This window comes from Panthera uncia, unplaced genomic scaffold (assembly GCF_023721935.1).
Source record: "Panthera uncia isolate 11264 unplaced genomic scaffold, Puncia_PCG_1.0 HiC_scaffold_1542, whole genome shotgun sequence".
NCBI classification, from domain to species: Eukaryota; Metazoa; Chordata; class Mammalia; order Carnivora; family Felidae; genus Panthera; species Panthera uncia.
This window is the reverse complement of record NW_026058187.1, coordinates 1-55,404: the sequence shown is the minus strand read 5'-3', so window position 1 is coordinate 55,404 and position 55,404 is coordinate 1. Positions and strand designations below refer to the sequence as shown.

The following is a 55,404-nucleotide window of genomic DNA, read 5'->3' as shown; positions in this document are numbered from 1 at the left end:
GGTTTAGAAGAGGCAGAGGTAATCCAGATTGGAGAAGGGGGCCGGATTAGAAGAGGCAGAGGTAATTCAGAATAGAGAAGGGGGGCCGGTTTAGAAGAGGCAGAGGTAATTCAGATTAGAGAAGGGGGGCTGGATTAGAAGAGGCAGAGGTAATCCAGATTGGAGAAGAGGGGCCGGATTAGAAGAGGCAGAGGTAAGGAGAGGTGTTTGTATGATGGCACCCATCTTTTCCCTGGAGAAAAGGGGCAGTGTTGAGTGCCGGTGAGAAAAGAGGACCAGCAGTGACATCTCCTAATTGTCAAGAGAAGACCAGCCAACAAAAATGGCTGATTTTTGCCCCCTTCCCTCAATAGTTTTACTGAGGCATAATTTACATACAACAAACTGCACATATTTAAAGTTTACCTTCGTAGGAGTTTTAACACACCTGTGAAACCATGACCACACTCAAGATAGTGAATTTTCTGCAGAAGCTTCCTCGATCCCTGATGATTAATGATGTTGAGCTTTGTTTCATGTGCTACTTGGCTATTCGTGTATCTTCTTTTGAGACATGTCTCTTCAAGGTTTCTTTTGCCCATTTTGAATTGAGTTGTTGTTTTAGTTGTTGAGTTTTAGGAGCTCTTTATAGGTTGTGGATGTTAACTTCTTAACAGATAAGTGATTTGCAAATACCTTCCCCAAGAATGGCTGAGTTTTTAATGATGTATTCATGTGATGTGCAGGGAATAAGAGGACAGGTTAGAGTGGAACAAGTTTTATTGTCTAAGACAATTTAATTCTGTATTACTGAATGGCATCATTTATATTAGCACCTCAGAAATGCTTCCTTCCAGTGTATTTTCCCCCCTTGAGCAGTAACCACTGTCTTGCCTTCCAGGGCCATACATTAGTTTTGCACATACTTGAACTAGAATTGTAAGCTCCTTAAAGACATGGTTTCTGTCCTTCTTTGTGCAGATAATGGTAGAAGAGTAAGTATTTGTTGCCTAAAGTCAGTATTTCTAGTTTTGAGTAGTTTATGCTGTTCATCTACATTCTGGCCACTGCCCAATAACTCTGATTTCTATAACTACAATTTCTGTTTAGTATTAGGATTCTTTCGATTGCAAATAGCGGATACCTGACCTAAACAGACTTCATTTAAAAAGATAAGGAATTGTCTTACTTAATACTAAGCCCAGCGACCTCACTGGCTTCAAGCAGTTATTTCAATAGTTAATAGTGTGGTCAATTTCCAGTTTCTTTCCCTTCATCTTTTGGCTCTTCTTAAGCTGTTGCTTTCCTCTCTTGGGACAAGCAGTCTCATGGTCCCCACATGCCTGCCCCTTGCTGTTGTGGCCACTCCCTTTCTTTTTCATGAACTTTGAGAAGGAGAAAAACTGAGTCTTGGACATGTACTTTGAACTCTGGATAAAGCTTTGCCTGAAGCTAGACGGACAACTAATTATCATCTTTTGATTAATCCAGTTTTGGTTCTGATCTTCTATGTTGTTTACAACGTAAAGGTTTCCTATAAGTCTCTATGACTCTTTGTCCTTTCCTGAGACTGTCCAGGGAGTTACAGCCTCTGGTGTTAGGTCTGGTTTGGAGAATGTATTGTTTGAGAAGTATTTCTGCTTCCTTTCCCCATTTCGTATTATACTTCAGATAATGGAATGGTTTTGAAGCTTTAGCCAAGAGCATCTAGATCCATTTTTCTCTCCTTTTCTCACTTTTACTTTTTCCCCCCAAGCCCATGAAACATGATGTAATGAGGTTCTCCTGTGTATGTGGATATTTATATGTTAAATTTTTTTTTTTTTCAGACGCTCAATCTGAAAGCTGACAGAGCCAGACATCATGTTGAAAGGCTTTAGATTTTTCGGTAAAGAGTTAGCAATATTTCTCCTGAAACCCCAGATAATTTATAATTAATTTTGGAATTCATCTGTGTCAAGGGACTACGTTTGTCCTGAATTGCTTGTTTTGAGGCATCTGAGAGCAGGCTCCAGCTTCTTATAGACTCTGAGCTGGGACTGATTTGGTACTCCCCGGTGCCCCCCACCCTTCAAACTTCTCTGAATTCATTTCTTCAGACCATTCATTCCTCAGTGGCTAGGAAGGAGTTTGCTCTCTGTCAGCCCCAGGCTTGACTGCTCATTCCTCACGACCAACCAAGGACTGTGTCTCTAAGTTGTAGAAATCTTCCAGGGTGGCTTCTCCTTGGCTAACCCTCCTTTCCTAGGGAGATGCTCTTGAGGAGTGTTTCCCAAATGTTCTCTGGCTTATGCCATTCGCCATCACAGTGGAAACTAATCCAGAAAAAGTATGCAAAGACTGCACATAGAAGTATCTACCTTTCAGGGGGACCACTCTGAACAACGCATCTGAGCTATGAAAAAGTCGTTAGTGTCCGTCATTGCCCTCAGTCTTAAATTGCTTACCATGGTTCGCAAAGCCATCCGTGTCCTGGCCTCTGCCCACCTCTCCAAACTCTTCGCTTGCAATTCCGTGTCCTTCATTTGCTACATTGCAGCTCAGAATTGCACCCATCTTGTACATCCATCATGCCTTATCCCTCCCAGAATGTATCTTCCCAACCCCACATCTTCCCCTCCCCCTTCTGACTCTCTCCCTTTTCCAAGACAGATTCTCCATCCCAGACACTGCAGTGTCACAGATCAGCACGGGACAGAGAAAGCACCATGAGCTTTTGTATACCAGCTGACTAGCTGCAACTTCTGGGTTTCTCCTGCCTCAAGATCTAGGATGTGAATAGGAAGGAAGGGACCTGCTGCTTAAGCCCTTCTGGGGGTGGGGTTAAGGAAACAGAATATAATTGCCAAGGCCAGAGTCATAGAAATCTTAGTACTTGGCCAAAGGAATAGAGAATAGGAAATATATTTGATGGCATTTCTCTTTCACCAAATGGGAATTAATTGTTCAAAACCTAGTTAGCATAAAAGAATCAAATTGGCTAATTTGGGAGGGGGGATGTTTTAGAATTTTAAACTTGACGTTTACACTTAGCATTCTTTCGTATTTTGTCACGTCTTTGACTTCTTGAACGGTTTGGCTGGTGGGAGCCAGGAATGCATGAGACACGAGACACTTGCAATCCTCTCAGCGTTCCTGGGGTTTAAAGGCAAGTAGGAGCCGATTGCCTCTGCTTGTTTCCAGAATAACATGAGGCAGAGTAATCAGCTGCAGTTGCTATAGATAATTACGAGTTGATTTTATGGAGTAAGTGAGCAACGCTATACTTACACAGTAAAAAATTTATCAGACACAGAGCTTCCCTTCCTCCTCCGGACCCAGCCCAAGGGGGAAACAAACCTTCCAAGAAAACCTTATTTTAATGAGCACATTTCAAAGGTGCTGGATTTATGGGAGACATCAGGAAACACCGATTGCAGTGACTGTCTCTGTTTGTCGTTCAAGACTTTATTGGTGCCATACTGGGATGAGTGGGCGATGGCAGAGAGAGGGGAGAGTTGTCAACTAGCCCATTAGCCTACAAAGACCACCACTTAGAAGAATAGCCATATTCACTGGCTTGAAGCCACTATAGCGTCACTGTCACTGTAGTTTAAAAATCATTTCTTTTTAAAGTTCAGTCATAGTGGATTTCACGAGAGAGAGAGAGAGAGAGAGACATATGAAAAACCTTCATAGAATATTTCTATTCTTTCTCCATGTGCTCCTTGGTACATCTGTTATCATTAGGGCTCTCTAGAACGAAGCCACTGAAAGCCCTAGGGTATCACAAATATAAACATACGATTTCTCATATCAGTATTCTTTTGCTAAATGGGTCTGGTTATCAAATAATTTAGCATTAATTACTTTATTATGTCGTATGCTGGTATTCATCACGTGACATCATCATTATTTTATAAAGCCTGGCTTCCTCACTAACGTGCACAGTAGACATCTCTATCAAATCACAGATATCAAGACTCCAGAGCAGGGGTTGGCAAACATTTCTGAATATGGGGCTGGCCGGATGATGAATATTTTCGGCTTCGTGGGCCTTATGCTCTGTGTCTTTGCTACTCAGCCTTGCTGTTTTAGGTGAAAGCAGCCTCGGACTGCTGTGTGAATGAATGGGCTGTGACTGTGTTCCAGTTACTTTAAGCAGGTGATGGGCCTGGTTTGCCTGTGGGCTAGAACAAAGTTCAGAGACTTGTAAGTGGCTGTAGGGGCCAGGCAGCTACTGCAAATGGGTGAAATGGCTGACGGGGACTGCCACTAGCAGAGAGGACATGCCTTGTCTCAAAGGGGCAGTTACTTCTTCGCCTGTGACTGCCTGATACCAGATCCTGTAATTCAAGAATAGCTGGACATTCGTATTTTTATGCAAAGCACCTGTATCAGTTGGCAGCTAACTTAGTTTTGTTTACAATTTTTTTGATGTTCATTATTTATTTTTGAGAGAGAAACAGAGCATGAGCGGGGGAGGGGGCAGAGAGAGAAGGAGACAGAATCTGAAGCAGGCTCCAGGCCCTGAGGTGTCAGCACAGATCCCAAAGTGGAGCTCGAACCCACGAACTGTGAGCCCAAGTCAGACGCTTAACCAGCTGAGCCACCCAGGCTCCCGCTAACTTGGTTTGGTTAAGAAGATGTTGTGCAGGTCAAGTTGTACGCCTTTCGTGGGCTCTTTTCTGGTCCATGAGCTCTAGTTTTCTAGCAAACTCTAGAATTTTCAGGTGTAACTATTATGTATAAATAAGACATGCCTAGAGAGTGCCATCAGACGTGTATAGCAAATAATCTGTCTCTGCTGCTGCTAACGACCCCTTCTAGTGCCAGTGACAGACATCAGTAATTGATTATACCACTCTTTCTGCTGAGCTTGGAGAGAAATTCAGAATAATTCTGTACCAGGGGTCACAAAAGCCACAACCGATGAATTAGTTGTGTCCTCTGATATGTAAGATATTTGTCATTCCTGTTCTAGAGGGTTCTCTTTTAAATGGTTTTGGGATTACCCTAGAAAAATGGCTTTAGACTTTTTACTCTATGACTTTATTCGTAAAGAAAACTAGCTTAGAGTTGCTCCTAACCACAGAATGCTTGAGAAGACATTTATCAGAAATAACAAATAGGAAAACAAGATAAGATTCTGTTCTTATGGCAGTATCAGATTTTAGATTCAAACTTAAGGAATTGAACAATATCTAGAGCTGGACGGGCCCTTGGAGGTCATTTAGTCACATTCCTTCCTTGAAGTTGGATTTCTGGTCCGGTTTCTTTCCCCACCATTCTGCAGAGTAATGTGAATTAATAAGTATAAAGGGGATTTCTTCCCCCTTTCCCCTTCTTTCACTGCCTTTGACCCTTGCGCACAGTCACCGCAGAGTGGGGTGTTCAGAACGAGGAATTTCTGTGGATGGGTCCGTGCCCTCTGGGATGCATGTACTTTTGGGCTCTGGATGTGACACGCACCTGATGCAGCCTGCGTGAAACCCGCTTTCTTGCCCGTTGTGATCACATGACACTTTGCATCTTTTTGTCTTCCTGCGTCATTTCCTCCTCTACCCGCTGAGAGACTGTACTTGTCTTTCACATTTGATCTTCTCCAAGAATTCTGCTCTACCCATTCTAACCCTCACCGAGCCCGTCTCTTCTCTCAATTTCTTCACTGTTAAGAACAGTACTAACTTAGCAGCGCCACACTTTATTATGTTATTTGGTTTAATTAGTAGTGTTTCCTACTCCCCCCAACCCCGGAATTAATATTTTTTCCCTGCCTTCTAGTCCAGTAAGGATTGTGAATGGTGTGAACTGAAAGAGCATTTTTTTAAAAAACTTGTTTTAATGTTTATTTATTTTTGAGAGACTGAGAGACAGAGCGCGAGTGGGGGAGGGGCAGAGAGAGAGGGAGACGCAGGATCTGAAACAGGCTCCGGGCTCTGAGTGGTGAGCACAGACCCTGATGTGGGGCTCGAACCCATGAACTGTGAGATCATGACCTGAGCCGAAGGCAGAAGCTTAACCTGCTGAGCCACACAGGCGCCCCTGCATTTTGTTTTTTAAGTAAGCACTTAAGTACAGCCATTCACTGAATGCCTTCTATGTGCTACTTAGTAGGGCTCTAAATGCAGATGAAACAGGAAATTGGACCCTCCCCTTGAAGACCAGAGACTGGTGTCTAATGGAATTTAAAATGTCCTTTGAACATTTACAACTTCACTAGAAAGAAAGCTCCACTAGGGCAAAGCTCTTTGATTCATTCATTGGTAGATCTCAAGTGCCCGGGTCAGTGCCTCATGTATAATAAGTGCTCAATAAATATTTCTTAAATGAACTTTTATACATTTTTATATCGGGCCATCCCTGCAGGACTGTTCATGTAGGCAGATTATATTCCTTGCCTTTCACTTCGTTTATGTGTTTCTCCCCTCCTGGACCCCAGCCACGTAGTTTTCCCGGCCACATGTAAAAATAAATCTTGAGTATCCTTCTAGAAACATTACCTGTACATGTATACACACGTGTGTGTATGTGTTTCTATTTTACACAAACTGTGGCCTGTCAGTTTCTTTCCCTTAAAAATATATCACATAGTTCTGTGTCAGTGCATAGTCATTTTACTTTTAGTGGCTACAGAATATTTTATTGCCTGGACATTTCATAATTCATTTAACCAGAAACTTATTGATGGATATTTGGGTTATTTCTGATCTTTGGCTTTTCTAAATGGTGGTACAGTGCACATCCTTGCTGTAAAGTCATTTTGCAGCCTTTGCAGGTAGGAATTTGAGGATACATTTCTGAAAGTGGCATTGCGGAACTCCTAGAAGTTCAAAGTGTTGAAGCATTTATAATTTTGATAAGGATTGCCAGATTTTTCTCTACAGAGAGTGTGAATATGCCATTTTGCCATACTCTTACTGATACCATATTTTATCAGTGTTTGATCTTTTCTGATCTGATTAAGTTACCAAATATCTGTTGTGGCTTTAATTTGCATTTCTCTTATATGAGTAAGTTTGTACATCTCTTAAATGTTTACACACTTCCTTTTACGTGTTCTGTCTTCATAACTTTGGTCTGTTTTTCTGTTTGATTATTGATCTTTATCTTATTGATGTGCAGGAGCTCTTTATGCATTAAAAAAATTCCCTGGCTATGCTTGCTTGTTTATATTTCCATGTGATTTGTCGAATCAGCTTGTCTAGTTACCAGCGCCACTTAACTAAAAATCAGTCCTGTTGCTATTTCTATTAGGTTTGTGTTATAGATGAGTTTAGGGAGAACGAACATTCCCATGGTGTTCAGTTTTATTTCCCCAGAACATAATAACATCTTTACATTTGTTTAAATTTTCTTTTGTGTCCTTCAATAATATTTTAACTTTTTTTTTTCTTATAGACAGTATACACATTTAAGAATCTTGCTGGATGTTTTAATACGCACACATTTGTAGCTAGCATTTTTCTTAATTTGACTATCACTTGGGATATATGTTTCCTGGTTGATTTGCACGCAAATAATAACATTATTTGTAAAAATGCACTTGTTCTTCTAAAAAAATCTTTTACTTCTTTGTTTTCTTTTGGTCTAATTAGGGCTCCTCTGTTAGGCAACTCCAGAGAGCACCCTTGTGTTGGTCATTCCTTCCAAAATAGTGATGAGTTATTGTGCTGATAAAGGACATTGTCTCCTAATTCTTAACTTTGGGAATATTTTTAATATTTCCCTATTAATATATGATGCTGGCTTTGATTGAGAGAGGTCTGTATTTATCGTGTTAAGGAACTGGCCACTCATTATTTTATTGATATTTTGGTTTTGAAAGGATGTGTTTTTTTTTTTTTTAATTTTTTTTTCAACGTTTTTTATTTATTTTTGGGACAGAGAGAGACAGAGCATGAACGGGGGAGGGGCAGAGAGAGAGGGAGACACAGAATCGGAAACAGGCTCCAGGCTCCGAGCCATCAGCCCAGAGCCTGACGCGGGGCTCGAACTCACGGACCGCGAGATCGTGACCTGGCTGAAGTCGGACGCTTAACCGACTGCGCCACCCAGGCGCCCCTGAAAGGATGTGTTTTATTAAATACTTTGTGTGTGTCTGGTGACTCTTAGTTTTCACCTATGCATATGATAAATTTTAAGTATAACACTTTGCATATTGAACTATCCTTGTATTCCTGTGATAAGTTCAATTTGGTCATGGAATGTTATTCTTTTAATATGCTGCTAGATTTAATTCTATTTCCCTATATTTAGGAGTTGTGCATTGGTTCTCAGATGTGAGATCTGTGTGTGTATGTGTGTGTGTGTATGTGTTTTCTTTTTGGGTTTTGATACATATTATCCTATCTTCACGAAAAGAATTCAGAAACTTTTCTTTTTCTATGCTCTTAAACAATTTAAAGTATATTGAAATAACCCATTCCTTAATTGTTTGGTAGAATTCTTTGAAATTCTTGACACATATGTTTTCCTAAGAGATAGTTCTCTGACTTTATACCTTTTATGGTTTTGTTAACTTTTCGACCCCTTCTGGGGTCGATTTTGGTAGTTAATATCTTCCTTAAAATCTACCCATTTAATCCACATTGTCTAATTTATTTGCATGGAATTAATAAAATAGTCTTTTATTCTCCTTGGTATCTGGGGTTATTCCCTTATCATTTAAAGATATTTCCTGAGTAAAAAATAAAGGACATGTTAAAGATATTCTAAAGAATGTTTTTTTAAGAGACGTAAAAGGAGGATATAGTTCACTTACTATGCATATTTTATTAAAACTTAATTATTCCTGAGATCACGTTGATAAAGCCCAGAAGTTGAGATGAAACATTTCCTTCCTGATCCCTCTCTTCTCTTTTTGACAGGCCCTGAAGAGGAGAGTGAGGATGATCCCCAGCTTGAAGGCAGAGATCCTGATACTTGGCATGTTGGTTTTAAGATCTCGTGGGACATAGAGACGCCTGGTCTGGCAATACCCCTTCACCAAGGAGACTGCTATTTTATGCTTGGTAATTAGGAGGGTCAAAACTATATTGATGCTCTGGTGTCTAAATTTTAGACTGTTGGCTACCTATTTTGAATGTGTCTTTTGGAATAAGCTTTTCAGGTATTTTATAGTGATAATGAATCTTCTACATGTAACTAGTTTTTTTCTGTTTGTTTTTATTTCCTTATTCTTTTTTAGCTATCGCTCATTTTTAAAAGCTGCTTTTTTTTTTTTTCCTCCTCCCATTCTGATTGTTTTTGGAGTTTCCCAAATGTGCTAAAACAGTTTTCAGGACTTTCCCTGAGTTACTCCGTCATCCAAATCAACTTATCAGTGTGAAGTATTCAAATGATTTCCCTCTCCACACTGGGAGTGGAGGCTACTTAAAATGATTTCCCTGTCTGTATAAGTTCTTAGTGAAAGTTTTTTTTCTAGTTCTGAATTTAGTTTCTTCTCAGGAGGAGCTGACCTGACAACGTGGCCTTTCTGTGCACTTGTCTTTGAGTTCTTTTGGGGGGGCAGCATCTCAGGCTTAGGCTAACCGGAGAAGCTGCAGGATTTGAGCAGCTTTTGCTCTAAGTTCTTTGTGTTTTTTTTTGGATTTTCTGCTTGTCTTCCAATGCATTGCATGTAAACTGTATCCTTCTATACTCACAAAGCTTCCCTGGGTTTATTCTGTCACTGGCTTTAGCTCCTGATTATCCAAGGTTTATCTCACTCTTACCTGCCTGGGGGAATCTACTCATGTATTGACTTTAGAGCTGGGGAGCCCCAAGGCCCAAAGCCGGTATTTATGATAAGAGTTGCTTCTCAATCAATTGAGTATTTATAGAGGGCCCGTGATGTCCTCCATGCTGTGTAAGGTTCTGGAGGAGATGCTGGAAATAGGTAAAACTTGGTCCTTGCCTTCTGGAAATTCAGAGTTTGGATTAGCTCTTCAGGGCATTACCTCATTAAGCATTCTCCAAATTTCAGGCATCTACACATTAACTTCAAGATTCTTGCCATATCCCTGTGCTACCTGTACTATTACTTATGTAATATTTTTCTCTCAATAGGTTCACTTTCTTTGTTTCACTGAGATGGGTTCATTTTAGAAGGAGATTCTCTATCACTATCTTAAGTGGAAGACCAGTATCACTTGGCGTAATTAGAAGAGGTTTATAAATATGGAAAGTAAAACAGTATTAAGTGCCTGCTGCCTTTGGTTGCTGCAGATCCTGAATCTGAGTCCTGTTCTGTCTTTATGAAAAAGGGACACGTGTAACTGTTAGAAACGTGTTAACTGTACAATGGCACCAATCTGGGACTTTCTCCTTGTCAGCAGCAAGATGGGAAGGTCATTATGTAGAGAATGACTTTCCCGTGGTGCGTGATTTGCTGGTGCTTAATGCTGTGTCCCTTCACCTCTTCTCATGGGGTGATTCCCACATTTGCCCAACACTGATCGAAGTAAGCCCTAAATCTCTTCCCTGCCATTTGCATGTTGCTTTATAATTTACAAATCAGTTTCACTTAAGAGTCTCAATCACTCTCCAAACAAGTTTGTGAGGGAGATCGTATAGAGATTGTTCTTTTCTTAAAGGATGGTTTGCAGGTTGCATATACGGTGCTCTTCCTGCTCTAAAAGGGACAATTTAGTCTCAATCCCAATACACTGAAATCTCTATGTGGGCACATTTTTAGTCTGAAGGTCAGCTCTTACTGAGAGAGCATCCCCTGCTTGCCTCAGGAACTGAGTTTCTAGTTTGAAGTCTCTGCCCCATCGACAAGCATCATTTGTAGGTTAACAGATTATTCCTCATTTTTAATGTACAACCCACACATGGGTATTTACCTTGAGTATACATGGGTTTTAATTTCAGCCAATAAACCACTTTCCTCTGGATGCTTTGTTCACGAGTTTCTATTCGCAGTTTGTATCTTTAAAGGAAGTGAGAGTCAGTTGGGGCCGTTTTAAATTGCCATCTTAATTTTCTGCATTTAGAAACGGTAAAGATACATTTTAAAAGTTCAGCTAGCTTCCATGTATTTAAGAACAATCTTGTGTGTTCTTTTCTGATTATGAAAGTAAAGTACATGTTCGTTGTAGAGAAAAGAAACGCTGAAAGGTATAAGTGATAGAAGAATATAAAAATCAGGTTCATTGCTGTTTTCGTATATTCCTTTTCAGTCTTTTTTCTATACATACATGCATCTGGAAAAATAGTAGTATGGGAATGACAGCCACATTTAGTGGGGATTAATGACAGGTCAAGCATTCTTTTAACTGTCTCCATAGCCCTAAAAAGTAAATGTTAGTTATATAGGACAAGAAATGATTCAGGTTAAATTGATGTAGTGACATAGCTGTGGTTACACAGTTAGTAGGGCGTGTGGATTATAACTTGTCCTTTTATCCCATTTGGGCTCTGACACCCACATGAAGCCCGCCCTCCTCTCCCTCCTCACTGACCCCTGCTCTGGGCTCCTGGGCCCCCCTCTTGCTCCCTCATCACAACGCCTATGCTTCACCTAAAGGCTTTAGGACTAGATTGTTCAGGAAGGAAAGAGAAGATGATGACAAGGGTGTTCTGGGTGCTTCCTCCTTTTCCTTTTCTTTGTAAAGTTCTGTTTCTCTTGCCCGGAAATAGATTATAATGAAAATATTAAGTAATTACATTGCCCCCTTTACCTATATGTTGTAATGAATATACATTTCAAATATACATTTGTCCCTTTAGCTATTGTAGGTGATAAACAGAAGTGAGCGTTATTATTTTATTTATTTTTATTAAAAAAAAAATTTTTAATGTTTATTTATTTTTGAGACAGAGAGAGACAGAGCATGAACGGGGGAGGGTCAGAGAGAGAGAGGAAGACACAGAATCCGAAGCAGGCTCCAGGCTGTCAGCACAGAGCCCGACGCGGGGCTCGAACTCACGGACCGCGAGATCATGACCTGAGCCGAAGTGGGACGCTCAACCGACTGAGCCACCCAGGCGCCCCACGTGTTATTATTTTATAGGAGCTGATATCCAAGACAGTATCTATTCCTGATTTCCTGACTCCTGCCTTTAGCTCTAGGCGAAGTAGCTGGTACCCTATGGACCTGGGCCAGCCACAGCACAACGTACCCAAAGCACACCGTTAGAATATATTCATGTAGAATCCACTTATTCCTTATTTATTATTACTCAGGCAAATTCTTATTGTCTTGATTAAGAACGCATGTTCAGAATTTTCTACAAGTGAACGTTGCCCCGCCGCCTCTTAAGCAGCATAAAACAAAACTAAAAGCAGCCACGGTCTCTTGCTACCTTTTCTCTTCACTTTTTAAAATCCAAATCCTATACGGAGCCCTGCCGAGGGACCTCAGCCCTGTGCCGATATCTGAAATCTGAACTTCATAGCACTTATGAAAAGGAAACAGTTTAGCTCAATTTATAATAATATATTGGTCTGCAGAGGAAGTGCAGACTGAACCCTGCTGTCTCAAGCAAATACTCCAGGGGTGTCTGATGGGGAACGTGTCGGGTGCCTGTAATAAATCCACCGCCTGTGGAAGTGAGTGAAGGCCCTGCTGGCAGTGCCTGAGGACACGCTTAACTGGGGTTGTCACGGTTTACTTTTAAATTGGAATCTTTGCCCTAATCTCAGAGTTAGACATGACCAGATTTGCAAACAGATTTACAATTTTCACTAATTTTCCAACCAGGACTTCAAAACACACTTAGAGGGGGGACAAAAAAAACACACTCTGGTCTTTCTCAGGGTAGGATGATTTACTTTGCCACAGATGTTTTCCATAGACTGAATGTAACCAGGGCGTTCGGGACTTAAAAGTGGCTTGGAGACAAACTGCGGGTTTGTTTTTTGTAGAAAAGATTATACAGTTCAAGGGACATCAACCAAATTATGTTCATTAACCAGGAGCCGGGTGTGGAGATGGGATGTTTCGGGACAAAGGTGAGGGTGCTGGGTAAACATTTGGGGCAGACCTCCTCCCCTGCCCAACCCTTCATTTATCCTTTTGTTTTTTACATGTTACTACTCATGACTCTGTTCTGTCTGGTCTCTTTATTTTTGTTTCCTTCAATCCAAACTCAATTTCATTTTCAAATAGCTATCTCCAAGCTTCAGTTACCAAGTAAAATTTCCATGGCGAAAAAAAAGAGAGAGAGAGAGAGATAGAGAGAAAGCAACGTCAGTTGAAATGCACGCTGTTTCTCTTTCGTTTTTCTTTTTGGTTTTGCTTTACTTCACCAACAGTTTAGGGTAGAATGATGAAAAGGCCATTTCCTGTCAGGTGACCAGGTTCCAGACTCACTGCGGTGACTATTGGCTCTGCCTTGTTAGTGTTTGTCTGAGTCTCTGCCTCCCCTGGAAAACTAGGGCTTCGTGGTACCTGCTTCTCAGGGCCGGTGGGAGGCCAAAGAAGAAAGTGCTTTGTATGTGGGGGCCAACCAAGATTGGGAGCCGGGCCCTGGCGTTCCAGGAGAACCAGTGAGGCGGGCGGGTGACAGAAGAGCACAGAATGTTGTATTCTTACCCTGCTTCATGCCCCGAGTTTTGCTAGCTTCGTACCTCCCTGTCCCATACATATCTTTGCACATAAAGGACCTGCAAGACGGGGACAGCTCACCAACTGACTCTTGAGGGGGGAAGAGTTGCCGTCTGGTCAGGGTCGAATCGGAGCTCTGTGGGAACCACGCTCTTGCCGTGGTTGAGGGCCGAGTTTACCTGTAGAGCCTGGTCAGTGGTGTTTTCCAGATCAGGTTCACCTTCTTTAAAATACCTCTGGCTTGGTATTTCACAGAACACTGTGAACGTCTGATGTGGTCTAACCCGAAAATGTACCATGCTTCTATTTTGGGCGTCAACATGAGCGCTCCAGTTGGAGTGTGTCGCCTCTAGCCTTCTAGAACAGAGGCTTCTAGGAGTTTAAAGCCTCTTAACTGGGGTTCCTCTGGGACTTAACTTGGAGACTGTGGTATCTTCGTAAATCCTCCCGGTGTCCCTCAGTCCTGCCCCGATTTAGACATTTTATTCCAAGGAAAAGGCTTTTGTTTTTTCTTCCTCTGACCCCATTCCCTTCCTCCCCCAACTCTTGACTGACCAACCGAAGTTAAAAAGTTCCGGTAATTTATGGCTTAATCATAAATTCTAAATAATTATACTTTATTACCTCTCATGGGCCTTGAAATGTAGGTGCTATGTTCTGCTTTCTGCCGAGGCAAGGGAATAATACAGAAACAGTAATAAATTATAACTTGAGGCTGCAGTCGGTAAGCTTGAGGAATTGCCATTTAAGTGGAAAGTGCTCGAACAGCCAAATGAGCACCTGTCATGTTTGTTTTCACTTTGAAAAGTAGAAACATGACAGTATAGTTTCAACTGCTCATCCAATACGAACTCGTGGTGTTCTTCTTACCTTCTCAGCAAACTACATTATTTGCCCCTTGCTCGTCATGTTTTTGCAGGATGTATCTGTCCTCCTGAAACTTTTCACTCTAAACCGTGCCCGCAAATGCTGACATTTTCAAACTTGTGCTTTTTGTCTTGATAGCCTGATTCTTTTGTATTCAGCGGAATTAGAGAGAGGGCCACTCTTGCGGAACTTACTCTGTGGATAGGATTCCTGGGTCCTTGAAAGGGTTTGTCTGTCTCTTACACTTTCTTATCATTTCCATTCTTTGTGCTTATTTTCGGTCATTGATGTCTTGAACTTTACCTGAAATGCATGAGTACCTACTGAGGGCCAGGCACCGTGCTAGAGGCTTTGATATATTTTCTTTCTTTCTTATAAGTAAGTCCATCAGGTAGGTAGTCCTCTCTCTCCAATCCCTATTTTTTGCCAGAAAAGAAAATTGATGGGGATTGCCTGCTAATGGGTATGTGGGTTTTGTATTTTTTTTAGGAGTCTGAAAATGCTTTAAAATTCATTTGTGGTGATGGTGGCACAATCCTGTGAACACACTAAAATACATTGAATCATATGCTTTCAATGAGTGAATTGTTTGGTATGTGAATTATATGTCAATAAAGCTGTTTTATAAAAAGGAAATAGAGGCGTAAAGAGGTAAAATAGCTTCTTTAAGGTGACGTACCTAGTGAAGCTTGCGTTTGAATGCAGGTTTTTCTTTTATTTCTTAAAATTTTTTTTAATGTTTATTTATTTTTGAGAGAGAGAGAGACAGAGAGAGACAGAGTGTGAGGGAGTGAGGGGCAGAGAGAAAGGGAGACACAGAATCCGAAGCAGGCTCCAGACTCTGAGCTGTCAGCATAGAGCCCGACGTGGGGCTCGGATCCATGCACTGTGAGTTCATGACCTGAGCTGAAGTTGGACCTGCTGAGCCACCCGGATGCCCCTGAATGCAGGTTTTTCTGAGACCAAAGCTGTTCTTCCTTCTGCTGAATCATGCAACTCTACTAATTATGTAATCATGGGATCTTTCTTCTTTCGAAATGTGGGAAAAAGTAATTGAACTGATCGATACACACATCTTCTCATTGTAGAGGACTCAAATAGTATGGAATTATATAGACTAAAACTCGGAACTTCTTTTATTTTCCTGTCAGGTCCTTTTGTCGACATTAACGTAAATATAGTTATGCCAACATATTTACATATATATTGCTGCTGCTTTATTAAAAAAGCAGACAAATGCAACCTTTTTATTCTAGTACTTGCTTTTTTTTTTTTTTCTTAATATATCCTGGAGATCTTTCCCTATCAGTACCTCATTCGTATTGTTATTGTTATTATAAAACAATATCAAACTAGGAAATAAAAATTCAAGCAGTTGAGGATGATCTAAAATGGAATGGAAAGGAAAAAAACTCCTTGTCACCTGTCCCCAAATTTCATTTCTTCTTAAAAAAAATTTTTTTTTTAAATTTTAGAGAGAGAGAGAGATAGTGCATGCAAGAAGGGGAGGGGCAGAGGGAGAGAAAGAGAAGTTCTTAAGTAGGTTCCACATTCAGCATGGAGCCCAACATGAAGCTCAGTCTCACGACTCTGGGATCATGACCTGAGCAGAAATCAGGGGTTGGACACTCAACTTACTCAGCCACCCAGATGTTTACCCCAAGTTCCATTTCTTAAAAGTGACCACTTTTTAGCATATTTGCGTTTTATTCTTTAAGTGATTACCGCCTTCACTTTTATTTTATTTATTTATTTATTTATTTATTTTAAAATTTTTTTAAAAAAATGTTTATTTATTTTTGAAGGAGAGAGAGAGACACAGTGTGCGGGGCCGGGGGGGCAGACAGGGAGGGAGACACAGAATCCGAAGCAGGCTCCAGGCCGTCAGCACAGAGCCCGATGCAGGGCTCGAACCCACAAACCATGAGATCATGACCTGAGCCAAAGTCGGACGCTCAACCAACTGAGCCACCCAGGCGCCCCACTTCCTTAACTTTTAAACACTTGCTTAATACTTCTCTCTCTTCCTCCAGCAAATTGAGGCACTGGCTGTCCCTCCATTAAGAAAAATGTGAAGAAAAAAGAAAAATGGGGAAGTGGCTTTCTTAAACTCCCTCACTTTGCTGAGTTTTATTACATAGCATTTACGTGTGTGTGTGTGTGTGTGCGCGCGTGTGTGTGTGTTTGTAGTTGATTACCTTATAACCAATATGTAGATAGACTCTTGACTTTTAGAATGTAAAATGGGGGGTGTAAGTTCCCTTTGAGCCATATCATTACTCTGACATCATTAAGGTTTATATCGTTTACACACTGATCTATAATTTTGATAAGATGACTATGCTTTCTCTGTACACTGAACCTGAAATTTGAAAGCCGGTACATACCAGTGCTTATGTATATGTGTCCCTTATTGTAGAACCAAATAAAGTGACTGGATCCCGTAAATAGAATGTGGAGTCCACAGCAATCCCTGACGTTGTTCCATTGAAAGGGAATGTTACAAATGTCAGGCCAAGATTTTATACTTCATCAAAGACCCAGAATTGTGCTCCATTTTAGCCTACTTTGTATTTGAACCATGGCCTTCTTGTGTGGCTCTCACTCTCCCCCTGGAATTCACAGTTGCCTTTCCTGATTCTTATTGAAAGAATAACCATGCCATAGTGCTATCTCTGTGTCACTTGATGTTTTGTTTTACTACCAATTTCATGTTTTGATAAATACTGACTTCTTCCAGTTATCATACTGAGATTTCCAGTTATCATACTGAGATTTCTCCTCCTTGCAGTCCTTCGCTATTCCATTTTTAAAAATCTGGATCTTATGTCTTTCTCTTACTTGGAATTTTCTAAAAATGTCTTCTATCTACCCTCTTTCAGGTTTCTAAAAATGTGTAACCTCTGTGTCACCTAACACAGTACTGTGAACATGGTAGGTGCTTTAATAAATAATTATGGAGTTAATGAGTGAATGAATAAACCAAGGATTGGTTCCTCCACCTCTACCCCATTTCATGGCAACCACGGGCAAAAGGAAATATATAATCTGTCCTAGAAAGCTCCTGATTGGAGAGTTTTTGAAGTCCCTCCCCCAAATAGGTGGCCATTCATTTAATACTTGGGGATCTCCAAGAGATAGCTTTTAGAATCTTCCATGGTAGTCCATTCCTTCGGTGACCCATGCTTTGCTTTCTAATATCTAGTCTAAGTGACCATGTGATATCACAGAATTGTGCAAAGTGATGCAGTGTTCAAATCAATGTGTACATTCTCTTCCAGATCTTTTATTTAAAAAAAAAAAAAAAAACTACTAAAGACAACAGAAATGTGTTGGTTTCTTTTAAGCTGAGGATAGATGTGTTACTATGAGTTTTGAGATCCTTGTATTTTTTCCTATTTTATGCAGTCAGGGTCATGCTGTATTGGGGTAAATCTGCATCTGGGTTGGTTGGGTGGAATTTTTCCTTTTGGTTGGCAGTCTTAATATGCCTTCTTTTGCTCTCTGTCTATATAACATAACTCCTAAAAGCATGAACTGTGGGAAAAAATTTTCAGACTTTTAATTTGATTGCATATCCTATGTGCGTTCTTTGCCACTTCTGTAAAGATAGGAAGAATAGCCATAGAGGAAGTTTTTTAAAAATGTTTTTAATTTAAAATTTTAATTTTTAATTTGATTCTTGTTATGGGTTTCAGTTCAGGATCAGCCTAGGAATAAGTTTCACTTTCCTAAAAACAGTCAGTCCCTGAAGCAGATTTCTTCCATGATGGGATGTTTTCATTAAACTCTTCCTGTGCAATTATTCTTCTATCCATAAATATTTAAAATTTCAAAAAAGATCTAAATTATAGTCCTCAGTCAAATCATTGTCCTAAAACTCTCCCTTAAAATTGGTTTTGGCCCAAACATTTTTCCTTTTCTTTGTTCACACTGTTCCCTCCACCTTGTGTTTTTCTCTCCATCTATGTATATGTATAACACTTATTTAGGATGATGTTAAAAACTTAATACCACAATGGCAGGGGCACCGACCAATCAGTGTGGATGCCATAATTCTTTTTTCCCTCTGGACTATAAAGATTGGCATAGAGGTCTTATCTACTGGAGTTAAGTTTTTTTGAGAGCCAGTACTATGTGATATATATTCTTGCACTACACAGAGCACTTAGTGCCTTGTACGTAACAGGAACTTACCGTATATTTGGAGAGAACATCCTTTTTTCCTCCTGAGGTTTTAACCAGAAACCACAGCCATCTTTCTCAGTTGCCAGGGGAGAATTAGATGTGAGATAGGAATGAGTCAAGCGGGAAGGCAAAAGGTATATGGAGGAACAGAGCCAAGAGGTTTAAGTGGCTGGTTCTGTCTCATTGATTAACTTTATTCGGGCAATTCCAGTTCCCACCGTTCACTGAAGCAGCGGGCAGAAGTGATGGGTCTGCATATTCGGAAGGGGAAAAAGAAGAAAACTACTTCATTCAAGTTTTCCGTCCACCTGACCTCCGTCCCTTCTCATCTTTCTCTTTCCCCAAGCCTCTGCCCTCCAGTTTGTCGGGAAGTGTTACAATCTGGAAGATTAAAGGCAGGCCTTGCCAAAGTGGGATTAAAGTTCATTTTGCGTATTTAGAAAGTGAACAAGAATGATTAACCTCAAGAATCTATTCTCTTTTCAAGCCAACAACAAACTGAGCATTCCATAAAAGTTAATTTAGAAACAAGAGGGGGAAAGTCGCATATCCCGAGGCCATCTTCACCTCTGTGCTTGTTTTTATAGAAGAATTTTCACTCCCAGGGAAATTTGTATGTGGGGGAAGGTTTCCAAAACTAACCAAAGCTCATACCGCCTTCACTGATGGCTGTGTGCCATGCTTTTCATTTGGGGAATGAATGCCTCTTTTCTGAGGATCTCCTCATTGAATGTTATCTGTGGGATCTTTCAAAAATAATGATACTTATTGTTTTCTTTTTTATTGCTACGTACAAAAGTAGTAATGTATGCCTTCCAAAGATGCCGTCTTAGGATGTAGTCCAATTCCAGAGATAAATAAATATGAAGAAAAAAACGTATGTCACGGAATTGATAAAATGTAGTGTATGTCCACTTTAAACAATTTACAAACTATAGGAATGTGCAAACGCAAACAGATCATATTATCCCCATGCAGAGATATTATTCACAACTATTTGGTCTAACTCCATCTAGTATTTCTTTCTATACTTGGAAATACATATAATTTTTTCTTTTTAGAAAATTAATATCCTGTTAGATATGATGTCTTTTACCCTTTTTTCAGTACTTTTATATCTTGAGCATTTTTTCTTATTAAGTATTCCTTGAAATGTGATTTTTAAAAATGGCTTATTTGTGACCCAGTATATGATCTATTCTTGAGAATGTTCCATGTGCACATAAGAAGAATGTGTTTAGGATGAAATGTTCTGAATATATCTGTTAAGTCCATCTGGCCCAGTGTGTCATTCAAAGCCATGGTTTCCTTGTAGATTTTCTGCTTTGATGATCTGTCCATTGCTGTAAATCAATCAGCATGATTCACCACATTAATAAAAGGATAAGAACCCTACGATCCTCTCAATAGATGCAGAAAAAGCATTTGACAAAATACTACTAGTATCCTATCTTGATAAAAACCCTCAAGGGATAGAAGGAACAGATCTCAACACCATAAAGGCCACATATGAAAGACCCACAGCTAATATCATCCTCAATGGGGAAAAACTGAAAGCTTTCCCCCTAAGATCAGGAACATGACAGGCTGCCCACCCTCACCACTGTTGTTCAACACAGTACTAGAAGTAGTAGCCTCAGAAATTAGACAAAACAAAGAAATACAAAGCATATAAATTGGCAAGGAAGAAGTCGAACTTTCACCCTTCGCAGATGACATGATACTCTACGTGGGAAATCCAAAAGACCACAAAAAAAACTGCTTGAATCTATACATGAATTCAGCAAATTCACAGGGTGTAAAATCAATGTACAGAAATCAGTTGTATTTCTGTGCACCAATAACGAAGCAGCAGAAAGAGAAATCAAGGAATCAACCCAATTTACAATTGCACCAAAAACCATAAGATACCTAGGAATAAACCTAGCCAAAGAAGTAAAAGATCTGTATGCTGAAAACTATAGAAGGCTTATGAAAGAAATTGAAGAAAACCCAAAGAAATGGAAAAACATCCTATGCTCGTGCATGGGAGGAGCAAATATTGTTAAAATGTCGATACTGCCCAAAGCAGTTTACACATTCAGTGCAATCAGATAACATCAAAATAACAAATAACACCATCAAAATAACACCAGCATTCTTCACAGAGCTAGAACCAACAATTCTAAAATTTGTATGGAACCAGAAAAGACCCCGAGTAGCCAAAGCCATGTTGAAAAAGAAAGCCAAAGCTGAAGGCATCACAATTCCAAACTTCAAGCTGTATTACAAAGCTGTAATCATCAAGACAGTATGGTACAGGCACAAACACAGACACATAGATCAGTGGAACAGAATAGAGAACTCAAAACGGACCCTACATGGACAAAGCAGAAAGAATAACCAATGGAAAAAAGTCTCCTGAGCAAACGGTACTGGGAAAACTGGACAGCAACATGTAAAAGAATGAAACTGGACCACTTTCTTACACCATATACAGAAATAAATTCAAAATGGATGAAGGACCTAAATGGAGACAGGAAACCATCAAAATCCTAAAGGAAACCATCAAAATCCTAAAAGGGAACACAGGCAGCAACCTCTTTGACCTTAGCTGTGGCAACTTCTTACTGGATGTGTTTCCAGAGGCAAGGGAAATAAAAGTGTAAATGAATTATTGAGACTTCATCAACATAAAAAGCTTCTGCACAGCAAAGAAAATAATCAACAAAACTGAAAGGCAACTGATGGAATGGGAGAGAAGATATTTGCAAAAGGGTTAGTATCCAAAATATAAAGAACTTATCAAACTCAACACCCAAAAAACAAATAATCCAGTGAAGAAATGGGCAGAAGACATGAATAGACACTGTTCCAAAGAAGGCATCTAGGTGGCTAACAGACACATGAAAAGATGTTCAACATTACTCATCATCAGAGAAATACAAATCAAAACCACAATGAGTTACCACCTCACACCTGTCAGAATGACTAAAATTAACTCAGGAAACAGCAGATGTTGGTGAGGATGCAGAGAAAGGGGAACCCTTTTGCACTGTCGGTGGGAATGCAAACTGGTGCGGCCACTCTGGAAAACAGTATGGAGGTTCCTCAAAAAATTAAAAAGAGAACTACCCTAGGACCCAGTAATTGCACTATTAGATACTTATCCAAAGGATACAAAAATGCTGATTCAAAGGGGCACATGCACCCCAATGTTTATAGCAGCGCTATCAGTAATAGCCAAATTATGGAAAGAGCCCAAACGTCCATCGACTGATGAGTGGATAGAGAAGATATGGCATATAATATATATATGGCGTGCGCACACACACACACACGCGCACACAATGGAATACCACTCAGCAATCAAACAGAATGAAATCTTGCCATTTGCAACAACATGGATGGAACTAGAGTGTGTTATGCTAAGCAAAATAAGTCAGAGAAAGACAGATATCATATGATTTCACTCGTATGTGGAATTTAAGAAACAAACAGATGAACCTATGTTCAGGGGGAGGGAAGGAAAAATAAGATAAAAATAGAGAGGGGGGAAAACCACAAGAGACTTATAAATACGAAGAACAAACTGAGGGTTGCTGGAAGGGAGTGAGTGGGAGGACGGGCTAAATGGGTGATGGGCATTTTGGAGGGCACTTGCTGGGATGAGCACTGGGTGTTATATGTAAGTGATGAATCACTGGGTTCTACTCCTGAAACCAGTACTACACTGTATGTTAGCCACCTTGAATTTAAATAAATAAATTAAAGAAAGAATGAACGAAAATGGCTTAAATAGTAACCCCCTACTTTTGGTTGCTTAATTCATTTCTAGTGTTTTGATATCAAACATATTGCTCTCGTGAACATCTTTGTACATGTATCTTTGCCGCTGTGATTTCTGTGGAAAAAATTATCAGTAGTGGAATACCTAGGTGAGACGAGAGTGCAGCTACTTTAAAACTGTACATGTTATACCGTCAGACTGTAACTTGTAAGGTTGTTTTCATTGTACATTCCCAGTGCAGTATGAGATGTGGTTACCAGGTACTTCCTCCAGCCTCGTTTACCTTACCCTCGATAATACTGGGCATTAGAATTTCAAAGTATTTTGCCACTTTAATGAGTACAAATAACATACTGCTGTTTTAAATGCATTTTTAAATTTATTGAGAAGGTAGAATCTTTTCCATGTTTGTTCGCCATTTGTATACTTCTATTACTATCCATCATCTGATCTTCATTTGCCAATTTTTCTGTTGAGATGTGGTTTGTTTTTCTTCCCAGTTACTTTTTTTAACCCTTCTGCTCGCTTCCCAGGTAGTTTTTAATATACTCTTTTGGATTTTGACTTAGATATTTAATGTATATTTATTTCTTAGGTGAGGCATCATTACCTGATGATGATGATGGCAACGATGATGATTTATTATACTTGGTTAAATAGCCATATTTGAAAGTATTTACATTTACATTTACATAATGTGGTTTTTTTTCTTTAAAAGATTTATTTATTTAATTATTTATTTATTACTGTTTATTCGTGAGAGGGGGCGAGAGAGTGCACACAAGCAGGGGAGGGGCGGAGAGAGAGATTGAATCCCACGCGGTCTCTGCGATGTCAGTGCAGAGCCTGACGTGGTGCTCGAACCCATGAACCATGAGATCATGATCTGAGCTGAAATCAGGAGCCAGATGCTTAACCAACTGAGCCACCAGCTGCCCCTAAAAGTTTATTTTTTAAATTGAGGTATAATTGACAATGTAACATGTTAGTTTCAGGTGTATGACATAACGATTCAATATTTATATATGTTTTGAAATGATCTCCATAGTAAGGCTGGTTCACATCTATCACTTTATGTAATGTGAAACTGAATAAAGAAAAGCTCATTTGTAATAGAATTGGGAAGAGACAGAAATGGGAGCTCTCATGCCCTACCAACTCATTCTCAAGTACCAATGCCAGCGGGAAGAAGTTACTTGACTGCCCCAGCAAGAGTGAGGAACATTTTCCCTTTGCTCCACAACAGCCCAGCCAATGAGAAACTGCCACAATTGAGCCAGTGAGAAAGTGTCACCACCCTGAACACCTTCTTTCAGTGGACTTTTGTTCAAGCAGCCCCTCCTACCTCCTTTCCCTCTATAAGGTGGTATGACTCTTTGTTTTCTGAAACCCATAGTTCATGGGTCCCGAATTGCACTTCCTCTGCTGTTCTCAAATAAACTACTTTTGCTGGTAAAATAACTGGCTGTTTTACTTTCAAGGTCAACAGTAGTTATAAGGAATATGTATTTTTTGTGATAAATATACAGATCTACTTTCTTAGCAATTTTCCATTACATTACATCCCCATGACTTCTTCATTTTGTAACCAGAAAATTCTGTCTCTTGACCCCCTTTACTCATTTCTGCCACTCCCCATGCCCCATCTAAGGCAACCACCAGTCTGTTCTCTGTATTGTTGAGCTTGTTGTTTGTTGGTTTTTGTTTTTGTTTTAGATTCCACATATAAATGAGATCATATGCTATTTGTCTCTCACTATCTGACATCTTTCACTTAGCATAATGCTCTCGAGGTCCATCCGTGTTGTTGTAAATGCCAACATTTCATATTTTTTTATGGTTAGAGAGTGTTCCATTGCATATATGTCTGTGTGTGTATATATATATATATGTGTATATATATATATAGACATATATGTGTATACACATACACACACACACACACACACACACACATATACACATAAAGAAACTGGTGTCTTCTTAAAATATTGAGAATTTTATGAAAAAAAAAATTGTCCTGTCGGTTTGAGTCAGACCTTTGCAGCAGAGACAGTTTCAAAGTGGTTCCTTCCCTTTGAACTGCAGTGTTTTCACATGAGCGATTTTTCCAGGTCTGTTTCTCCTCACCGAAGCAGAACAGGTCCTATCTCCTAGGCAAACTGGCGTTGCAGTTGTTTCTGGAAAACTGGGTGCACATTCCCGGCCAAGTCCTTCATTTGAAAAGAGCGAGAAAATGTACCCTACGTGGCCAGATAAGAGATTTCATTAACTAGAGCGTCCTAAGCACCTCATTTTTGTGCAGTCTGGGCGAACCATGACCCCTTTTGACCTGTGCTCGGCAAACCCACTCTGTACAATTTCTTTTTTTTTTAAATTTTTTTTTTTAATGTTTATTTATTTTTGAGACAGAGAGAGACAGAGCATGAACGGGGGAGGGTCAGAGAGAGGGAGACACAGAATCGGAAACAGGCTCCAGGCTCCGAGCTGTCAGCACAGAGCCCGACGCGGGGCTCGAACTCACAGACCGCGAGATCACGACCTGAGCCGAAGTCGGCCGCTCAACCGACTGAGCCACCCAGGCGCCCCGACTGTACAATTTCTTACCCCACCGATGCCTGGCCTTCTCCTCAAAGTGGCAGCTTGTCCCAGCAACATGTTCTGGGGGCTGTGAGAAGCACGGGTTGTGTGCATTTAAGGCTGCCCCACAGGAGGCAAGCGGCCTGCCCTCTCGGTGCCCTGTAGCCCATCATACCTTCCTGTTGTTTTGAGTTTGAGGGTGAGTGTTGCCCTTGGGATCCACTTGCCATATTGACCAAGACGCTGGTCTTTCCAAGTAGACACTCACGGGTCGCCCTCTCTGCCTCTTCTTTATTTAGTCTCATCCCGCCTAAACGTATCCAGCACAGACCCTCACAATTTCTGGCATACTGAGCACCTTCCTCTTATATTTAGTGCTGACCAAAGTTTTTACCTCATTGAATAGTGCCCTGATCGTCTCCTTGGGGAATCTAGGAATGGAACAGATCGAGAGGCCCGGGTCTGTACCGACATCTTGCCAGGAAGCTTCCCCTCCCCCGTTTTGCTGGCTATTAAATTCTGAATATGTTCTCAGTCATGGATGTCCCCATGTCTAGGAAAAATAAGGTCATAAATATTAAGATTGAGCGATGAGAATGGACAGGTGAGTAAGAATGAAAAGCTTCAGTGACTGCGTGAAGCTGGGAAGATTGGATTTCAGTATTGGGCCTGTTTAGCTCAGGAGTGTGCCTTTAGTGAAGCTCCTGATTGTTACTTTAAGAAATTTAGGATGAAATAGCCCCGATAGCACACTGGTCAACAAAACCGAGGAAGTCAGGGCTGGGTTAGATTTAAGATGACCAACCGTCCCAGTTTGTCTGTGCGGGAGGGGATCTCAGCAGGTGGGATTTCTGGCAAAGTCCTGGGCACGAATCGGTCACCCTCGTGGAAATTATGCCTTTGCATCTGTGGTCTTTTATGTATGAGATGAGATTTCATGCTACAGTGAATGTCCAGAGCTCTCCTGACCCACTGACAGACCACGCAGCATTTAGCCAGAGAAGAGCGAGAGCTTCTTTTCTGTTTGTTTTGTTGACTAAATTCTACAAACTCTGATTCCACTTGAATATAGCATCAGTTTTTTTAGCTGTATTCTGAAACAGCGCTGGCAAATAGACATTCTGTCATGTTTTCTTTTTAAAAATTATGAGGAGTCGTCTTCTTTAAAGCTAAGAATGGTCTTTAGTATATCCTTTAAGGTGTATAGTCCATGAAGGTGGGGCCACGTTTACAGACTTCGAGGTTTAGATAAATTAGAAGCTCTTTGGTGAAAATCACAGGGTTCTTTCTAGAAGCCACAAAGGATTAGGGACAGTTGGGAGCATTTCAGAAGGGTTGTTTGATTAGGAAGTTGCCAAGGATTTGAAAAAAGGTACAGGCCTCAGAGTATTACTTCTAACATTGCGTTTGTCACTTGGCCTGCATCAGACTAGTTGCCCTTCAGCGGAACAAAAACACTTAACAAATGCTCATTAAGATGTTTTCTCTTTCTTTATGATGTTCGTGAATGCTAGTGTTAACAGCATAGGAGCAATGAGGCTTTTGTTTGGGTAGATGAGAGGGGCATTTATGCATTTCACCCTTTTATGGGAATCTGGCCTAGGGAACCTCCTCTAACCTCTGCTGTTTGTTTTGTTTTGTTCTTTTGATTCTGAAACTCCCTTTAGGCAAAGTAGTCCAGGTTAACCAGAAATTCTCAGGTGCGTCCTTAACCAGAGGCCTTAGAGGGGGCAAACTGGAAAGGAGGCTGGTCATTCAGCCTTCTTCGTCAGACCTTAAGCCACACTTTCAGCCCATCTGCCAGGGTGGGGTCAGCTTTGATCCTCTGTTCCTGCCTTGTTGTCCTTTTCTTTGCATTTAAAACCCGTGTTGGGGGCACCTGGGTGGCTCAGTCGGTTGAGCGTCTGACTTTGGCTCAGGTCATGATCTCACGGCCCGCGAGTTCGAGCCCCGCGTCGGGCTCTGTGCCGACAGCTCGGAGCCTGGAGCCTGCTTTGGATTCTTTGTCTCTCTCTCTCTCTCTCTCTCTCTCTCTCTCTCTGCCCCTAACCCACTCGCATGCTGCCTCTGTCTCTCTCAAAAATAAGTAAATATTTTTAAAAAATTAAAAAAAAAAAAACCCGTGTGTATCACTGACATCTCCATCCTTACCTTTCATTGCATTTTGTAATATTGTTTACACAACATCTGAATGTTTTGTGACCTATTCATCCTCATTTTTTTCTGTGAAAACCCCTAAAATTGCTCTTAATTTTGCTCTCTCCCCTGCTTTCCTTACCCAATCCACTGGCAGGTCTTCTGGTTTTTCTCTAAAACATTCTGAATCCGGTCACTACTCACACGTCCCCCTCTGTCACCGTGGTCCAAGTCACTGTCAGCTCCCACGTGGATTATGGTGACAGTTTCCCTGCTCGTCTTCCTGCTTCAAAGCCTGCCCCTTTCGGTCCTCTCTCTTTCCCAACAAGCTGCCAGGGTGGTCTCCTCAGACTTGGATCACATTTTTTCCCTGCATAAAAGTTTCTAATGGTTTCCCATTGTATCTGGAATTAAACCTCAAATTCTGACCATGACCATCAGAGACCCCCTTTAATTGTTGAACTTCTGCTTCCATGCTGAGCACCATGGTACTGTCTCGAGTACAGCGAGCTCATTCCCACTTTGGTGCCTTGGCCTCAGCTCGTTCTTCTGCTTGGAATGCTCTCGTCCCACATGTTGGCATTGCCAGGCTCCTCATTATTCAGCTCTTGAGTCACCTTAACTGTCCCCAGCGGTAGTTCTGTATAGAGTAGTACATTATTCCCGTGTACCCTCACTGACCCTTAGGCTTCTTAAATTATACTGTATTTTCTTCATAGCACCTCGTATCTGAATTTCTTGTTTACTTACCCATTATGTGTCTTCCCCAACCAAATGTAACCTTCATGAGAGCAGGGACTTTGTTTTGTTCACTGTGCGTAGGATAGTGCTTGGTGCATGGTAGTTGCTCATTCAAATATTAAATTAAGTGATGCAGATGAGTATTTTCCTTTGCTATGAGAACACTCTAGGAGAATAACTATATAATTTTATAACTGTACGTTGGTCTCAAGATGGCAAACTATGGAGTCTTACAGAATGAAGAATTTTCAGTTCACATTGTTTTAAAAAAGAGGGTTTACTTTTCATAGCATTTTAGGCTCACAGCAAAAGTGAGCACAAAGTAGAGTTGCCCTACACTTCTGTCCCCATGCATACGCAACCTTTCCCACTGTCTACATCATGCATCGGATTGGACGTTTATTACAGTTGATTAGCCTACATTGACGTGTCATTATCACCCAAGTCCATACTTTATATTCGAGTTCATTCTTGGTGTTGTATATTTTATGGATATATTTTATGGATTTAAAAAATGTATTATGGCCTATATCTCCCATTATAGTATCATGCACGATAGTTTCTACTCTAAAAATCCCCTGTAACCCTATTCATCCTCTCCCCTACCCTCAACCCCTGACAGCTTTGTATTTTCTCTATAGTCTTGTCTTTTCCACAATGCTTTATGGTTAGAATCTTACAGTATGCAGCCTTTTCAGACTGGCTTCTTTCGCTTCGTAGTAGGTATTTAAGTTTCCTCATTTCTTTTCGTGACTTGATAGCTCACACCTTCGCAGTGCTGAATATTACACCGTTGCCTCAATGGGCCACAGTTTATCTGTTCACCTACTCACAGACATGTGGGTTGCTTCCAAGTTTTGGCCATTGTTGATAAAGCCGCTGTCAGCATCTGTTCACAGGTTTTTGTGTGGACATAAGTTTTCAACTCATTTGGGTGAATATTAAGTAGGGCAATTGCTGGTTCTTATGATGAGAACAGGTTTAGTTTTGTAAGAAATCGCCACGCGGCCTTCCAAACCACGTGTATCCTTTTGCGTTCCCACCAGCAATGAATGCGTGTTCTGTTGTTCCATTATTTTTGTCAGCATTTGGTGTTAATCAGTTATCAGTGGATTTTGGCCATTCTCACAGGTGGGTAGTGGTATCTTGTTTTAATTTGCAATCCCATGACAAATGATGATGAGCATCCTTTCATATGCTTATTCTCATTATATCTTCTTTGGTGGTGTATCTGTTCAGAACTCCTGCCCATTTGTTAAATGAAGTTGTTTGTTTTCTTGTTGTTGAGTTTTAAGAGTTCTTTGTATTTTGAATTACAGTGCTTTATTGAGCCTGCCTTTTGCAAATATTTTGCCCCAGTCTTCAGCTTGTCTTCTTATTCTCTTGACTGTGTCTTTCACAGAACAGTTTTTAATTTTTATGAAGTGTAGTTTATCAATTATTTCTTTCCTGGGTTGTGCCTTTGTTGTTGTATCCAAAGACTCATCGCCATGCCCAAAGTCATCTAGATTTCCTCTTGTGTTATTTTCTAGGAATTTTGCACTTACACATTTTATGTTTAGATCTAGGATCCATTTGAGTTAATTTTTGTGAACAGTGGAAAGTTTGTGTCTAGATGCATTCTTTTTTTTTTTTTTTTTGCATGTGGATATCCACTTGTTCCAGCACCATTTGTTGAAGAAACTATCTTTGCTCCATTGTATTGCCTTTGCTCCTTTGTCAAAGATCTGTTGACCATATTTAAATGGCTCTCTTTCTGTATACTCTTTTTTTCTGTTCCATTGATCTTTTTTTTTTTTTGCCTATTCTTTTGGCCAATAAAACTTTGTCTTACTTGCTGCAGCCCTACAGTAATTCTTGAAGTTGGGTAAATCAGTCTTCCAGCTTTGTTCTTCTTCAATATGGTGTGCTATTTTGGGTCTTTTGTCTCTCTGTATAAACTGTAGAATTGGTTTGTCAGTATCCACAAAATAACTTGCTGGGATTTTGATTGGGATTGCAGTGAATCTATAGGTCAAGTTGGGAAGAATAGACATTTTGACGATATTGGTCTTCCGGTCTATGAACATGAAATATCTCTCCATTCATCAGTTCTTTGATTTTGTTCATCAGGAATTTTTGGTCTTCTTTATGTAAATTCTTATATATATATTGTTAGATTTTATATCTAAGTATTTTATTTGGGGGAATACTAATGTAATTGGTAATGAGTTTTTACTTTCAAATTCCACTTATTTGTTAGGAAAGTGATTGACTTTTACATGTTACCCTTATATCCTGCAACTATGCTAAAATTGCTTATTAATTCCAGGAGGGTTTTTTGGGTCAGTTCATTTGGAATTTTCTACAGACAGTCATATCATCTATGAAGAAGGACAGTTTTAGGGGTGCCTGGGTGGCTCAGTCGGTTGAGTGGCCAACTTCGGCTCAGGTCATGATCTTGTGGTCTGTGAGTTCAAGCCCCGCGTCGGACTCTGTGCTGACAGCTCAGAGCCTGGAGCCTGTTTCCGATTCTGTGTCTCCTTCTCTCTGACCCTCCCCCGTTCATGCTCTGTCTCTCTCTGTCTCAAAAATAAATAAATGTTAAAAAAAAAATTTGAAGAAAGACAGTTTTATTTCTTCTCTTCTCTTCTCTTCTCTTCTCTTCTCTTCTCTTCTCTTCCCTTCCCTTCCCTTCCCTTCCCTTCCCTTCCCTCCCCTCCCCTCCCCTCCCCTCCCCTCCTCTCCTCTTCTCGTCTCATTGCATTAACTGGCACTTCCATTGTGCTATTGAAAAGGAGTGGTGGGAGCACCTGGGTGGCTCAGTTGGGTAAGCATCTGACTCTTGATTTTAGCTCAAGTGATTCTCACAGTTCATGAGTTTGAGCCCCACATTGGGCACTGTGCTGATGGCATAGAGCCTGTTTGGGAATCTCTCTCTCTCTTTCTCTCTTTCCCTGACCCACTTGCATGTGTACATTCTCTCTCAAAATAAATAAATAAATATTTAAAAAAAAAAAAAAAAAGGAGTGGTGAAAAGACACATTCTTGCCCTGTTCCCAATCTTATTGAGGAATCAAATTTAAGTATGATGATAGCTACATCATACTTTTTTTGTACATGTTCCTTATCACATTGAAGAAGTTACTCTTTAATCCTAGTTTTTGTTATGAATCCTAGGTTTTGTTATGAATTTGTGTTGGATTTTGTCAAATGTTTTTTTCTGCACCTATTGGTATGATCATGAGATTTTTCTTCCCTAGCCTGTTGCTGTGATGGATTATATTAATTGATTTTCTGTTTTTTTAATATGAAATTTATTGGCAAATTGGTTTCCATACAATACCCAGTGCTCATCCCAACAGCTGCCCTCCTAAATGCCCATCACCCACTTTCCCCTCCCTGCCACCCCCCCATCAACGCTCAGTTTATTCTCAGTCTTTAAGAGTCTCTTATGGTTTCGCTGTCTCCCTCTCTAACTTTTTTTTTTCCTTCCCCTCCCCCATGGTCTTCTGTTAAGTTTCTCAGGATCCACATAAGAATGAAAACATATGGTATCTATCTTTCTCTGTCTGACTTATTTCACTTAGCATAACACTCTCCTGTTCCATCCACATTGCTACAAAAGGCCAGATTTCATTCTTTCTCATTGCCAACTAGTATTCCATTATGTATATAAACCACAATTTCTTTATCTGTTCATCAGTTGATGGACATTTAGGCTCTTTCCATAATTTAGCTATTGTTGAAAGTGCTGTTAAACACTGGGGTACAAATGCCCCTATGCATCAGCACTCCTGTATCCCTTGGGTAAATTCCTAGCAGTGCTATTGCTGGGTCATAGGGTAGATCTATTTTTAATTTTTTGAGGACCCTCCACACTGTTTTCCAGAGTGGCTGCACCAGTTTGCATTCCCACCCACAGTGCAAGAGGGTCCCCATTTCTCCACCTCCTCTCCAGCATCTATAGTCTCCTGATTTGTTCATTTTGGCCACTCTGACTGGCGTGAGGTGATATCTGAGTGTGGTTTTGATTTGTATTTCCCTGATGAGGAGCGACGTTGAGCATCTTTTCATGTGCCTGTTGGCCATCCGGATGTCTTCTTTAGAGAAGTGTCTATTCATGTTTTCTGCCCATTTCTTCACTGGGTTATTTGTTTTTCGGGTGTGGAGTTTGGTGAGTTCTTTATAGATTTTGGATACTAGCACTTTGTCTGATATGTCATTTATAAATATCTTTTCCCATTCTGTTGGTTGCCTTTCAGTTTTGTTGATTGTTTCCTTTGCAGTGCAGAAGCTATTTATCTTCATGAGGTCCCAGTAGTTCATTTTTGCCTTTAATTCCCTTCCCTTTGGAGATGTGTCAAGTAAGAAATTGCTGCAGCTGAGGTCAGGGAGGTTTTATTCCTGCTTTCTCCTCTACAGTTTTGATGGTTTCCTGTCTCACATTCAGGTCCTTTATCCATTTTGAGTTTATTTTTGGCGAATGGTGTAAGAAAGTGGTCTAGTTTCATTCTTCTGCATGTTGCTGTCCAGTTCTCCCAGCACCATTTGTTAAAGAGACTGTCTTTTTTCCATTGGATACTCTTTCCTACTTTGTCAAAGATTAGTTGGCCATACTTTTGTGGGTCCAATTCTGGAGTCCCTATTCTATTCCATTGGTTTATGTGTCTGTTTTTGTGCCAATACCATGCTGTCTTGATGATTACAGCTTTGTAGTAGAGGTGAAAGTCTGGGATTGTGATGCCTCCCGCTTTGGTTTTCTTCTTCAATATTACTTTGCCTATTCGGGGTCTTTTGTGGTTCCATACAAAATTTAGGATTGCTTGTTCTAGCTTCGAGAAGAATGCTGGTGCAATTTTGATTGCGATTGCATTGAATGTGTAGATAGCTTTGGGTAGTATTGACATTTTAACAATATTTATTCTTCCAATCCATGAGCATGGAATGTTTTTCCATTTCTTTGTATCTTCTTCAATTTCCTTCATAAGCTTTCTATAGTTTTCAGCATACAGATCTTTTACATTTTTGGTTAGGTTTATTCCTAGCTATTTTATGATTCGTGGTGCAGTTGTGAATGGGATCAGTTTCTTTATTTGTCTTTCTGTTGTTTCATTATTAGTGTATAAGAATGCAACTGATTTCTGTACATTAATTTTGTATCCTGCAAGTTTGCTGAATTCATATATCAGTTCTAGCAGACTTTTGGTGGAGTCTATCGGGTTTTCCATGTATAGTATCATGTCATCTGCAAAAAGTGAAAGCTTGACTTCATCTTTGCCAATTTGGATGCCTTTGATTTCCTTTTGTTGTCTGATTGCTGAAGCTAGCACTTCCAACACTATGTTAAACAACAGCGGTAAGAGTGGACATCCCTGTTGTGTTCCTGATCTTGGGGAAAGCTCTCAGTTTTTCCCCATTGAGGATGGTATTAGCTGTGGGCTTTTCATAAATGGCTTTTATGATGTTTAAGTATGTTCCTTCTATCCCGACTTTCTCGAAGGTTTTTATTAAGAAAGGATGCTGAATTTTGTCAAATGCTTTTTCTGCATCAATTGACAGGATCATATGGTTCTTATCTTTTCTTTTATTAATGTGATGTATCACATTGATTTGCGAATATTGAACCAGCCCTGTAGCCCAGGAATGAATCCCACTTGATCAGGGTGAATAATTCTTTTTATATGCTGTTGAATTCGATTTGCTCATATCTTGTTGAGAATTTTTGCATCCATATTCATCAGGGATATTGGCCCATAGTTCTCTTTTTTTGCTGGGTCTCTGTCTGGTTTGGGAATCAAAGTAATGCTGGCTTCATAGAACGAGTCTGGAAGTTTTCCTTCCCTTTCTGTTTTTTGGAACAGCTTGAGAAGGATAGGTATTATCTCTGCTTTAAATGTCTGGTAGAATTCCCCAGGGAAGCCATCTGGTCCTGGACTCTTATTTGTTGGGAGATTTTTGATAACTGATTCAATTTCTTCACTGGTTATGGGTCTGTTCAAATTTTCTATTTCTTCCTGTTTGAGTTTTGGAAGTGTGTGGGTGCTTTGGAATTTGTCCATTTCTTCCAGGTTGTCCAGTTTGATGGCATAAAATTTTTCATAGTGTTCCCTGATAATTGCCTGTATTTCTGAGGGACTGGTTGTAATAATTCCATTTTTTATTCATGATTTTATCTATTTGGGTCCTCTTCCTTTTCTTTTTGAGAAGCCTGGTTAGAGGTTTATCAATTTTGTTTATTTTTTCAAAAAACCAACTCTTGGTTTCATTGATCTGCTCTACTGTTGTTTTAGATTCTATATTGTTTATTTCTGCTCTGATCTTTATTACTTCTCTTCTTCTGCTGGGTTTGGGATGTCTTTGGTGTTCTGCTTCTATTTCCTTTAGGCGTGCTGTTAGATTTTGTATTTGGGAGTTTTCTTGTTTCTTGAGATAGGCCTGGATTGCAATGTATTATCCTCTGAGGACTGCCTTTGCTGCATCCCAAAGTGTTTGGATTGTTGTATTTTCATTTTCATTTGTTTCCATGTATTTTTTAATTTCTTCTCTAATTGCCTGGTTGACCCATTCATTCTTTAGTAGGGTGTTGTTTAACTTCCATGCTTTTGGAGGTTTTCCAGACTTTTTCTTGTGGCCGATTTCAAGTTTCATAGCTTTTTTCAAGCCCAGCGATTAATTTTATGAGTATTATTCTAAATTCTTGTTCCATTATATTGGTTAAATCAGTTTTGATCAATTCGTTAGCTGTTGCTGCTTCCTGGAGTTTCTTTTGAGGAGAATTCTTCCGTTTCGTCATTTTGGCTGGTTTTCTGTCCCTTATGCATTTTAAAAGGTTGTGTGCTCTGCACCTGCGAGCACTGCTATATTAAAGGAGGGTCATATGCTGTCCAGGGTCTGGCCCTTCAGGTGGTGTTTTTTCGGGGATTGTTATGTGCTCTCTGTTGTTGTGACTTTGGTTATTTTATTACCCTACTCGTAGTAATATTTTGTACCCTGCACCAGGTGTGCTTTGATTTGTTCTTTGGAGTAGCCCTTGTAAACGAAAACAGATGGACAAACAGGAGACAAAATATTAATTGATTTTCACATATTGAGCCAGCCTTGCATATGTGGATACATTTCAGTTGGTTGTGGCATATAAGTGTATAAGATATATATAAAAGTATATAAAATATACATTGTTGGATTCTATTTTCTAATACTGTATTTTTTGAGGATTTTTGCATCCATGTTCTTGAGAATATTAATTTGTAGTTTTCTTTTCTTGTAATATCTGTCTGCTTTTGGTATTAGGGTTTCGCTGGTCTCATAGCATGAATTAGGAAGTCTTCCTTCCACTTTTTTCTTCTGGAAGAGTCTGTAAAGAATAGGCATAGTTTCTTCCTTCAATGGTTGGTAGAATTCACCAGTGAACCCATCTAGGCTTGGAGCTTTCTGTGTAGGAAGGTTAGTAATTTTGATTCATTCTTTAGTACAAATAGGCCTATTCAGATTGTCTTTTTCTTATGTGAGTTTTGGAAGATTTAGTCTTTCAAAGGAATTGGTCTGTTTCATCTCTGTTATCAAATTTGTGGGCATAGAGCTATACATAGTATTACTTTATTAGCCTTTTAATGTCCATATGATCTGTAGTGATGTTCCCTTTCTTGTTTCTGGTATTAATAATTTGTGTTTTTCCTCTTTTGTTCTTAGTCTGGACAGAGGCTTATTGATTTTATTGATCTTTTCAGAGAACCAGCTTTGTTTCATTGACTTTCTCTGTTAGTTTTCTGTTTTTGATTTCCTTGATTTCTATTCTAATTATTTTTTTCTTTTTATTTGAGATTTAATTTGCTCTCCATTTTCTAAATTCCCAAGGTTGAAGCTTTTATTACTGAGTTTGGATCTTTCCTTTGTAATATATGCATTCAGTGTATTAAATTTTCCTCTTTGAAGTGCTTTTGTTGTATCCCACAAATTTTGATGTTGTATTTTCATTTTCATTTAGTTAAAAATACTTTAAAATTTCTCTTGAGATTTCTTCTTTGGCCATGTAAATTAGAAGTATGCTGCTTAATCTCTTAAGTATTTTTGGATTTTCCAGCTGTCTTTATGGTACTGATTTCTAGTTTAATTCTTATGGTCTGATAGCAGATATTGTATGATTTCTATTCTTTTAAATTTTGGTGTGTGTGTGTGTGTATGTGTTGTGTCCAGAATGTGATCTCTCTTGGTGAATGTTCCATATGAGCTTGAGAAGAATGTGTATTCAGCTCTTGTTGGATGAGGTAGTCTGTAGATGTCAGTTATGTCCAGTTGATTGATGGTATTCTTGAGTTCACCTGTGTCCTTACTGATTCTATGCCTGATGGATCTTTCTGTTTCTGATAGGGGGTGTTAAAGTCTCCAACTGTATTAGTGGATTTGTCTATTTCTCCTTTCTATTCTATTAGATTTACTTCACATAATTTGACTCTGTCTTATAAGGCAAATACACATTAAGGATTGTTGTATCTTCCTGGAGGATTGACTCCTTTATGTAATGCCCTCTTATTCCTGATAATTTCCTTGTTTTGACGTCTACTCTGTCTGAAATTCATATAGGTACTCCAGCTTTGTTTTGATTAGTGTTAACATAGAATATTTTTTTCTCCATCCCTTTACTTTTAATCTGTATGTGTCTTTATACTTAAGTGAATTTCCTGTGGACAACGTATAATTGGGTTTTGTTTTTGCATCCACTCTGATAATCTCTGTCTTTTAATTGGTGTACTTACTCCATTGACATTGAGAATTATTATTGATATAATTTATTTATTTTTTTAATGTTTATATATTTTTGAGAGAGAGCACAAGTGAGGAGGGGCAGAGGGAGAGGGAGACAGAATCTGAAGCAGGCTCTAGGCTCTGAGCTGTCAGCACAAAGCCCAATGCAGGGCTGAAACCCATGAACCATGAGATGATGACCTAAGCTGAAGTTGGACACTCAATCACCTGAGCCACCCAGGCGACCCTAATATAATTGATTTAATAGTTACCTTATTTGTTAATGTTTTCTGTTTGTTGCCCTTGTTCTTTGTTCTGATTTTTCTCTTTGGCCATCATTTCTTCAGATACATATTTTTTTCTATCATTCTCCCCCTTCTGAGAATCCAATTACATTTATGTTAAACTGATAAATAGTATCCCAGGTCATTGATGCCTTTTCAGTTACCTGTAGTCTTTTTTCTCTCGATGCTTCAGTTTTGGATGGTTTCTATTTCTGTGTATTCTAGGTCGCTGATTTTTTTTTTTTTTTTTTTTTTTTTTGCAGTGCCAGAAGTGCTGTTAATCTAATTCACTGTGGTTTTTTTTTTTTAATTCCAAAGACTACATTTTTCATCTTTATAGCTTCATTTCATTTATTTATATATATGAAAGATATATATGTGAAAGAAAAGAAAGATATGTGTATTTCTTATATACACCTATATAATATATACCTATATATGCCTATATATCTTATATGTACCTATGTGTCATGTATGTCTTTCATTTCTCCTCTCCTACTTTTTTTTTTATAGGGTTTTACTCTTAAGTCATCTCTACATCCAACGTGGGGCTCGGACTTACAGCCCTGAGATTGAGAATCGCATGCTCTGCCAACTAAGCTAGCCAGGCACCCCTCTTCTCTGTTACTTTTTGAATGGATGCCGGATATTGTGAAGTTTGTTTGGTGTCTGATTTTGTTAAATTCTTTTCAGTAGCGTTGGACTTTGCTCTAGTGACTAATTAACTTATTTGGAATAACTTGAATCATTTGGAGGCTTGCTTTTAAGCTGTCAAGCGGATCTTTGACACAGAACTAATATAGCCCTGCTACTAAGGTGATGCTTCTCCAAGGACTCTATCCATTCTCTCACGTAGCAGGAGCCATTCTAGCTGCTGAGAACACAAAACCTCCCCAGCCCTGTGTGAGCTCTGACATTTGTTCAGCCTATTGTTTGCTGCTGCTTCTTCTTCTGTCCTTGGGAAGTTTTCATTCACACACGCCCTTGTCAGTGCTCAGCCAGAGACTTGAAGGAACCCTTCGGCCGATGTCCGCTTGTTTTCTGTCCGTGCAGGTTCTTCTATTCCAGTGTTCTGTTGTACATATCCTCGTTGCCTTGGGCTTCCTAAGCTCCAGTTTCTGTCCTCGCAACTCAGCAAGAAGGAAAGCTGAAAACTCTGGGTTCTGTCTGACTCCCCACTCTCTATTCTGGTTTTGAAACTGTTCCGGGTAGTAAGCTAGGGCAATTTTAGGGCTCACCCATTTTATTTTTCTATCCCGGGGATTATATCTTTCTCTGTTTTCCAGTGTCAGAAACCTTTGTTTCCTAGTGTTGGTCCCTTTAATAGTTGCTTCAGGTAGGAAGGCAGACCTTCTCACTGTTCTTCCAGAATGTTCAGAAGCAGGAGCCCTTCAGTTGACATTTCACATTTCTGTTATTTTGTTTAGAAGTTAATTTTCCTGACACATAAGGGGTGTGGTGGTCTTTGTCTTTTAGTATAAATCATTGTGGGTCTTGGTATCTTGGTAAGAAGCCTCTGTTGCCTATCTGGGAAATCATACACTGCTGGGGAATAGTACTGTTCAGTTCTCTTCTTTGTAATAGAGGGAGTGATGTCCTAAGCAGAGGTGATAGAGATTTTTTGCCTGACTTGTGGCATCATTTCTTAGAATATGCAGCAACTTGGCCATTGGTTTTCTTCCACTGCATGTGGTTTTAAGCTTATTTTTCAACTGATGAATTCACCACCTACTCCATTCTTGGGTTGTGAATCCATAGGCTTGAATTCTGTTCTGAGTGCCAAAACTTTGCAACTGCTGAGTTGGTTGGTTTTTTGCCTGGAAAATTGTTAGGGCAAAATTGATATTTTGATTGGGGAGAGAAAGAGGTAGATTTTCAGATGAAAGCTGTTCCACCCCAAATAATGTAAAAAAAAAAATTGGCTTATTATCTAAAGGCATGGATAGAATTTGATGTATCATGAGAAAGAGAAAGTTCATAAATAGTAAACTTAGTGGTGGGAGGGCATCATAAGACCACACATAAATAGGGTAGCCATATGTACTGTTTGCTAAAGACCGTCCTGGTTTATACTTGTTGTCCTCGAATAATTAACATCCCCTTTTACTCTTGGGCATGTCATGGTTTTGATGTCTATCCGTAATACTTATGCACATACAAAGTCATCCCAGTTATAGCTAATGGTTTAAAGAATTCAAAGTAGGTGTTAATTCCTTGGCTGTTGTTGTTAAATAACGGATTTACTGTTTACGTTGTATTTTTGTTGAATGGTTTATTATAGTGACTAATAAATGTGTGTGTATGTATGCGTGTGTGTGTGTGGTTTTATTTTCTTTAATTTTTGGTATTTTTCCTACAGATGATCTCAATGCCACCCACCAACACTGCGTTTTGGCTGGTTTACCACCTCGATTTAGTTCCACCCACCGAGTGGCAGAGGTAAGTGTAAATAAAAATGTGTTTCAAACTTAATTGGATGTGACAGTAGTGGTTGGAATGAGCAATTTCACATAGAGTTTTGGAAGAGTAGTTGATAGGAAAATTGCTTCCATCGAACTTGACTTGAGCCTTTATTTACTTGCTTTTTCAGCTTTGGGTTGTGTTGGATACAGTTTTTAAAAACAGTGTACTCACAGCACGGGATAAGTGTATTTTGCTTCTTTGGGGTTATGTTTCTTGGAGAAGGTAAAACATCATCGGCAGGTGTCCCTAGTTAGAGATTTTCTGAGGGGTTTGTATCTGTCAAGGTCAAGGACAGGAGATGGCCAGCAGGAAATGGGGTGGATTTGTGTGCTTGTGCATGTGTTAGCTGTGACTGGCTCTGATGGTTGGGAATTTACATTTCCCTTAACTTTTCGGTCAGGCTTCTGGGCATGTGAATGTAAATTAAGGAGAAAGTTACAGTGTGCCAAGGAATTTCTGAGCTCCCCAGTTGTGTTCCTAACCCAGACTTTATTGCTCAATTCTGCCACCACTTGCAGTGGCTGATGGTCAGCTGATTAGACCAGTTCAGAATGGTAACCTAAGAGGTGAGGAAAAACTCTGAATAGTCACCCTGGGGTACTAAGTGATCAGTTAAGAAGGGTTCCATAGAGCAGGAGAATAATCATGAGAAGGACGACAAGTTGACCTTGTATCCAAACTTGTTATCTATGCTTTTGCTTTGTAGGTTGACTTTTCATCCTACCACAGGGGGATCAGGGTGCGAAGTTGGGCAGAAGGGATACAACAAAGTAGCAGGGAAACACAAGCACAAGACCTTTTCAGTCCTGAGACTGAGTCTGCAAGGCAGTGGCACGTCTTTTGTTAAGTCCATAGCTTTTCTCGTGAACTGGTCACGTTGTTATGGGACAGAGAGGGCACGAGTGTCTACTCAATCAAGATGCCAGCCAGCCCATCAGACATTCTTTCCTGCCTTCCTCATGTCCCTTTCTCCTCTCTTCTATTCACTCATCTAAATATTGGAGTGCCAAGGGGCACCTGAGTTGAGCCTCCGACTTCGGCTCAGGTCATGGTCTCGCAGCTCGTGAGTTCGAGCCCCGCGTTGGGCTCTGTGCTGACAGCTCGGAGCCTGGAGCCTGTTTCGGATTCTGTGTCTTCCCCTCTCTCTGCCCTTCCCCCGCTCATGCTCTGTCTCTCTCTGTCTCAAAAATAAATAAACATTAAAAAATAAACATTAAAAACATACATACATACGTACATACATACATACACACATATGTACATACTTGGGTGCCTGTTGTGCATTCAGCAGCATTCCAGGCTTGAGAGATGGAATCATCAGCATGACAACCCTGGCCACTACCTTTGTTGAACTTGCATGTGAGTCGGGGAGACAGATACCAAACAAAAAGACACACAGGTGCTTATCTTAGAGACCTAAAAGTAAGTTCTCTCAGGAAGTTGTGACGGCAGGACTGTCTGAGTGGAGGGAGGAACATAAGAATGAATGCGAGAATGAACGAATTTACTCTTTATTCGATGCTTTCCCTGTGCCAGGCTCTTGGCCAACTCTCAAGCCTGGGTGATTTAGGGATGTCGTTACCATTAGTAGAAATGGCAGTTGAAGACATTAGGGGAAGACGATAGTGCATTCAGTTTTGAACAGGCTGGGTTGGAGCTGCCCCGTGGAGCGGTCCAGCAGGCAAATGCAAATAAGGGACTAAAACTCTCCTCCTCCACCTCCTGCCATAAAAAAAGTCCGTACCTACACAGACCTCCAAAAGGGGCCTGCCAGAGTACGGTTTGAACAGTCCCCCTGCAGCCTTATTTCCTTTTTTCCAGGCAGACCAATTTTATTAGAGTAGCAGTGCTTTCAGAATATCCTGAGGTTTAGCATTTTCTGCTTAGTCACAGCTGTATTTGTATCTTCTCATTTTTAGGCAACATCGCGAGCGTTAATTCACTTTTAAATAGGGAGGTGGATATATATGGTAACGCTATTGGGAGAAAACCAGTATCTCAAATCTAGGTCTTTTATAACCTCTGCACTTCAGTTCAAGCCACAAGATATATTTTTTTTACTAATTAGACACATCCGATGTGAACGATGTGACTATCTTGCTTTCTGAAGTATAGATCAGGTCAGAAAACCGTGGCCCATGGGCCGTAAGATCTTGGGGCAACTGCTCAGCTCTGCCATTGTAACTCCAGAGAAGCCAGAAACTATATGGAATCAAAGGAGTGTGGCTGTGTTTCAATTCACATTTTATTTATAAACTCATCATTTTAAGGTGATTTTTTATTTCCGTGGAAAGTCAAAACTGCTGATGATCAATGCTGGTAAAGTTACAGTGAAACATACATTCATATAGTTCTGGAAGTTTTTCTAATTGGCATACTTTTTGGTGAACTATGTGGGGATGTGTTCAACTACCATAAAAATACTCATATTTTTGATCTCATAACACTATTTTTTTGGACTCAAACCTAGGAAACCATTCAAAAGAAGTATATATGTATATGTATGTATGTATGTATGTATGTGTATGCGTATTTGTATGTATGTGTATATATTTATATGTGTATATATGTTTATATCTATATACATACAAAGATGTTTAGAGTGATTAAGAGTAGTGAAAAGTTGGGCAGAACTTCGGTGCCTTTGTAGCACATGACTCCTTAATTAAATTATCAGCTCAATGAGCAATCATTGAAAATGGTAGTTTTGAATACTTACATACAGAGGAAAACAGAATATACACTGTTGTGTACTGACTGGTCACAACTGTGTGGACAAAGACTCACGTGCAATGAAAATAATAAAAATAGGGAAAGATGAAAGGATCTTGTTTTTATCTTACTTAGAAATTCTTATTTCATGATATATTATTGTTTTCAGTAATAAAAGAGGGAAAAGACTTTTTTTCTGACATGAAAGTTACATTGCTGTTTCCCTCGATAGAAGAGGGGAAAATCCATGCAGCATTATAGCCCTCACTTACTTTATAAATGTCTTCTTTCTTGTTTCACCTGTGCCAAACAAAATGATTTGCAATTTTCTGCCTATTCAAAATATGTAGGAAACAGACTGTCTTAAGGAAGCGATGTTCTGAAATTCGTTTTAGTTAATCGGAGAAGAAATCTATTTAGTTTTTTGGTTACATGTGACTAGATTATGTCTGATGGCTCTTGACCTTTATCTGATTTTAGTTTTCTTCTGGTTGGAACAGAAGAACTCCATTCTCCTGAATATCTTTTTTTTTTTAAGTTTAAATTTTATATATCATTATATTTTGAATAGGTAGTTACTCAAATGGTTCAAAACCTAAAAAGAACCTAAGAATAAATAGTTTCAAGTCTCTCTCTTCCTCCTAAAGCCAACCAGCTCCTTCTCCCCAGAGGTACCCAGTATTATCAGATTCTTAGTTTTCTTTCTGTGATGCCTAATACATATACAAGCAAATATGTGTTGATATTTTTTATACAAATGGTAGCCTACTCTATATACTATTCTGCACTTTGGTTTTAGTAAGCCTTGGTGATAACTGCTTATCAATATATAATTCTCAGAGTAGACAATGATTTTTTTCCGATATGACACCACAAGAACAAAACAACCAAAGAAAAAATAGATATATTGGACCTCATCAAAGTTAAAAACTTTGATACTCCAAAAGGTTCCATCAAGAAAGTGGAAAGAGATACTGCAGAATGTGAGAAAGTAGTTTCACATGACTTGTCTCATAAGGTATTCGTGTCTAGAATATATAAATAATGCTTACAACCATTAATTAAAGAGATACATAATCCAATATTTTTAAATGACAAAGGATGTGAATAGACATGTCTGCAAAGCAGGTCTACAAACGGCCAATAAACACATGAAAAGATGTTGAACATCATTAGTCATCAGGAAGATGTAAATGAAAACCCCAGTGAGATATCACTTCACACCCACTAGAATGGTGATGATTAAAATCACAGTAACAAGTACTGGGGAAGATGTGCAGACATTGGAACCCTCACGTGCTGCTGGAGGGAATATAAAATGGTTCAGCCACTTTGGACAACACGGCGACGCTTCCTCAGGATTTTCAATACCGTATGACCCAGCAGTTCCATACCCAAGAGAAATGAAAACTTCTACATGAATGTTCTTAGCAGCTTGATTCATAATAGCTGCTAAAAAAAAGGAAACATGAATGTTCTTGATAGCTTGATTCATAATAGCTGCTAAAAAAAAGGTTGGCAGAAAGGGGAGGAGAAGACACAGAGTTTGTACAGGGGTGCAGAGTGTGTTTTGGGGAGATGACAAAAATATTCTAAAATTAGTTGTTAAAACGGTCACCTAGGGGAGCCTGGGTGGCTCTGTCGGTTACATGTCCAACTTCGGCTCAGGTCACAATCTCACAGTTCCTGAGTTCGAGCCCCGCGTGGGGCTCCGTGCTGACAGCCCGGAGCCTGGAGCCTGCTTCGGATTCTGTGTCTCCCTCTCTCTCTGCCCCTCCCCTGCGCACTCTGTCTCTCTCTCTCTCTCTCTTTGTCAAAATAAGTCAACGTTAAAAAAAAAATTAGAAACAAAACAAAACGGTTGCCTAACTGTGAATATACTAAAAACGATAAATTGTATGCTTTCAATGTGTGACTTCTATGACATGTGAATAATGTCTCAATAAAATTGTTCCCCCAACCTCTGCCAAAAAAATAGGCCTCATTGTGGGCTCTTTACAACAGATAAAGCTCTGTCCACCCAGGAAAAAAAAAAAGTCCCGCATGTGGCTCCACCATAGTTTATTTAAGGGGTCCCCTTTTGATGGGAAATGCAGGTTGTTTCCAGTCTTTTGTCGGGATAAATGCATTGTAACCTCTCATGTAGGTCACTTGATACTTGGGAAAGTAAAGGTGTGAATACAACATGTTTATAGACAGAATGTCTTTTAATAAGAGGTTGTAGGAGTGGCTCAGGGACAAAAGTGAGTGGTGACTCAGCGCCCCTTTTTGTTTTTTCTAGGTAGCAAATTGGAGCTGCCTGCCGATGTGCTCCCGGCACTTTGAGGTCTTCATATTAAAATACATATTAGTCAGGCTTCTGTTTTTGTCACCGTAACTTTGTTTTTCCCAGGCTTATACGTGACACATTGCGTAAAATGGCGGTAGCCGCCCAACTGATTTTTATACCAGGGCACTAGAAGGTTCTAAGACATCTGTTTGAGTTATACGTATTCAAATAAAAACACTTGCGTGATACCTTTTCCTCACGGGGTCTAAAGGACATTTGTAGCTCTTTATCATTCTAGGAAATCACGTTGCCACCGTCCGCATCCTCTTTTTTCCTGACATACGTCATTCAGAGGAGGAGTTTGTCCATTTGACCTCTGCTTTTCTCCCACAGACACAGAGAGGGACGAACTAGCTATCTGCCCCTGCCCACACCAAGCTACCAAGTGAGGCCTTTGAACAAGCCCTGAGGGCATGAGCCATGTGTTCTCCATGATTAGAAGAACCTGTTCTACCAAGGACTTGCGGCCGTGAACTCTATGGTTTTTGCAGAAAAGGAAAATGAGTCCTTTGCCCTGTGCTTATAACTTCACTTTTTTGTGTGTGCCGTTACCGTTCCATTTTGTGGACCGCTGAACTGATCAGGCTGGTTACTTTTCTTTCCCATTGTGAGGTCCAGGGCACTTATACAATGAAGTCAGTGTCTTTGATGTCTTGGTTAATTAGTGATTCGTCCAATAACTACTCACTAAGTTTCTTTTACATTTAGTACTTGGTTCTAGATGCTGCAATATGCGTAGAAAGAAATATATAATAAGGGGCTCCTGGGTGGCTGAGTCAGTTAAGCATTCGAACTTTAGCTCAGGTCATGATTTCGTGAGTTTGAGTGCTGACAGCTCAGAGCCTGGAGCCTGCTTCCAATTCTGTGTCTCCCTCTCTCCCTGCCCTTCCCCTGCTCGCGCTTTCTCTGTCTCTCTCTCAAAAATAAATAAACGTTAAAAAAATGAAAAAAAAAAAAGAAATCTACAATAAAAGTGTGTGTGTGTGTGTGTGTGTGTGTGCGTGTGTGTGTATACACACACATGGCTTTAGCCTCAGGGAGCCCACTGTTTTGAGATATAAGGCCCATATAATGAAAGAAAACCAGCCAGAAGAGTGGCCCAAGTGAGGCCAAGCTGGCAACACAGAGCCCAGTGAGCCGGCCACTATAGTATTTCTTAAGTTGAATAGGGACTGAGCTGTGGGGGCAACAGGTGAACGTAATGGACAAGGGACAAATGTGGATACCCCTAGGACGAGTCGATGGTGAACTGGAATTTTGCTCCTCATCTTGATTGCTGGTTCTGTCTCTGCAGTGCTCCACCGGAACCTTGGATTATATCTTACAGCGCTGCCAGGTGGCTCTGCAGAATGTCCGTGACGGGGCAGACGGTGGTGATGTTTCTTTGAAATCCTTTGAGCCCGCGGTTCTGAAACAAGGAGAGGAAATCCACAATGAGGTGAGGACTTTCAGGAACCGGGAAGCTGCCTGCAAGCTAACAAGTTGATCTGCCGTAATTTCATATGGGTATAAGACCTGAAATTCCTCAGTGAGAGATAAAGAATAGTTTATTACTTACAACGATAGCAGCAGCCGGAGTATCAGCATTTTTGTGCCAGTTGTGCAAGCCTCTCTTTCCACGGGGCAGCACAGAGCAGGCCCGGTTACATATGCACCTGCAAGGGTTGGGTTATAGGAGAAGAACAAAGGGAACCCGAATCTCTTATAATAGGCAGTAAGCATGGCTGACATTTGTTCCAAACAAGACACCGTCTTTATCCTCCAAGTCTGTTAGCATCCCTGCCCGTTGTTCTGGAGATGAGCTATATCTTCCAAGGCTGTTCTCTATACCAACCATTCTTGCTGAGATAGAGGGAAGTCAGTATCTTGCTCACAAGGTGCACAGAAGCACAAGACCCATGAAGAATGGTCTTTCTGCAAGGACCAAAGGGAAGGGTGGGCGGACCCCAGGAGCAAGTGTCCGTACCTCGCTTTTTGTTTACAGAATGAGGTGTGGGTCTGCAGTCTGTGAGACCAGCAGCTCTGGATCCCACCAGCCAATGTTCCACCAATTGTGCTGCTCTCAGGAACACCCTCTCAGCTTTTTGCTTTATCTTTGGACTGTGCGTATTGTTGTCTACTTAATACTTTTAAAAACTCGGCTCATTTTTATGTAAATAAATTTTCTTTGAAAAGGAAGCTTTGTATTACCACTTTAAGAAGCGAGCCAGTATCACTAGCCAAAAGAAAAAGGAACCAGAGAGATCTCGCCAGTGTAAACAGAGCAGTGTTACTACCTTCCAGCAGATTCTCTCGCCGGGAGAAGGCTCTGAGCCTGAAGTCTCCATTATTCATGGGAAGCAGGGAGAGCAGCCTACAACTCCTGTGTTTTCTAACAGTCATTGAATTCGACGTTGAAAATGGATGAATTTTGTGGCAGGCAAATTAGATCTCAAAACAAAAAAAAACTTTAAAAGGAAAAAAGAGGTTCCCGAGTCATGGAGAATTGTTGAAGGTTATCACCAACCCGAGACTCTCTCTTTGTTCGGATTGGAAGGATGGGCGGAGAATTTGGAACACAAAAATGTTCTCTTTCATCCTTCCAGCAAGTAATTACTGATTGCGTGCCTGGCACTCTTCTGTGTGCTTTAGGATGTAAAGTTTACGGTAGTTTACGAGAGTAAACTAGGCATCCTAGGCCAGGGAGAGGACAGATAATAAACTTAATACACCTGCTCATCATATAGTAGGTTCTTGAGATAACTAGAAAACATCCCCACTGAGAAGATGTGCTGTGAGCAGGGACTTGAAAGAGATGAGGAGGAAGCCACGTAGATATCTGGGGAACAGTATTTCGGGTGGAGGGACAAACTGCCACAAAGACTGTGAGGTAGGAAAATGCCTGGTGTTTCCAGACTAGGTAAGGGACAGTCTAGTTCAAATGGCAGGAGCAAGGCTGTGAGTTCGAGGACATGAGGTCACAGAGGTGGTTCTAGGGGCCTGGGGAATAGCAGATTGTATCAGTCCTTGGAGCTCCCCATGAGGACAACCACTTTTCTGTTTACTCAGAGGGGAAGTGGGGAGCCACTGAGGGCTTTGGAGCAGAGGAGAAACGATGTCTGCTCCCACGAGGTCATACAGTGTCTTTAAAGAGATATTTAGGATCTTGCGAACTGCCCCATACCTTGTGAAACATTGCCACCATCTCTGGAACAAAAGGCAAAGAAATTCTTCCTTTCAAGGAAAGAATAACCACTTCTAATGCTAATAAGCTGCACTCAGGACTGACTTTCTTCCCTTCCCTGTACCTGATAAGTGCCCCATTTTCTCTCCTATCTGTCCTTAAGTAGAGACACTGCTGATAGCTAGAACCTCAAGAAAGATAAGCGTTTTATGGGCCCGGTGACCTCACTGAATTAGACTTGGGAGCAAAGTTATGTCTTCCTCCATATTTGCAGTAAAGAAATTCTGGTCTGTAGTAAAGAAATTCTGATTTTTTCCTTCTCTACAAACCTTGCAATGTCAGGATTCAGGCCAGCTGAATGGGTGCTCTTTTCAACACTCAACATGAGTTATTCCCTGCGCCACCACCCCCCCCCCCCCCCCCCCGCCCCGCCATATTGGTCTTCTGTGACTGGCCGAGATGTTTTGTTATCATCAACGGGTGGGGGAAATCTGTAAAATCACACTGTTTATCTAATAGTAGAATATTGTCATCTGAGCCCAGTAGCTTCAGCAAGTGACTGGCTGCTTTTGACACTGTATACATTAGCAAAGTGGGATAGACGTGTATCAGAAGCCTTAGCCCCCTGAAGCTAGTCTAGAAATCGAAGGCAGAGAGAGATCATGAATCTAAATATGGTGTGTGCTCACCTTGCCCAGCCCCCCAGTCTTTGATTCTTCAAGGCCACCTCCTTCATATGAATTCCATATGCCAAAGCACGTTATCATATACTGTTCTTTGGCCCTACGCGCTGGCCTGGGATCGAGCACTGACATGATCACTTTCTACCATGTCCTGTTGTGAAACAATAGCATCATACGTGGTCCATGATCGTTCCCCCTGGGTTCTTTATTGTTCGATTTCCTCTATCTTAAAGGCCATGTGCCTTTGCTGCACCAATTACAGGATGAAGCCCTGGGTTTTATGTGTTGCGGGCCTTCAGGCTCTGTGGGTGTAGATGTGGCTTGTTTCCTTTAGATGGTTTCTAACTAAGCAGTTTGGGAACTGTGGGGAATAGACCTGAGTACCTTTAGAAGGTATTTTTTTTTCCTAACTAAAGATGCTTAGCAAAGGTTTTTGTTCACTGATAAGCAGAACCCTCCTGCATGTTATTATGCTGTTTTCCTTCTTAAAAATGGTTTGGTCTGGGGCACCTGGGTGGCTCAGTTGGTTAAGCGTCCGATTTCAGCTCAGGTCATGATCTCACGGTTCGTGAGTTCGAGCCCCGCGTCGGGCTCTGTGCCGACAGCTCGGAGCCTGGAGCCTGCTTCGCATTCTGCGTCTCCCTCTCTCTCTCTGCCCATGCTCTGTCTCTCTGTCTCTCTCTCAAAAATAAATAAACATTAAAAAAAAAAAATGGTTTGGTCTGGTCAGACCTGCATCTTCCTCGGAGTTCCTGGGAAAGAGCCTTCATGGGGTAGCTCTTAGTAGATTGGACATTAGCATCTCTCCCTCATCTAACATCTTGCTCAGTGAAATAACTTATTTCAGGTGTTGTGGTGAGACATTAACCCCAGCGGGCATGTTCACGCATCCCCTGAAGGACCTGCGTGAGCTGAGCTGGGACCAAATCAAGAGCCCCCCACTGACTTGGCAGAGAAAAGTAGATGACAGTTGCCTACCTGTGGAAGTGATGGAGGCGTTTACAATGAATGGTGAGGTAGCGTCTCATAAGTCACGATTTTGAACTTTGCTGTTGAATGCCTGAGGTTTCAGGTAGGTGGGTGGATTCCGTTTCTTCTTCCCCTTCAGACTTTTCCTAGACATTTTTAGGGGAAAAGTTTTTCTTGACTGATCTTCTCTGAGACCGTTCCAGGTACAGATTAGTTAAGAGGGTGATGAAGGACAGTTGTCCCAGCAGTCCCTGTTGTGAAACGGACACTATTGTGAGCATGTTTTCATTTTTCACTGATGATTGAGAAGGCCCTTCAGGAACCTGCAAGGCCTCTAGGTTGTCAGTAGGCCTTGGCTAATTGCTCATCTTTGTATTGTAGCTGCTCAAAAGATTGAATAATTGTGAATTTCCTTGAAGGGCCTGTCCAGAAGGTGGGAGTTTGGTGTCTAAGCATCATGAGCTCTGAGAGAACCTCAAAAGAGTTGCTATGTGTTGTCTCCTTGACGCTCCCATCTCTGGGGATCTGCATCACCCGTGGAGTGTTTGTGGCCCCAAGGCAGCCATTACCCTCCTCAGGGTTTGTCTCTAGGTTCTGCTCTGATAGTTCTGAGCTTCCCGGTGGGGGGGGGGGGGGGGGGGGGAGGGAACCCTGGGTGCACCCTGGAGAAGGGATGAAGACCCTACTCCTTTCATGCTTAGAACTTTATTGGTCAGTCACTACGGTTGACCTTTGATTGTTTTTTCAACCCCGGAAGCGATAAGGCTTCCATTCTATTCCAAGTCCTGACGCTTCAGCTTTCGTGGGGTATCCACCCTGCAGCTTTCTTTTCTTAACCCCGCAGTTTAGGGAGAAAAAAATAAAAATAACTTTTTCTTGTTTGTTTGTTTGTTTTTGTAACTCAAACTCTGAATCAAATGGCTGGAAGTATTCTATGCTTCCTTAATTAATTTTAAGGAAGCAGCCAACGACGTCTGTTGGCAGTGGGGGAAATGGCGAGGGTGACATTTGTTTAAAATCCTGTAATGTTTTTTTTTTTTTGCCCACAACATTGAAATGAAAAAGTCAGGTTATGGAACCGAATAAAATACATGCCAGTGGATTTGATGCCCAGAAAGATTGTATCTCATGGGAAGTACTTCAACTCATGAATAAAACTCTGCCGGGAGTAAGTGCTCAGCGTTGAACTTTACTGACTGGCCTCTCTGGAAGGGGGGTGGCCATGAATTGACATGGATGTTAAAACTTTTCTTGCTAAAAAAAAAAAAAAAAAAAAAAGAGTTTAGAGTGGGAGAGAGCCAAAGCATAAGAGACTGTTAAAAACTGAGAACAAACTGAGGGTTGATGGGGGGTGGGAGGGAGGGCAGGGTGGGAGGGAGGGCAGGGTGGGTGATGGGTATTGAGGAGGGCACCTTTTGGGATGAGCACTGGGTGTTGTATGGAAACCAATTTGACAGTAAATTTCATATATTAAAAAAAAAAAAAAAAAAAAAACTTTTCTTGCTAAGAAAATTTTATCACGTTGTGAGATCCTTGGGGACAATAAGTTGTAGGCCTTGTTCAGTTTGCTTTCTTAGCATCTGGCAAGTGCCTGGCATATAGTAGCCCATTCATTATTAACTCACTAGTCCTCACTCTAAATCTATGTGGTTATTATGTGATTGTCTTTATTTTACGGGTGACATAGCCATTTGGTACTGGAGTCCAAGTTTGAACTGGCTCCAGGGCCCTTATTCTTTTTTTTTTTTAATTTTTACAAAGTTTATTTATGTAATATTTTTTGAGAGAGAGAGAGAGTGAGCAGAGTAGAGGCAGAGAGAGAGGGAAAGAGAGAGAATCCCAAGCAGGCCCCGTGCTGTCAGCGCAGAGCCCGACGCAGGGCTCAAACAAACCATGAGATCATGACCTGGGCTCGAATCAAGAGTCGGACACTTAACCAACTGAGCCACCCAGGCGCCCCGCTTCCTTATTCTTAATCATGGCACCGTCTGCGTCAACTGATAGCTGGGCACCTAAGGAGGAAGCTGAAGTCCTGATTTATTAAAATGGATGGGGTCCTCCTTTGCATTCTCGTCTCATAGCAGAGTCTCCAGGTATGCCCCTCTCCTTCCTTCTGCGGCTTTGATTTACTGAAATCTAGACCCTAGTGTACCCCAATAGGTTGAATAAACTAATTACATATGCTGATCTGTTTTATTTCTTGGGATACCATGATTGCCAGGGCTTATAAGTTTTGTCTTCACCAATGAAAATAACCAGCCCCCAGATAAGAAAACCTTTTGAAATCTTTGCAGCTTGCCCTGACATCGGGCGTGATGCTTTGCTAATAGGCTGCTCCCATAATGGGAACCGATTTCACACAAAATCTATTAAATAGAACTCTTCTTGTAGTGAGTAATATGAAACCTGCATCTTCAGAGAAGTTGAACTGCCCTGTGTTCGCTCTCCTCTCAAAGCAGTGTGGTTTACTGCTATTACCAACTGTCTCTAAATACCACAGATAAGTTTCGGCAGCTATTGTCTTAATATTGTCCACATTCCTTTTTTTTTTTTTTTTTTCTGTTTAAACAGCTTTAACTGAAATCAGTTCTACATATCAAACAAACATTTAGTTAATGTAAACTGAAACCCTTTCATATGACTGGGTGTTCTCAGGTTAGTTATTTGAGCCATTTTCACCATTGGTAAATCTTCACAAGTTGCTTTTGTTTGCCTCGCGAAAGTTCAATATGGATAAATACAGAAATTCTTTGTGGTAACAGGTAAAGGTTGTACTAGTTGGACTGTCTAGGGAACACGATTACCGTAGCAAAAGTCAGACGACCCAACATTAACCTCTAAGCTGTGAAAGCTCAACATTTCTTTAGAGGGCAGAGGTCAGAAGAGTTGTGGGGATAAATAGAGTTGTACGTTGACAGTAAAATTTGATTAAAAAAAAATTTTGTTAACGTTTATTTATTTTTGAGACAGAGAGAGACAGAGCATGAACAGGGGAGGGGCCGAGAGAGAGGGAGACACAGAATCCGAAACAGGCTCCAGGCTCCGAGCCGTCAGCACAGAGCCCGACACGGGGCTCGAACTCACAGACCGTGAGATCATGACCTGAGCCGAAGTCGGACGCCCAACCGACCGAACCACCCAGGTGCCCCTGTAAAATTTGATTTTTCAAGGTGAAGATGAGTTTTAGAAGATTTGGAAAGTGGATAGAAAACAATTTCTTACCCTTCCAAAGCTTTACTCAGCCTCTCCTCTACATACATTGGGGTTATTTCATTTGCAAGGGACAAAAAAAACCTCAACCTGAATTGGCTTAAGTATAAAAGGCTTCTGGGACTCCTGGGTGGCTCAGTTGGTTAGGCATCCGACTTCAGCTTAGGTCACGATCTCGCGGTTTGTGAGTTCGAGCCCTGCGTTGCGCTCTGTGCTGACAGCTTAGAGCCTGGAATCTGCTTCCGATTCTGTGTCTCCCTCTCTCTCTGCCCCTCCCCGGCTTGCACTGTCTCTCTCTCTCTCTCTCTCTCTCTCTCTCTGTCTGTCTCTTTCTTTCTCAAAAATAATAAATAAGCCTTAAAGAAAATGTAAATAGGTTTAAAAAATAAATAAATAAATAAATAAATAAATAAATAAATAAATAAAAGACTTCAGGAATAGCTTGGTCAAGAGCCAGGTGGTATCACCAGCACCTGGTTTTTATCTTTTTATCTTGCAGTTGCTTCCTACTGGGTTGTCTCCATTTTTCCCATTTGGTGGTGACATGGATATAGAATGCTTTTCCTGGATCTTCTCATGGGATCTAGACTTAACTGTGATTGAACATACCGCGATTGTCTCCATACCCAGTTCTGTGACTAGAGAGATGTGGGGGGCTGATTGGCTGACACTTGGGCCACACACTGCATCCCTGGTGTTGGGGCTGGAGATCTACCCAGACCACGTGGACTGAGACTGGGGAAGGGGTTCGGTTACCAAGTGAATAGTGAGGTTTTGCTAGAATAGAAGGAGGAATGTTAAGGAGGCAAATAATAACCATAATAATAACCATATAGGTTCATAGGAAGGAAAAGCAATTGTTAATGCCTTCACTGTTCTTTCTACCTATTGACATGTGCCCTGACTTGAAAAGTAACAATTTGAATGGCTGTAGGTTTAATGGATGCCCCATAATTAACTTTGCATTGTTTAGTTATAAGGGCTAGGACTCTCACCAGCTCCTCCTGGCCCATGGTAAATTCTGTATTTATTTTAAATCTAAGAGATCTTGAAATTGGCTGTCTCATAATATATGTCTGTTTTGCTCTAAATATCAGTGTTTAATAAAGATGTTTAATAAAGATATATTTTGATTCTATCTTCCCTGTCCCACATTACGCAGACTGCTGTATACTTCAGGATCTCAGTATTTGTGTTTTGTCTTGCCTTTTTGTAAAATTTATTTATTTATTTATTTATTTATTTATTTATTTATTTAGAGAGGTAGAGGGTGCAAGTGAACCAGGGGGAGAGAGAGAGAGAGAGAGAGAGAGAGAGAGAGAGAATCCCACGAGGGGCGGGGAGGGGTGGGGGAGAGAGAAATGGGGCTCACCCGGGGCTCGAGCTCACCCCGATGCGGGACCCAAACTCACGAACCATGAGATCATGACCTGAGCTGAAGTCCGACGCTTAACTGACTGAGCCACCCAGGAGCCCCTTACGACTGCTTTTCTCTTGGCTTTGCAGAAATGCTCTGGAGACTCCCCAAGTTCTACTGGAAACCAGTTAGGCTGAGCTTTTCTCACCCTGTGGCGATTAAGTTACTGGAGGAGAATCGGGTGACAGTGTTGTCCTTGATTGCCCCTCATGAAGGCATTGTAACAACTGCCTTCTCTTTATGGCCCACAGGTTGAGTTCGAGTGGCTGAGACAGTTTTGGTTTCAAGGCAACCGATACAGAAAATGCAGTGATTGGTGGTGTCAGCCCATGGCCCAACTGGAAGAACTGTGGAAGAAGATGGAAGGTGTGGTAAGTACCTGAGGTCCGGGGCCGCATTTTCTGGGACGCCGGGCTGTGTGACCCCTCTGCTGCCTCATTTGCATAGGCAAATACATAATTCATTATCCCAAATTATTGAGTTAGGTAACTGTTCGCCAGGAACAGCCAGGATTTTGCCAGGACAAGCTCCCTTGAGTTCAGTGGGCGTTTTCTTGAGTATTTCCCACATATACGGCACCATGCCGGACGCACGGTAGGAAGTGACGAGGAGGGAACCACGATGGAACGGTAAGATTTAAAATGCCTTTGCATTTTTAGATGCACCGGGCACTGTTCTAAGGGCTTTCCCTGTATTAACTTCTAAAGTTCGTACAGCAGCCCTACGAGGTGTAGAAACCCTTATGAGCCTTAATTTATAGATGTGAAAACTGAGACATTGAGAAATTAGGTGCCTCGCCCAAGGTCACAGAGTAAGCAGCAGAGCAAGATGGAGACCCTGGCAGAGTCTGGCTCTGTAGCTTAACTGCTGCATTCAGTTTAACAAGGAGAGAGACATGAATATAGCCAGGTGTTACATTAGCTAAAATGAAAGCCTGTAATAGAGACTAAAAAAAAAAAAAAAAAAATCACAGGCCAGAGGAGGGAGTATTAAATTCAGGCCACTGGACCAGGACTGTTGTGAAACAGCAGATGTTGCCTTTGGGGACTTTGGATGGGGAGGCGTAGGGTCAGATGGGGCATTGGGAGAGGAGCATTAGGCTCTAGGAACTCTACAAACGAGACTGGAAATGGGGCAGTCCAGCGCGGCCAGAGCAAGGGATGGCGGGGGGGGGGGGGGGGGTGGAGTCAGAAGCATAGCTGGAAGGCGAAATTGAGGCCACTTGCCAGTTTTGAATTAAGTCTCAATTTAAATAATAGCAGTAATGGCAGACCCTTATCTGATACTTATTAAGGACCAGGCACTATTCTGAATGTTTTATGTATCACTTATGTAACTTTTACGGCAACCCCATAAAGTAGGTATGATGGTTCTCCATTTCATAAACCAGGAGACTGAGCCACAAAAGGTTTCCATAACTTCCTCAAGATCACACGGCTCATAAGCGGGGGAACGGGGATTTGAACCCAGGAAGGCTGGCTCTAGGGTCACGCCCTTCACTGCCTCGCTGCTCTGCCTCCAGACCGTTGAACTTGAAATGTAGTGGAAAAGTGGTAAAAGCCTGCTGCACCCTGGAGGTGGTGCCTGCACAGACTCAGACTTGTTCTGGAAACAAGGATCCGATCTGCACAAGTGGGGAGCTGTGGCCAACCTCTGTTATAAAACCGAGGTTTTAT

General features: G+C 40.8%; 1 protein-coding gene across 1 annotated transcript; it reads left to right on the top strand.

The window, feature by feature from the left end:
- The first annotated feature begins 8,770 nt into the window (after positions 1-8,770).
- On the top strand, positions 8,771-54,894 carry LOC125917157 (alpha-ketoglutarate-dependent dioxygenase FTO-like). The gene is made up of 4 exons (XM_049623425.1): positions 8,771-8,972; positions 39,142-39,221; positions 45,581-45,724; positions 53,980-54,894. The coding sequence occupies exons 1-4, from the start codon at positions 8,786-8,788 to the stop codon at positions 54,109-54,111; spliced, it is 543 nt and encodes a 180-aa protein (XP_049479382.1). The 5' UTR covers positions 8,771-8,785; the 3' UTR covers positions 54,112-54,894.
- Positions 54,895-55,404: the final 510 nt, after the last annotated feature.

Excerpts from the sequence above, each read along its gene's own strand:
- LOC125917157 (XM_049623425.1), top strand. The coding sequence starts at position 8,786 with ATGAAACATTTCCTTCCTGATCCCTCTCTTCTCTTTTTGACAGGCCCT. Across the intron at positions 8,973-39,141 it reads AGACTGCTATTTTATGCTTG|ATGATCTCAATGCCACCCAC; the intron begins GTAATTAGGAGG and ends TTTTTCCTACAG. Across the intron at positions 39,222-45,580 it reads CCACCCACCGAGTGGCAGAG|TGCTCCACCGGAACCTTGGA; the intron begins GTAAGTGTAAAT and ends CTGTCTCTGCAG.